The sequence below is a fragment of the Eriocheir sinensis genome, chromosome 40 (assembly GCF_024679095.1).
Source record: "Eriocheir sinensis breed Jianghai 21 chromosome 40, ASM2467909v1, whole genome shotgun sequence".
NCBI lineage: Eukaryota > Metazoa > Arthropoda > Malacostraca > Decapoda > Varunidae > Eriocheir > Eriocheir sinensis.
Window position 1 is genome coordinate 10,766,641 of NC_066548.1, and position 60,948 is coordinate 10,827,588.

Below are 60,948 nucleotides of genomic sequence, written 5' to 3' on the forward strand. Positions count from 1 at the left end.
GGAGGAAATACAGACGAAAGAAGACTGTTCCAGAGTTTACCAGTGAATGGGATGAAAGAATGGAGATGCTGGTCAACTCTTGCATAAGGGGTTTGGATAGTATAGGGATGAGCATGAGTAGAAAGTCATGTGCAGCTGGGCCCCGGGGAAGGGGGGAGGCTTGCAGTTAGCAAGTTCAGAAGAGCAGTCAGCATGAAAATATCGATAGATGATAGGAAGAGATGCAACATGGCGGCGGAATTGAAGAGGTAGAAGGCTGTCAGACCTCCCACACGTGAGATGCATACTCCATACGGGGGCGGACAAGGCCTCGCCCCTATATGAAGAGGAGCAGCTGGGGTCCTTTCTTGACCTGTGCAGCGTCTGAAATCACCCTGACAATCAATATGAAGAAGCAGTCTAGTGTCATCGTGAGCATGCATCCCAAAATTTTAATACGTTTGAAGTACCTGTACAACCTAAATTCATGAAGAGGAACAGCTTGGGTTTCGTCCTGTCCTTTGCACCGTTCGAAATTGCTCTGACTATCAATATGGAGCATTCATTCCATAATCCTATTCCACTACACATTTTCTGCTGGACTGTGAAGAATATGCAGAAATAAGACAAAAACAAAATTTTATACATAATACAGAAAACCAAAGCAGAGACTAAATAATAGCCGATGTACTAGTGTTTCAACCATTAACTCTGGAGGAAATTGAAGACAGAAAAAATATATCACAACAATCTGGAACAGAAGAAAAAAAGAAAATTTTACAAAACTAAAAGACACAACAACGCCAATCAACAATCAAGAATCAAGAATAAGGATCATAAGTGGGAGCCGTTACAAAGACAATCCCACGCCTACTACTGGACTGGACTGGACGCGCCTCGTGACCTAAATTCAGGAAGAGGAGAGCAGCTGGGGGTTCCGTCCTGTCCTTTGCGGGGCCTGAAATTACCCTGACCACGAAAATGAAGAGTCTTGGCGGTGCCTCAGATTATTTTCACCGCGGATGTTAAAACTCGGGTGGCGCGCGGGACGACCCAGACTATCCCGAGCCCTGCTGTAAAGAATCACTAGTTCGTTCACCTCGGAAGCCCCCATGTCAGTGCGTGGTTAGTTAGGGAAAGGGGAGCACGGAGATATGATTCCTTGGGACTGAGTGAGCGGCTGAGGCGGAAATGTTACGCGAGAAATAAGATGAAGCCATTACACAAGACGGAGTGAGAGGAATGAGAAGCAAGGAATGATGTGCGAACTGGAAAATAGAAAACAGGTGAGCAGAGGAGAAAGAAGGGAGGTGAACCGCAAGGAAGGAGGCCACAGAGGAGAAAGAGGAAGAAGCAGCACCACCACCACACAGTCTGTTTGGCAAAGTTCGCGAGGAGGAAAGAAGAGCAAGGAGGATAGTGCACGAAGGTGGTTTGTGGCTTTAGAATAAGGTTATGTTGCGCCCCGTGAGTGACGTCCCCGAGCCTGGGCGTCCATATTACATGAGTGTGGGCGTGGCTCCTGTTGGGTCTTCGTAGGTTAAAGATGTTAGGCTGTTAGAATGGTTGATTGAGGTTGATAGGTTGGTAGTAAAGATGATTTAGGTTGTACGGTTGTTAGTAAGGATGATTAAGACTGTTAGTATATAAGTTTGATTCAGGTTATTAGGTTGTTAGATTTGTTAGATTCGAAAACCTATTGAGTAAAGCTTTCATATGTGTGAGGGGGGAAGAGGGCGGCAAAAGGGTGGTGAAAGCAGGTGTCGTTTGAGTCAAAACACACATACATTAAGTTTATCGTCAGAGCAAACAAGGAAATACCGCCTGTGTAGTGCTGCTTTTACGTCCATTCGAATCTTATCAGTTTTGTACCGTTAATCGCGTATCTTTGCTCGGAGAATCCCATGACTATTTTTTCCTTGCGATGATGATAAAGAGGAGGAGGAGAAGGGGGAGTAAGAGGAGGAGGGTGATAAGAAGAAGAGGAAGAGGGTGATAAGAAGAAGAGGAGGAGGAGAAAGCGAAGAGCAAGAATACGAGTGAGAACAAAATGCAGCACTAAAAATAAGAAGAATATAAGGAAGAGGAGTAGGAGAGAAAAATAAAGAGCAGGAACACGAGTAAGAGAAAGAACCAGAACCAGAAATTATAATAAGAGATGGAAGAGGAGGAGTAGGAGAAAAATGAAGAACAAGAACCAGAACAAGAAGCAAAACCAGAAATAAAAAGAAGAGAAGAAAGAGGAGAATAGGAGAAAATTGAAGAGCAAGAACACGAACACGAACAAGAACAAGAAACAGAACCAGAAATAATAATAATAAGAGAAGAAAGAGGAGAGAGGGAAAAGTGGAGAGCAAGCAGAACCAGAAATAATAACAATAATAAAAAGAGATGGAAGAGGAGGAATAGGAGAAAAATGAATAGCAAGAAAATGAACAACCAGAACAAGAAACAGAACCAGAAAACTAGGAAAAAGACAAGGATAACGCATTTAAGAAAGGTCAAGGTCAGATTTTATATTCTGCGAACCGTTCCCCGGCAAAATGTAGCCGCCGGGAAATTGTTAATTCATGAGGAAGAGGAAAAAGAAAGGGAAGTGAGGCAGGAGCTCAGGTGAATGAATTAATTAAGAAAGGTGAATGAAGTATTACAGGGAGAGAGAGAGAGAGAGAGAGAGAGAGAGAGAGAGAGAGAGAGAGAGAGAGAGAGATTAGTGGTGATATACATGTTTGTCCTCATCTTCGTGCAGTTCTTATCGTAATTTTTCTTTCCTTTCTTATCGTCGTCGCTTCAGTTCATGCCGTTGTTCCTCCTTCTTCTCCTCCTCTTTGTAATACTTATGTGGTCGCTGCCTCCGCCGTCACATGAGTTCTTGTCGTCGTACATCAGTTGTTTTGTTGTTTAGCATTGTCGTTCTCGTTTTAATGCTTGTCAAACCTCCTTCTTCTACCATTATCCTCACCATCGTTTCAGTTTTTGTCGTCATACCTCACTTTTCGTCGTTTGTCGCTCGTTTTAATACTTGTCAAACCTCCTCCTCCTCCTCCTCCTCCTCCTCTTTCTACCATTATATCTTCGTCGTTGTTGCGGCTGTCATCTATTCTGCCGCCGTTGTTTTCCACCACGCACGCACGGTAAGACACGAGCCACGACATCTTCAGCTGCTGCGGGGCGACACCAACCCTCGCTCAGTGGACGGCAACAAAGGTGAGCGAGGAGTCTGACGCGTGAATAATTGAGTCTCAGGGGTTGGCGTGTGTGCCTCGAGGCGTGGATGGCGGGGAAGACGCGACCAGCTCCTCCGATCGCCGCCGACACCCCTCCGGAACGATGCTGCCGGGGCCAAGAAGATGGTAAGGACAGTTTGGATGATAGTAGTAGTAGTAGTAGTAGTAGTAGTAGTAGTAGTAGTAGTAGTAGTAGTAGTACCTCGCCAGACGCACCGCTAATGTTTCGAACGAAGCACGAGTGGATGTTAGCTCCAGAGGGTTTTGGACTCGTGGACAAAGGGCATATTTTGACATAAGGATCTTTGATCCCATGGCCCATTGCCACAGAGACCTGACCCTTGATGCAGCCCACAGAAGAAACGAACAAGAGAAGAACAGAGCATATGAAGAAAGAATACAGAATGTGTACCAGGGCTCCTTCACCCCGGTAGTATTCACGACGGCAGGAGGGATGGGACCAAGGGCGCAGAGCTTCTACGCGAGACTCGCCGAAACACTGGCGGATAAGAAACAGCAGCCAAGAAGCAGTGTGGTCGCCTGGATGAGATGCAGGCTGTCCTTCTCCCTCCTGAGGTCAGCCTTGGTCTGCCTGAGAGGAACCAGGTCACCTGCACCCAAAACCACCCGCATTGCCGACCTGGACTTTGAGGCGACGGTGGTTGATAGTCGTATCAACCACAAGCTCTGTTAGCTTAAAAATAATATGTTTAGTAAGGTTTGTAATATTAAATAAAGATGGTTGTCGGCCGCAGTCATTGGCGGGGTGGGGCCAATGAATTGCTTTGTGAAAGGATATGAGAGAATATACCGCTCACAACTCAACTCTAATAGATGGAGGCCCGTAGTAGTAGTAGTAGTAGTACTAGTGGTAGTGGTAGTAGTAGGGTAAGGTGGGGTAAGATGCCCCCCTGGGGTGAAAGGCCCCCCGTTGGTTTTGTCTTTCTTTCTTTCTTTTCTCAACCAGTCACATGATCAAGTAGGCAACGCCCACTCTCTGTGCTCACAGGAACTACTGGAGTAAACAATGGACACTTGCTCTGGCCACAAGGGGACATTTCTTCTTTTTGACTAATTTCTTGTAAGTTTTCAGTGATTTTAATGATACCTAATTAACGACAAAGAACTGTAGAGTTAACCTGATGGCTATGGATACTTGCTCTAAGATGTCTAGACCATATTACATGTGATTATACTCTGCCTACCTACTTGTAGGAAAGATGGTGACATTTTGTGTATATATGAGTTGCCAGGGTAAGAGGCCCCCTGTGCCTTTGGGGTAAGTTGCCCACAGGGAGGCCTTTTACCCACCTGTGAGGTTATCTTGTGTAATTATTTCAGAGCTGTCATTTATTATCAGCAACTCATCCATTGTCAGCAACAAAGAAAAAAACTCCATCTCCAGCTTCGTCTGATGAGGATGAATAGCCTTCAGAAAAATGGGTCCAATGGCGGGGTTGTAGAAATTAGTCACATGCAGAATGCACAACTGGAGTAGCCCTAGATCTGTATGTAAGTCAAGACTGCGAGTCTGATTAGGCATTACAGTATTGCTATAAATATAAAAAATAGCGATACTGTAATGCCTAATCAGACTCGCAGTTTTGACATACATACAGATCTAGGCCTACTCCAGTTGTGCATTCTGCATGTTTAAGTTTTTGAAAGGCATCCATAAGTGAACACTTTTGAGTTTGAGACTATAAGGAAGTTGGTGTTTTTAACTGTTTCAGATATCAATATTCAACAGAAAGGACATATTTTATCAAATTAATTGAATATTTAGTTCCATATATTTTTCATGAAAGTAGATGTTCCTTTTGTTACAAAAATTCAGAAGAAAGGGAAGCTAGTCTAATATTACTAGTCCAAAAGAAGGGGATACCTTTTAGAAAAATAATTAATTGTTTAGTTTTACATTCTATTCACTAGGAGACACAAATTTGACTGTGTTCCTATATTTCACATCAAGAGAGATTTATAGGGTATAGTTTTCAAAAGGGAATACATTTTATATTTTTATAATGTGAAAAAAAAAATGTCCTTATGTTTCTGTGAGTTTTATTATTGTAAACCAGAGTGGGGTAAAAGGCCTACCCAGTGGGCTTCTTACCCCACATGCGGGGTAAGAAGCCCCCTTTATTATTTTTTTTAATTGTCATTATAATAGTCAAAATCATAATGAGTGGATATAATATATACTATAGATAGGCCTTAGCCAAGCTTTCAACAGAACTTTTTTCCAAAATTCTATTGCAAAAAATGTGGCTACAACAGGCAATCTCCCTTAAGGGGGAAAACTTTCCCCACCTTACCCTAGCAGTAGTAGTAGGCTGGGAGAAACGGCATTATCAGTAGTTGTAGCTATTTTTTTATAGTAGTAGTAGTAGTAGTAGTAGTAGCTGTAGTAGTAGTAGTAGAAGGAGCAGCACTATTAGCATTACCAGCCGTTATGTTTCAGGCGCTTCATGACACACAAGCGTACGAAGCCCCGAGCAGCCCGGGAGAGTTGCTCGAGACGGAGACTCAACCGTATCCAACAAGGAGTACCAGAGTGATTTTGCAGGGCGGGGCGAGAACACGGGTAGCGGCGGTGCAGGGGAAGCCGAACAATATTGTGATCACATATCTATCTGGTGCAATTCCGGCCACTACTGAGGTATGTAGTTATTGGTAAAGATTCGTATTAGGTCCGTGCCAGTATCTCATAATCTACTTTATGAAACATCAGTATCTCTTCATATATCTTTTCTACAAACCTTCAACAGTCATGGAAACGCTTTGAAAATCCAATTCAAGGACTTTTTTTTTACTCTTGAAAATAGGGGATAATGTTTACGGAAGCGCGTCGCCTCCTCTGGCGACGGCCGCGACGACGCTGCAGCCGCCGCAGCCGTAAAATAGCTCGCAGAGGGTTTAGGGTCGGGGAGCATATTTAAACTACTCCAACCGAACTTTACGACCTACTAACGGGGGGGCTGCGCCCCCCTCGACCCCCCCCTTCTAACGTAGCCCCCCCTGGACCCCCCCCCCACATGTATATGTGACTTATTTCAGCGAGGAGGTATTTCTCGCAACACCGGCTGCACCGCCGCCAGAGGAGGCGACACGCTTTCGTAAACATTATCCCCTATTTTCAAGAGTAAAAAAAAGTCCTTGAATTGGATTTTCAAAGCGTTTCCATGACTGTTGAAGGTTTATAGAAAAGATATATGAAGAGATACATATGTTTCATAAGGTAGGTAATGAGATACTGGCACGGACCTAAAACGAATCTTAACCTAGTTATTTTTCTACCCATGTTATACTCTTCTAATCTTATCTGCAAAACCACCTGTACATCGGCACGTAATCAAGCAATCAATCAAAGGAACGAAAGCCCTAATGAATAACGATTTCTGGCAAAGTAGGTCGAGCGTGAAGGGAATGGCGAACAAACTAAGTAATGGGTTCGAATCCCTCAAGCTGCCGCCATGCGATAGCTTAGGGAATTCTGTTACTCAACCAAGTTCGTGATATCCAGCCCGGAAAGGAGGAAAGCAACGGGTATGCTCACAAAGATTCGTCACTGATAAAAGCATCACATACCGTAAGTCTGCCGTGGTTTAGCTAGGTTGTGATTATTGCATTACCACCCGCCGGTATACTCTTGATACCGTAAGAAGCACTCAAATCCTGGTTTTGATTCCTGTTTATTGTCCCACACCGGAGCAATGCGTCATGTCCGACGTAAGCACTTAGGCACGCAGGTGGCACCCCGGTGCAAGGATAAGGTAGATTGTGGCAGCATTCGGCAGGAGGTTGTGTTCGGAGGAGGGCGTCGCCGAGAGAGAAACGCAGCTGTTTCATTTATGTCCAGTGAGTGCCTATAAAGAGAAGCGGTATTTGATTGAGTGTGTCTATATGTGACTTGTTAATGCTTGCGGTGCTACGCCACGTCTGGGATAGGAGTGCCATGCAGGGAAAAGGATTTGCTGGGATATTGAATGAAGTTTGTAGTATGAAGTGCTCTTAGGTGCTATGGGCCGCACTTTCAAATGTGTGTGTATGTTGTTTCATCCAGCGGATGACGTCGGTGCGCCGGAAATTCCGACGCTGTAAGCCAACACATTTGACTTTTACCCGGAAGCCGAGGAAACGGCTGCCCACACACCACACGCTCTTGTCCCTGTTGGTGAAGATATATTTCAACCTTACGCCTCGATTGTCCCGGTAAATAAAGTAATTCCTAAAGTTTCCATGGTGAATATCGCCCTAAAACACATAAAAGCATATATCAAAAACCTGCTTTTGGCCACGGAATTCATTACTGGTTGATATCTCCCACCCAACGATTAGTCTTGGCTTTGAATAACTATCACCTCCATCCGCCGCGCATGCGAGGACTCTACCTAATCGCCAGCCTTTGTATGCGGTAGCGGCGACTTACGGCTCTAGATAGTTTTTATCCCATCAAAGAGACTTGTAAACGAAGCGAAGATATTTGAAAATCGGCTAGTTGTAAATTGTGGCCGAGTTTGATTCCTCTTAACCACTCCACAGCAGCTCTTGATTACGCTTCACAAACAATTGTTGCCGAAGTTTTGTTGTCTGTGTGCACTAGATTATACTAAAACGACGTGTAATAGCCCTTAAGGAGCATTTATTTATTGAAATTTACTTCGTGTCGTACTGCTGTGATGTTTTAGACTTGTTTGGGTAAAAATTCGTTTTAGTGCCGTGCCAGTATCTCATTATCTACTTTATGAAACATCACTATCTCTTCATATATCTTTTTCTAAAAACCTTCAACAGTCATGGAAACTCTTTCAAAATCCAATTCAAGGACTTTTTTCTTACTCATGAAAATAGGAGATAATGTTTACGAAAGCGCGTCGCCTCCTCTGGTGGCGGCCGCGGCGACGGTACCGCCGCCGCAACCGCAAAATAGGAGGGGGGGCTGCGCCCCCCCCCTGGACCCCCCCTCACACACGCATGTATATGCGACTTATTTCTGCGAGGAGGTATTTCTCGCAACACCGACTGCACCGCCGCCGCGGCCGTCGCCTGTTATTTTTATGTAAATACTGCGAATTTTATCATGGAGCATGAATATAACCTAACCTAACCTTAGCTTACCTTACCTTACCAAACCTAACAAAACCCTCTGCGAGCTATTTTGCGGCGTCGGCGGCACCACCATCGCCGCGGCCAGCACCAGAAGAGGCGACGCGCTTTCATAAACATTATCCCCTATTTGCAAGAGTAAAAGAAAAAGTCCTTGAATTGGATTTTGAAAGCGTTTCCATGACTGTTGAAGGTTTGAAGAAAAGATATATGAAGAGCTACTGATGTTTCATAAGGTAGGTAATGACTAATGAGATGCTGGCATGGTACTAACACGAATTTTAATCCTTCGTGGATCCCACATGTGATACTTGATTCTGAAACACACACACACACACACACACACACACACACACCAACTTGTCATGGCTTTTAAGGATTTATTGGCAGACTAGATGAAGTAATATAAACAAACAAAGAGTGCAGCGTCGGCAAACTGATAAGGCAGCTGTCCCGCGGCCCTCTCAACCCCTGGCACTGAATGAAGAGGTGGATAAATCTCTCCCGGGGATCTCTTAATGAAGTGATCCATCAAGAATGCAGCGGTAACTCGTATCCACACATCCCTGGCTGCCTCGTATTATTTAGAGATCGTAAGTGACTTTGACAGAATGCCGCTCGGCTTCCTCGGCATTTAGATAAGAGAACAAGAGTTTCCACTCGAAAGGTTGGAGGAGAACGCGTTTATGCGATTGAAAGTTGTTTGAAATTCCGAGAAAATAGTTGTAAGTATCATGGGAACGACTTTTTTCAAGGAAGACAAGATTACCGAAAGCCCAGTGATGCGATCCATGCTCATCTTGAATACTAGTAAATAAACGGAGATGTCTTTTTTCTTATAATCAAATGTCCCTTTAACCATTCTAACAAAACACATGGCCGAGTGAACAACGTCGTGGCGTGAGAGTCAAGGAAACACGCCATGCAGGACGCCTTCACGTGACTCGCGGGTTCATTAAAAGATAAGATAAAGGTGGAAGTCAACAGTTAAGGTGATAATCATGATTTTTCCGTGTACGAACGATAAGCGTTGAGATACCGTTCCCAGTAAGTGTCAGGTTACGGTGAATGAAAATGCACATCTGCTGCTTCATGATAACTTTGTGCTTTGTTTTTTCTGTCCACCAATGCCGATGACTCACCACGCTGCCCGCGCCACCGAAGGTCACAATCTTGGGCCAACTGCGTAAATTCACGAGCCTTAGCTATTCACGCGACCTGGACTCACGAATAATGTAAACAAAAATGTCAGTCCTTATTTTTACCGATGTGCTCTTTTATGCAGCGGTATTATATTTTTTCCTGTTCGTCTTATGTAACACCATTATTTTGATCATATTTCAGCATTTCTTCAGCAATGATATGAGCACCTCGAGCTTGCTTTGGCCTCCCATAGTCTATGTATTCCCTCCCCTCTCTATCCACCCCTTTCCCCTTCTCTCTATACTGGCCTCCCTCCCTTCCTTACTCTCTCTACTGCCCCCTCCCTTTCCCTCTCTATCCACCCCCTTTCCCTTTTCTCTATACTGACCTCCCTTCCTTAGTCTCTCTACTGGCCCCCCTCCCTCCCCTCTTTATCTACCCCTTCTCCTTCTCTCTATACTGACCTCCCTCCCTTCCTTAGTCTCTCTACTGCCCCCTTCCCTCCCCTCTCTACCCACCCCCTTCCCCTTCTCTCTATACTGACCTCCCTCCCTTCCTTAGTCTCTCTACTGCCCCCTTCCCTCCCTCTTCCCTTCTCTCTATACTGATCTCCTCCCTTCCTTAGTCTCTACTGCCCCTTTCCTCCCCTCTCTATCCACCCCCTTCCCCTTCTCTCTATACTGACCTCCCTCCCTTCCTTAGTCTCTCTACTGCCCCCTTCCCTCCCCTCTCTATCCACCCCCTTCCCCTTCTCTCTATACTGACCTCCCTCCCTTCCTTAGTCTCTCTACTGACCCCTTCCCTCCCTTCTCTATCCACCCCCTTCCCCTTCTCTCTATACTGACCTCCCTCCCTTCCTTAGTCTCTCTACTGCCCCCCTTTCCTCCCCTCTCTATCCACCCCCTTCCCCTTCTCTCTATACTGACCTCCCTCCCTTCCTTAGTCTCTCTACTGCCCCCATCCCTCCCCTCTCTACCCACCCCTTCCCTTCTCTATACTGACCTCCCTCCTTCCTTAGTCTCTCTACTGCCCCTTCCTCCCTCTCTACCCACCCCTTCCCCTTCTCTCTATACTGACCTCCCTCCCTTCCTTAGTCTCTCTACTGCCCCCATTTCCTCCCCTCTCTACCCACCCCCTTCCCCTTCTCTATACTGACCTCCCTCCCTTCCTTAGTCTCTCTACTGACCCCTTCCCTCCCATATCTTCCAACCCCCTTCCCATTCTCTGTATCCTGACCTCCCTCCCTTCCTTAGTCTCTCTACTGCCCCCTTCCCTCCCCTCTCTACCCACCCCCTTCCCCTTCCCTCTGTTCTAACCTCCTCCTTCCTTAGTCTCTACTGCCCCTTCCTCCCTCTCTATCCACCCCTCCCTTCTCTCTATACTGACCTCCTCCCTTCCTTAGTCTCTACTGCCCCCTTTCCTCCCCTCTCTACCACCCCCTTCCCCTTCTCTCTATACTGACCTCCCTCCTTCCTTAGTCTCTACTGACCCCTTCCTCCCTCTCTATCCACCCCTTCCCCTTCTCTATACTGACCTCCCTCCTTCCTTAGTCTCTACTGCCCCCCTTTCCTCCCCGCTCTAACCACCCCCTTCCCCTTCTCTCTATACTGACCTCCTCCTTCCTTAGTCTCTCTACTGCCCCTTCCCTCCCTCTCTATCCACCCCTTCCCTTCTCTCTATACTGACCTCCTCCCTTCCTTAGTCTCTACTGCCCCCTCTCCCCTCTCTATCCACCCCTTCCCCTTCTCTGTACTGACCTCCTCCTTCCTTAGTCTCTCTACTGCCCCTTCCTCCCTCTCTATCCACCCCTTCCCTTCTCTCTATACTGACCTCCTCCCTTCCTTAGTCTCTCTACTGCCCCCTTTCCTCCCCTCTCTACCACCCCCTTCCCCTTCTCTATACTGACCTCCCTCCTTCCTTAGTCTCTCTACTGCCCCTTCCCTCCCTCTCTATCCACCCCTTCCCCTTCTCTGTACTGACCTCCCTCCTTTCCTTAGTCTCTCTACTGCCCCCTTCCCTCCCCTCTCTATCCACCCCCTTCCCCTTCTCTCTATACTGACCTCCCTCCCTTCCTTAGTCTCTCTACTGCCCCCTTCCCTCCCCTCTCTATCCACCCGCTTCCCCTTCTCTCTATACTGACCTCCTCCCTTCCTTAGTCTCTCTACTGCCCCTTTCCTCCCTCTCTACCCACCCCCTTCCCCTTCTCTCTGTACTGACCTCCCTCCCTTCCTTAGTCTCTCTACTGCCCCCTTCCCTCCCCTCTCTATCCACCCCCTTCCCCTTCTCTCTATACTGACCTCCCTTCCTTAGTCTCTCTACTGCCCCTTCCTCCCCTCTCTATCCACCCCTTCCCTCTCTCTATACTGACCTCCCTCCCTTCCTTAGTCTCACTACTGGCCCCCTTTCCTCCCCTCTCAAACCACCCCCATCCCCTTCTCTCTATACAGACCACCCACCCTTCCTTAGTCTCTACTGCCCCTTCCTCCCCTCTCTACCCACCCCTTCCCTTCTCTCTATACTGACCTCCCTCCTTCCTTAGTCTCTCTACTGCCCCCTTCCCTGCCCTCTCTATCCACCCCCTTTCCCTTTTCTCTATACTGACCTCCCTCCCTTTCTTAGTCTCTCTACTGCCCCCTTCCCTCCCCTCTCTATCCACCCCCTTCCACTTCTCTCTGTACTGACCTCCTCCCTTCCTTAGTCTCTACTGCCCCCTTTCCTCCCTCTCTATCCACCCCTTCCCTTCTCTCTATACTGACCTCCCTCCCTTCCTTAGTCTCTCTACTGCCCCTTCCCCCTCTCTACCCACCCCCTTCCCCTTCTCTCTATACTGACCTCCCTCCCTTCCTTAGTCTCTCTACTGCCCCCTTCCCTTCCCTCTCTGTCTGCCCCCTTTCCATTCTCTCTATAATGACGTACCTCCCTCCCTCCCTCAGTCTCCATACTGGCCCCCTTCTCTCCCCTTTCTTTCTACCCCCCTTCCCTTCTCTCTATACCTCCCTCTCTCCCTCCCTTACTCTCTACTCGCCCCCTTCCCTTCCCTCTCAACCTGCCCCCTTCCCTTCTCTATATACTGACCTCCCTCGATCCCTTACTTTCCTCTCCATATCTCTCTGCCCAGCGTCCAAATAAATGCCTCCACCTGGTTACATTTCATTACATGTTACAGCTGCTTCCCTGCTCCTCAGCACAAACATAACTTGAAAACATGATTCATTATCGAGTATACAGTAACGACCCTTCGTTTTCTTCATCACCAGGGCAGCACGTGGACGCCATTGTGAGCCATGAACCTTCACGCCAAGATCTCGCATCCGCCACATCCAGACGGCGAAATGCACGAGATGGAGAACGGCAGCGCCAATCCGGCCTACACAGCTGACCCCGACGAGCTGGATATCCCCGCCGTGACCAAGCAGGTGGGTGATTTACACGAGATCTACGCATGGCAGCTCTCAAGAACCAGCAGGGACCATATTCTCAAACGCTTCGCCGCACTTATATCTGTACTTTCTTATATCCGTACTTTCTTATATCAACACTTGCAATACTTTCCATTTCCACAATTTCACACACACACACTGATCACCCCCAACAGCTGTTTTCACACACATCGCCTCACATTCGCTGCCTTGGAAGTGTAGCTTCGTACTTAGATCAGTCAAAAAAAAAAAAATGGTGTTCGAACTAATTCTGTGTGTACTTTGCGTTAATCTATTTTAGAAGGCAACAGGGATCGCAGTATCACGTCGTAAGTTCTAGGGATCACCATCAGTCAGTCACGTCATTATATATATATATATATATATATATATATATATATATATATATATATATATATATATATATATATATATATATATATATATATATATATATATATATATATATATATATATATATATATATATATATATATATATATATATATAGATATATATATATATATATATATATATATATGTAATCTTTCCAAGCCTGCCCCTTTGACAATTAAATATCAAAAAGTGAAGTTACTACAACAATGAAGTTCAATACACATACATAGCTACTATATAGAAAGAGGGATAGATACAGATATATTTTGTTGCTGTTGGCTGTATGAAGTATTTTTAATGGTTTATAGAAATAAATATAAAATTGAGAGGATCTGCCAAGCTGGCTGTGTAAATATTTTCCTTTGTATGCTTTGTGGTGTGATCATCATGGATGGATTTTTGTTCCTGGTCTCTGGACTCTAAAAGTACTAAGGAACCTGTCACTGTCAGTTTATATACTTTGGTTGTCTCTGTCCAAAATCTAGGCCATCATGGTAATTTACAGTAACTTTGCAGGGATGCATATCCAGTATTTAGCATGGAGCATATGCACCTAATGAATGCACTGAATTTTGGTAATTTTTTTACGTTTGAGCAGATTGGTTTTCTTGCTTTCAGGGTTCATTGGTGAGCTCCAGTCCTGATCCTTTCGATGATGAGGATGAGCAGGAGAACTTTCTGACTATGTTGCCTGGCGCCCACCACTTCAAGAACTCGGTATTTGGTGTTCTTGAGTGTTACGTGTATTTAAATTTAGTGTTGCTGTATGTGGTGTTATTTTCTACTGATCCTTATTTCTTGATGCTGTAGTGTTGCTGAATGTACTAACAAAGATGGAGTACATATACAAGAGTTGCTGAAAAAGGTCCGGAATAAAATCCGCTTTCTTTGCTTTCCAGGCGAAATTCTTGTCCACCTGGAGAAAGTTCATTGTCTCTATGTTGGTTGCTGCGGCCTACGTCGCCTACGTCATTGCAATTCTCATCATACAGACCAAAGCTGAAGTAAGTTGTGTTTGCAGTTGTGCTTCAATGTTACATTATCTTGGGTGGTGGAAAAAAACATCATTACCAAGTTTATCGTGTTGGCAAACTGAAAACGTGACAGAATTCATGGTGTTGTCATTTGCATCACTAATTTTGCCATTTACAGAATCCAGCTGATTGTGTTATGCTGCATTGCTGTATTTGTAGCTGTCTTTCTTTTCTTAATGCTGTGACAGGAAACCAACTACTGGTGTGAGGCCGACGGCTTGGTTATCATCATCACAGGTCTGCTCTTCCTGGGACTCTTCTACTTCCTGGTGAGTAGAATCATCCCTCTCATCTAAGTGACTCTTGCACACCATCCATATGTAAACAGGACTGAGGCATTCTAATGGTAAGCTGTAGGAACTAATGAAAGTGACCAAAAGGTTTTTTTCCATTATTAGATCAAAATTATCAAGGGCTAGCAGATGGCAGGGTCAGTGAGATCTTCCTCCACGAGTTAGAAGAATGTTTGTTCAGTGATTGACTTGTTTCTTACTGACTCAAGGAATTCATCTTTCATTCCGAGGCCAGATATTTGTCATAAAATCTATAATCAATTAAGGACTAGAGAATGTATAGACATGCTGCATAATCTCCTGCCTTCAACTTCCATTTCCTCATACTTAACTCGTTCACGAGGGGATTATCAAGACACCTCTCCAACCAAAACTGGCCCCCTCTTCTGGACACTTGTACTGATGCCTACTCTTCTTGCTGGAGCAGTGCTTAGCGAGCTTTCTTGTTCTCTGATTTTGTTGCCCTTGAGCTTGTTTCATTGCTGTAAAAAAAATGCTGTTGAAATGAAAGATCAGACAATGTGAAGAATAATGTACCATATATTTTCCAGGTTGTCAAGGTGTTTTGGGCAGAGGTGCTGAATGAGAAACTGGTCAAGCCAGTGAACAGATTAACGGACAAGATTTTAAGATATAAGTAAGTTACCGGAGCTGTAATCATAACACCATAACAAGATAAATTTAATGAAGACAAACATTGCTGAACATGAAAAGAATAAATCCTGGAAATCAGTAGAATAATCAAGGGAAATATATAGACTGGGGAAAGTGTACAACCTTTGCTGTAATCATAATATAATAACAAGACAGATTTAGGGATGACAAACATTGATCAATATAAAAAGAAGAAATCCCCGAAATCAGTAAAGAAAATTAAAGGAAACTAAATAGACTGGGGAATGGTCCTTGAATTCCTATCTCCTTCATATCTCAAGTACGTAATTAACATTTTTGGGGCATTCTTCAACCCAACAGGTGGGCTCCGTGGTTGTTCTTCCTGGTCCTGGTCATCGGGGCCGTTGTCTTCATTGCAGTGGATTCCAAGGATGACAGGCTCCGCCTCCAGTCCCTCATCGGCGTGGTGGTGCTAATGGTGTTTGGCTTCGTCTTCTCCATAGCTCCCAAAAAGGTTTGTCGTATATGATATAACAATGCAGGAGGGTTAGCTAAAGAGACAGTTCACATCCTCACCATTACTGATTGGAGGATTCTTCAGAACAGAAAACAGTAAGTCTGTTTATGCCTGGGGTGGGAACATCAAGATCTGAAAACTTCACATGCCTTCATAGTACACTTAAATAGCAGGATACATAAACAAGTCATTTGACAGATTGCCTTTGCCCACGGTGATATGGATTCACTGATATTGTTGATACATGTACAGAAGGACAAAAATTTGGACCTTCGTCACTTTTGCTGCCCATCTTACTTTGTGGCTATGAGACGTGGACATTAGAGACTCGCTTGAAGAGGTGAATTGACACCTTCACAGAATCATGAAGCCACATGGCAGTTTCTGGTCATTCATTTTTTATTGCATTACTTATTTGAAAATGTCTTTAATTTACCTTCTGTTTTTTTGCATTTACTGCTTTATTCAATTAATTTTTTATTCATTTATATCCATTTATTCACAACCTTAAAAAAAAAAAAAAAAAAAAAAAACAGGATTAGTTTTAGTCTCTTCCCAGAACACTGTTTTTAGCCTTCCTTCAGTAAGAGGATGGCTTTTCCTTACATTTCACTGGTTTTCTAACATTTCAAGTTGAAGAAATTTATATTCCACAGATTAAGTGGCGCCATGTGGCCTGGGGCATGGCTCTGCAGTTCATTCTTGGGCTGATGATCCTGCGGTGGCCCTTTGGTCGCTCCGTGTTTGAGTGCTTGGCAGCCAAGGTTGCCACCTTCCTCGCCTTCACAGATGCAGGATCAGCCTTTGTATTTGGATATTTAGCCGTTCCTGATGCAATTTTTGCATTTTCTGTGAGTTCTTAGAATATGGCAAAAGTTGTTTAAACCAACATTATCAACAGGGACTGCTTTCCTAAGCTAGAGTAGTAAGTCAGATGAAGAAGCCCAAGGATGCAAGAAAAACAAGAGGAAAATTATTACCAAGTGACAGGCTACACACTGCATAATATAAGCCCTGATAAGCAGACTTGACACCCTTGATAAATCAGCAGACACCTCACAGCTTATCTCTGTTTCCTTGACCTTGAGCAAAGTTACTTATTCACTGGTAATATATTAACTGTAGGGCAAATACCGACACATTCACTTTCTTTGTGTGCTTCCATTTAAACCTTATAAGCTCTGTAACAGTACAAAGTTAAGTTGCAATTTTTGTTACATTAGAGTGAGTTTAAGCATAAGTTTAGCATTGTGTCCACAGTATCACAAATCTGAAGCAGCACTAGAAAAGATGAGTCTGAAATGACCATTACCAGTAGTCCATTTAGTAGGGAATTTCAGTTATATTGCAATATTATTGACATTAATGACTCTTGAAGTCTCTCAGCCTGTATTGAGATATAGACTGTAGGTTGTAGAGACATTTAATTGGTGTTATCCCTTTCATAGATTATTCTTTTCTCCTTTTTTTTAACTGAGGGTTTTCGCATATTTCTGCCTATGCAAGGAACCTGGTCCCTGATGATAAGTTTTCAGTGTGGTGTCATACAATCTGTAACTATTGACTTAAGATGAATGTGCAAAATCTTTAATATTCAGGTAATTTATTGCCAGCTCACCACCATAGGCTCTGATAGATCATTTATATTTTGATGACATGACTAATCTTTCCTCACCCTTTCAGGTTTTGCCAGTTATCTTGTTCTTCAGCTTCTGCATCCAGATCTTGTACTACTACGGGGTGATGCAGTGGGTGGTGCTCAAGTTGGGCTGGTTCCTGCAGGTTACAATCGGCACCACAGCTTGTGAAAGTATCAATGCTGCTGCCAACATCTTTCTGGGCCAGGTGGGTGTGTGGGTATGGGTGTGGATGTGTGGGTGTTGGCAGGGAGGGGTTGTACTTACCTAGTTGATATACAGAGGTAAGATATACAGAAAGTGAGCTACACTCGTGTCTTTAAATAGCACTAAAGGGTGTCATGTAAGATAGTTTGGGAACCAGTGATGTAGCACAAGTCAATTCACAATGTCACCAAATAACTGACGTCAACCTTCCAGACCGAGGCACCACTGCTCATCAAGCCGTACATCCCCATCATGACAAAGTCGGAGCTCCATGCAGTGCTCACCGGGGGATTTGCCACAGTGGCCGGCTCTGTCATGGCAGCATACATATCATTTGGTGTGAACCCTGCCCACCTCCTCTCAGCCTCTGTTATGAGTGCCCCGGCAGCTCTGGCATTCTCCAAGCTCTTCTACCCTGAGACGAAGAAGTCTCAGACCGATGTCAAGAATATACAGATGGTAAAAGGGTTAGTAGATCTTTGGCTTTTGTATCAGTTTTCTTAATAATAATAATAATAATAATAATAATAATAATAATAATAATAATAATAATAATAATGTTAATTATTGTATTAGATCTGCTATATAAGTCTCATATGAAGGGATTAAAAGATTCTACATAAACCACATTCTTGCCCTCATCCCAGACCTGACTGCATAGGGTCACCAGGCACTGCATTTTGTCATGCGAAACACTTTTGACACTCTCCCAAAATTAAGAATAATTGGCCCATAATATTAATTTTCAAAGGGTTGCATGACTCATAAAAAGTACCTAGTATGTAGCATAACATGGGGATGGGAAAAAATTGAAGCCGTGTAGCTGTCATGGTCATGCACTATTGTGAACGTTTTTTTAATGGTATTCTTCATCTATATATATTATTTCTATTAAATCAGTGACATCCCATGACATAAATCAGTCCATGTCGCTTGTGTCTGTCCGCAGGGATGAGGCCAACCTGCTCCACGCTGCCATGGTGGGAGTCACTAACGCCATCCCACTAGTTGCAAATATTGCAGCCAATCTTATTGCTTTCTACGCCTTCATTGAGTTTGGCAGCTATGTTTTCAACTGGACCTGTATCTTGGCAGGGGCTGAGGATGGCACCTGCTCCCTAGAGGCTCGTGACTTTGTTTTCTGAGTGAAAGTTGTTTTTAACTTCAATAATGGTTATTGTATCAGTGATATAAACAGATAGATAGACAGGTTAGAAGGAATGGTGATGAAAGGGTTTGCATTATGTCTCCCCAAGAGTATGGACAGGAGTGGATGGGCCTGCATGGTGTGAAAAGAGTAAAGTTGATGACAGGGAAGATATGTATCGTAAAGTATGCATTGGTGTCTGTATGCCCCAGTGAATAATAGGGGAAAGAAAGAAAACATTGAAGAGAATTTGAGAGGATTTAGGCCAGTGCTTTAGAAGCTTGGGGAATGAAAGAATATTTATGCATGGGGATATGAATTTGAGAATTGGAAGCATGGAGATTAAGGCTGTGGTTGAGAAATGAGTTGTTGAAGGAGTAAATGAGAATGGACAATACCTTTTGGGTGCTTGTGCTGAGATGGGTTTGCTCTTGGCAAACAGCTTCTGTCACCACAAGTTTGTCCAGATGTATACTTAAGGGGAGCGTCCAGTTTTGAACGGGGTTGCCATATCTCTGGTAATTATGCATGAATCACTCTGATTTTTATGCTGTGAAGTATTGACAACCTGTACATCAATTTTAGACATTCAGTCCCATTCTAGTCTCCAGACCCGCCAGCCCCCAACAGCCCCTTCTGAAATTTACGAGTGCTATTCTGGCGTTATTATTGGCCCCACAGCCTTCATTTTTTTGTGGCTAAGACACTTTATTATATAGTGTGTTTCTAAACTTTTAGATTTTTTAATTTTGCTTTTGTTTTTGTATCATGAATTTTTTCATGTTTTTCTTTTTTTTTTTTTACTTTTTTTGCCAAAAAAATATTAATATAAAATGACGGCTCACTTATATATAAAAAAACGCAGCGTACTTTTGATTAAGAAACATTCCTCTGCTGTTTAGTTTTTGTTTCATTAAAATCAAGCTAAAACTGGCCCCAAAATAGATTTTAGAAGGGTATTAACTTATTTTTTGAGATACGGGCCGATAAAGTTTATTCATTGATCTCACACCTGTCATTACATACTAGGAAGGTTTTCAGGTACGATATGTTTTATTATGATTATATGCAAGCCTGCAAATCCAACATCATCTATCACAGACAGGTATGTCAATGATATGTTGGTCCTCAAGATCTTGGATGTCTGACGCCCAGCTATCACTGCTTCCGGTTTCGAAGTGTTCTTGAAGTTACAGCTTGTGCAGTGCATGACTATGGTGTTTTCGTATGCATCAGGCTTGAAACTATAATCATAGGCAGGATCTGGGCATGAACAACGAGAGGAAAGTAGGCTTTTCAGCCTCCTTTTCGTCAGCATGACAATCTCGTCGTCACTTTCCACATCTTCATCTCTAGTCTCCATGTCTAGAAGATTTTCTCTAGCAGAGAGTAACGAGGTATCTTCTGTGTCCTTTCCTTGACTCTCCTTTGCGTGGGATGTGCTGGGCTATGATGTGCTTGCCGTGGGAGTGACGAGTGTGGCGGAGAGTGGTGGTGGCGAGTGCGTGGGCAGCACGGGTTCATCTGCCGCGGTGGTGGTGTCAGGTTCAGCATGCTGTATTTTTCTCCGTTTCACATCGATGCTCTTCATCCAGGCATCCTTACTCTGCTTCTTCCTCTTAGATACCCGTCCCATGGCTGTGAGCAGGCAAAAAGCAGGAAACAGCGGGAAAATAAGCAGCGGTCTCGAGTCTACGCGAGGACAAATGGCGAGCGTCTACTCTCCTTCACAGCTTGGCAGGCACTAGCATCTCGGGCTTCTCGGCTGACAGTCCCAGCTCCCCACACACACTAGCTTTTAGTGTTGCCATATCATGTTCACCAAAAAATATAAAGATTTTGCCGTTCTTTCCACAGTTTTGGGGGAAAGAACCCGACGCTATCGATGTATACAAACACACGTGGTTGAGTACCGGACCTTTAAATGGGATTTAAACCAAAAGTATCGTGTGTTTTACCATAAATCTTTGTGAAATGATAGCCAATGTGTAACCCAACCACATTTTTTTTTTCACAAAAAGTAATATTTTTCATAATTTTTTGGTCTTCAAACCGGACACTTCCCTTAAGCAAGGGTAAAAGAGGAGTTTGATAGATTACAGTTCAAAAATATACAAACAAAATAGAATCAGAGCTAATCATTCACCACAAGGATTCGTAGCAAATATAAATTCCTTCAAAAATCATATTAATTTACAGAGTTTGTTTGGCTGGATCTTCATGCCACTGGCGTGGGTGTTGGGAGTGGAGTGGTACGAGTGTGACAAGGTGGGCAAACTTATTGGACTCAAGACCATCATAAATGAATTTGTGGCATATCAGGAGCTGGCAAGGATGCTGGAAGCTGGAGAGTTGTCGGTGAGTACTTTAAGGCAGAGTAAATTTGCTTATTATGGATAATGACTATGTTAAGATTTGGTGGGTGAAGCGAACATGGAGCAGTCACCCTTTTGGGGGCTGGTTTACACAGACACACAGACATGCATGGACTGCCAGTAGGACATGGAAACTTCGTTGTTATAGTTTTCCTTTATTCCTATGATGTGGCTTCGGTCAAAGGGTCCTCCATTTTGTATGCCGTACATGCCAAGTGTAGATGTGAAACTGAGGAGAGAAATTGAAAACCTCAGCAAAATACATATCCTGGCTCTTTGCACCAAATCCTATGTCATATATTGTTGCATTCTTAGCTTAAGCTATTCTTAACACTCTTACACATAGTATGTGAACACTACATAGCTTAACATTGTCATAACATAGAAATATTAGCAAAAGATACTGACCTCCAGTGCCACGGATCGAATCACCACTCCATCCCCGCTGATTAAGCATTCTATCCACTTATAAGCGACAGACCCGCATACCCAAACAAAGGAGTGTCAGCAGTTGTGCGTAAGTGTTCTTAAAAGCCTCCGCTGGACTGGCCATGTCCTACGAATGGACCCCTCCCGACTCCCCAGGATCATGCTCTACAGGGAACTTGTCACCGCAACAAGACCCTGAGGAGGACCAAAGCGCCAGTACAAAGACCAGCTCAAGCGCCTCCTGGCCCAAACCAACATTGAACTTTCCTCGTGGGAGCAAACTGCCAGGGACAAAGAAGCCTGGAGGACACCTGTCCGTGACGGCACCACAGCCTTCGAGGAGAGCATGAGACAGCATGAGGAGGATAAATGAAGAAAGGAGAGACTGGAACAACCTCGTCCTCCTCCTGCTCTCCCATGCAGCTTCTGCTCACGACTCTTCCATCACCGACTAGGGCTCCTAAGTCGTGTCTGACACAAACATCAGCCGAGGAAACCAGATAACTGTTGACGAAACCGATGCTCAGACACGAGCTGGAGCTGATGACTATTTTGTGTTGGTATAATGCAATCCACCCATAGTCAGTCCTACTCTTTTTACTTCTTTAGATAATACATTAAGACAACTTTCTTATGCCACCAGTTTTCACTTAACCTTTTTTAAACAAATTTCTTAATTTTATGCCCTGTAATAACCCAGGCCACTTGCAGTAGCACCATGTTCATGGAACTGTGACCAGTATTGATCATTGCTATTCCCTAACAATCCCATTCACAAAACTTTACAATCATCTTTGTCATGTTTCATTTCCCAAGCCACCCAGCCATGCATGGCATTCTCAAAGCTTCATGCATTCTGCCTTCATTCTATTTCATAATACACCTCAAGGTATATTGATATTGTTACAGAATAAGGATTGAATTTGGCAAGACATGTGTAATTTACAGTACAGATTAAACTATCATTTTATTTTTGTCCCAAAGCCTGTAGGGATTAAGTTTTTTTTTTCTCGTGCAAAAGAAAGCAGCAGTGGGTGTATTATATCAAATTTGATTCTCTCACAGCCTATTCAAGTGCCATAAAGTGCACTATAGGAACAGCCCATTTAACTGCTAAATATTGATAAAAAAAAAGCTGTTGTACATGATATAGTTACAACATGACTGCACAGTTTTCTGGTAGTATTGTGAATTTATGAAATAATTGTATCCCTGTGATGCATCTAAATTCATTATAAGATTTTTTCAAGTATTTAAAACATTCCTTCAAATGCATAGTTAATGATAAGACACATCACATCTTATGCCACCTTTATGATTACAGCAAAGAGCAGAAGTGATTGCAACCTATGCATTGTGTGGATTCAGCAACATCAGCTCCATTGGCATCAACCTCGGAGGGTTCGGCGCCATGGCTCCCAGCCGCAGGGGAGACCTGGCAAAGGTGGTGCTGAGGGCCATGATTGCTGGCAGCTGTGCCTGTTTCCTCACGGCTGCCATAGCAGGTAAGGCAGTTAAAGGCCACCTCAATAACATGAATCAAAGCTCAGATTTCAGAAAGAAATGTTGACCACTGTTGTTTGTTTGATATGTTTAAAAACTATAAATACCTATTCACCAATGGCACTAGCAGGCACAGAGGCTGTGGCTTGTAATTCTTAGGTTCAAGGGTTGCCTTATACACTGATATACATGATATGTTATTGACTTAACATTTAGCTAATTTGCCCTTGCAAGCTTTTTTGAGCACCAATTACAAACAAATTGTAAGAGCACTGTGGTGTGAAGGTTTAAGTACACTCTTTACTTAGTTTTATTAGGGAACTTTATATTGCAAAGATAGAACTCTTATAATAAAACTGCAAAGAAAAAATGTATGCATAATAAGTGCATACATGTTTCCAAATTAAGAAACTTTATTAGTGGATATTGAAAAGTAATTCTTCTCACAAAGAAAACTAAAAAAAATTTCAAGGCATAGTGGACATGGAAACTTAGTTCCCATTTTCTCTAAGCTCATATCTTTATAGCACACAATGAAAGTTTTCATACTTGGATTATATTAGCACACAAAGATGGTTTTCATACTTGGATTATATTTGCTTCAGTCGGTGATGAGTTCTGACGTGCGTTTGAAGATTTCAAAGAAGGATTCTTTGTCACTATCACTCCATAAGCCTGATAGGTGGAGGACTTCTGAAATGAAGTTGAGAGAAATTATTTCCTTACTGTAAAGCTGAAAGTTGGAGAGGACTGGTTTTACGTTATGACACCCATTCATGCAAGGTGACAAAAAAAAGTTTTAAGTTCAAGTCATCACTGCAGGTTCATAGAAGTACTGAATTGTAAACTTATTTTACTCTTTAGTAATCACTGCACTTTGCTTTTGTATCTAAACTCTGCTTTTTTCCCGACAGGTACTTTGCTGAATGAAGTTAGTTAGACTCCAGGTCATCTTGAACATTATGCTTTTTATGAGGAAAATCAGTGGTGACAAGTATTCATCACACATGACCACAGGAAACACTGTGATAGTTGTTACAGCCACACAGGGGCTGTGCAACCCCTTCAAGAAAAGGAAATTAGTTTTAAGCATGTAGGTTTTAAAGAAACTTCTGTACATTACTTAGATTAGGCATTTTTACTACATTTTTAAGTACTTTTAAGTCATAATATTTATCAGTATATATATAAGACCAGTATATATATAAGAGGGCAAGTCGCCTAACATATTTTTAGCGTTTTTAATGGTCTGAAATGTCAGTTTTAATTGGAGGCATCAAAAGTACCCTGAATGAAGCAGTGATGAGCAGCAGCACCAGCCATTGCCACAGCAGAGGAAGCTGGTAATATGGCTTTCTTATATGGTTTAGTGTATACATAGCAGGCAAACTCAATACCCCAAGTTACACATGCTAGGTAAACTTTGCTAACATCACTGAGCTAAAGAGCTACTGTAAAAGTATAACACTACATTCAAAACTAGATAGGGTTGAAAACTTATCATGGTGAACAGAAATCAGAGAGTAATACAGTAAACCCTCTGGTATCCGGGTTGATAGAGCCACGGGGGCACCCAGATATGGTGTAGGTTAAGTCTACGGACCCGAAAACCCAAATTTTGCCTACCGCATTTAATGTATCATCAGCACAAACGAAGCTACTTAAGATCACGCCCACGACAGCCTTCCCGCCAGCATATATATATATATATATATATATATATATATATATATATATATATATATATATATATATATATATATATATATATATATATATATAGATATAGATATAGATATAGATATAGATATATCGGCGCCACGGTAAGCGCCCCAAACACCACACACAGGCAAAGCAATGCCTGGAGAAGGTAGGGCACACACGCAAAAGCAATTAGCTGGGCCATGGTGAACATAAACAATGGCGAGCGGGGCGCTTGTTGTGCGCAAGGTAAAGAGAATCTCTTTACCTTGGTGGTGCGGTATGCCGCCCGGGCAAAGCTTAGAGGCATCGTGCGGGATATCTGAACGACTTTTGGTGGCGCGCGACAATTTTTTAAAAAAATTTTTAGAAAAAAAATCCCATTTTGAAAACTCCCGGATACGGGCGAAGTCGGAGAACTGAGGGTTTACTGTACTTTGAAACCAAGTTTTACTTAGTCAATATTTGCACTAATTATGGAATCGGTTTTAGGAAATAGCATTTTCTTGTACATTAAATCCTCCTGCATACGATAGTACTTTCATATTTTAGATAAAGTACGATATATGAGGAGACTAGGAATGATTGTTCTCTGATAATACTCACCATAATTATTTTTTTACACTACTGAGTTTTGAAAATAGTGTTGTAGTTGTTCAATCACTGATTAATCTGATGATGCCAACAAGATTTCCCTATTTTGTTCAACAGATAAGGCAAGTAAACAGATATGAAATTTTTTGTCCCTACATAATTGTGTTGTTAGATGACCAAGACATCAAACACCCAGCCAATGAGCAGCTTCCATATATTTACTGGAATCAACTTTCAAATCAATATATACTTTGCGTAGATATTCCCGGTGTGCCAGGTTATCACTTGCTTGGTAACATGAAACTTTCAGCATATATGTGAAATATCAGAAAATATATGTAGGCTATTATACCTTTGCTGTATTGGTGGATGGAAGCCTGCATCCTCTTCACTATTGTAGCATTTTACATCATTACCTTCAAGGTTCAAGGAATCTCTGCAAGTCACTACTGTGTGTGTGTGTACAGAACAAAAAGTGCAAATTAGACTAGGTGCGGTATAGTTATGTAAACAGTGAAGATGATAAAGTGTTGTGTTGTAAGGATGAGACAACTATTCACTGTATAGTTTTTCATCTAAATCATGTGACTGATGGAAAGAGCAAATGATGAAAGACAGTACAACAGAGGAGCAGGATGGCTCACAACAGTCAAACAAGTTGAACATCACACCAGAGAGGAGCTGGGAACCTCCTTATGACAGATTCTGCAGAGCACACCTCATAGGCTATCGGGTAATATTTGTGTGTTGTTTTACATAGAATTGGTTCATAATTTGTCAAACGAAAATAATTAACCTAACACAGTGAAAGAAGAATCAGATAAATAATGTCATAAATGTACACAAGTGTAAATACCTGTACAACATTATATATTTACCTGAATTTACTTTCATTAGGTTAGAAGTTGGTTTGGCAAATAACCAACCCATCCTGTGTATAACACACACAAATATTACCTGATAGTCTGAGGTGTGCACTGCAGTTTGCCATAAGAAGGTTCCAGGCTCCTCTGGGATGTGATGTTCCTGCCACAACTCTCTTGATTGCTGCAATCCATCTTCTCTTCTGTTGTATTACTTTGTCTTTCATCATCTGCTCCTTGCATTTCAGATGGAAATCTATACCACTAAATATTCTCGTCTTTAAGTCAGAAATCATCCTGGTGCAACACAACTCTACAATCTTCATTGTTTATAAAGCTGCTATATTGCCTAGAGTCTAATTTGACCTTTTTGTCATTTGTGCTCACAGCAGCTCATAAACATTCTTGAGTCCTTTGAGTTAGTGTGACATGCTGTACAAAGCCATAATAGTTAGATGAGGATGCAAGCTTATGTCCACCAATGTCACAGTGATGTCCAACCCCTGCTGTGACATCATGAGCAAACTACCTATAGTTCCCCACAGAGCTCTTTCCCCGCTACTTGAATGTTCAATCAGCTGGACACTACGAGAATGAATGACCCTGTACTGGAAGCAACTGCAGTTATAGCTCAAGTAAATACTATTCTCAGAAGACACACACAAGCCTCACTGAAATTCTGGACGCCATCTCTGCCTTATTTACAAAAATTATGTCACAAAGCAGCGTGATCTATCTCCAAAGGTTACATGCGTTACAATTTCTTTTCTGGAATTCTCAAGTCAGAGGTGTGAATCGCGCTGTGCTCCGTGGTACAAACAAGAAGCAATGATGGCAGAGCAAGCATCCAAAATTATCTCCGTGTCATGTCATTTCTTGGGACTATGACTTTCTGCCTCCAGTACAAGGTTATCTTCGAGCTCTACAATAATCAGTAGAGAAGCTAAAAGAGTCACAGGAAGATGCCATCATCATAGTGCTCAGTTGGTCAGCATGGTGGAAAGAAAGAGCTCTGTGGGCATATGCAGAATGAATGGAGGATTAGTTTTCATAACCAAATTTATATTCAACACTGTCTGCTGTTGTGATCAGTGGGAGTATGATTTATAACCCTGTAACTTCTAGAAAAGAAAATCAATAAAGTGAAATTCTAAATAGTTGAGACTTTCAAACCCCATGAGTGGCCGAGGGTATGGAACCTTTTTGCCCATTATGGGATAAAAATAAAGTGAGTATAGTTCTATGTTTCAAAGCTTACCATTGACTGGAGCTACTTAATAAAAGAAATAGAATGGAAGACTGGTTACAAAAGAATAAAAATTGACAAATAAGCAAATTGGATGGTGGATGAAGAAGCTTCAGTGTGGCACATTCATGCAAACACCAGGGGATGCAAGAATACACCCTCCTCACGTGTGCTAGAACAAATAAGCTGTATTACACTTGGGAAGAAAACAACCAAAGCCTGTTCCAAAACATAATAATTGACACCATCTAGAAATGAATATCAGCAGATAAAGTGTAACTGACACCATCTACGTAGAAAAGAATATCAAATAATAAATGAATTTCAGCAGATAATGAGATCTATTGTAATTATATCATTATCAACCCCAGAGGCGGGCAACCTCCGGCCCGCCACCCTGCTTGGCCTTACTATTGCAATCCAGCCTGCAGGGGCATCTCCCATCTATCCGACCAAGCTGAAATTTTGTGCAAATCCTCTTGGAGGCTTTGCCTGTCTTCATCAGTGAGAACCGAGTTACCAATCTTTGTGTCGTCTGCAAATTTACTAATGCGATTATTGAGTCCAACATCCACGTCATTGATGTAAATAATGAAGAGCACTGGGCCAAGAACTGAGCCCTGAGGGATGCCCCTAGTGACCAGCGCCCACTCTGAGTTAAATCCGTCAATCACTACTCTTTGTTGTCTGTTGCTCAACCAATTCGCGATCCATTGGTTTATTTGACCGTCAATACCTATTTGCTTGAATTTGTAAAGTAATTTATGATGTGGGACTTTATCAAACGCTTTCTGGAAATCAAGATAAACTACATCCAGTGATTTGGTTACGTCATAAACAGTGAAGAGGTCATTATAAAAGGTTAATAGGTTTGATAGGCAGGATCTTTTGTTACGGAAGCCATGTTGTGAGTCCCCAATTAATGAGTGGCTTTCAAGGTAACTCACAGTTTTGTCTCTAATTATGCTCTCAAGTAGCTTACCTACAACCGAAGTTAGACTAATGGGCCTGTAATTACCTGGTACTTTTTAGTCTCCTTTCTTAAAAATCGGTGTCACGTTAGCCTTTTTCCAATCCGAAGGGACGATGCCTTGTCGTAAGGACATATTGAATACGGTTGTGAGGGAGGAGAGTATTTTGCTCTTTGTTTCTTTGAGCAGAGTTGGATATACTTTGTCAGGTCCAGGACTTTTATTTGTTTTAAGTGACTGGAGGGTTTTAAGGACTTCATCGGGGTTTATTTCAAAGTTAGGCAATGCATGCTCGGGATTTACATTAGTACTGGTGTTGGTGGTAGTGATGGGAGGACTGTTAGTATTAAACACCGAGGAAAAGTAATTGTTTAATAGGTTTGCAGCATGTTGCCTGTCAGTCACTAGTGCACCGTCGCTGTTTGTTAAGGGTCCAATTCCACTTCTGATCACCTTTCTGTTGTTTATGTAACTGAAGAAGGATTTCAGATTATTTTTACAGTTGGCTGCAATAGTTTCTTCATATCTATGCTTTGCCTGACGTACTAATCTGTTTACTCGTCGCCTGGCATCATTATAGAGTCTAATGTTTTCAGGCGTGCTTTGTTCTTTCTTAAATCTGTAAAACAATTTTCTCTCCTTGACTGAGTGTTTAATTTCGCTATTAAACCAAGGTGGGCTTTTATTAGTGTTAATTCGCTTCTCGCACAAGGGGACAAATGTGTCCTGCTGAGTGAGTAAGTGAGTTTTAAAGCTTAGCCAGGCGTCCTCTACATTACTGTCATCTGATAGTTGCATTTCTATTAGTTTTCGTCGGATTTCTAGGAAGTTAGCTCTTTTGAAATTGGGCACCTTTACTTTATTTTCAGTCATTGATGTTTGAGCTCTAATGTCAACGCGCACTAATTTATGATCGCACGAACTGAGGTGTTCTCCTACCGTGACACTACTGACTAGTTTATCTTGGGTCGTTACAACAAGGTCAAGTATGTTATTTTGAGAGATTTACATAGATTTACATAGAAAATCAGACCACACAGACCCCATGGTCCAGACTTGGTGGTCTGTCCTTAAACCTAAGTGATTTTACATTAATCAGAAGACTCCAAAACGTTGCATTTCTACTCTAGTTGATATTAAGTTGAAGGAAGTGACTGTCGAGCTTATTTTTGAAGGAGTCAATCATGTTACACTGGACCACTGATGATGGGAGCTTATTCCATTCTCACACTACAACGTTGGTGAAGAAAAATTTGGTGCAGTCGGAATTTACTTGTCTACATCTGAGTTTTACGCCATTGTTCCTCGTGTGCAAAGTGTCATCGATCAGAAACAATGTTGATCTGTCTACATTCGTGAAACCATTAAGTATTTTAAAACATTCGATCAGTTTTCCTCGGAGGCGACGTTTCTCAAGAGAGAACATGTTAAGGGTAGAAAGCCTTTCTTCGTAGGATTTGTTGCGCAAGGAAGGGATAATTTTCGTTGCCCGACGCTGAACACCTTCTAATTTAGCAATATCCTTTGCATGGTGGGGAGACCAAAACTGTACCGCATATTCCAAGTGGGGTCTGACTAAACTGTTGTAGAGCGGGAGTATTACATCTTTATTCTTAAATAAAAAGTTTCTTTTAATGAAGCCCAACATTCTGTTCGCTTTATTTGCTGCATCGATGCATTGCTGTGAGAATTTGAGGTTTGACGCGATTTTGAGAGAGAGAGAGAGAGAGAGAGAGAGAGAGAGAGAGAGAGAGAGAGAGAGAGAGAGAGAGAGACTGACTCAGATGCACTCTAGGCTATAACTTGAACTCTGTGGAAAGTATAGCTTTGAGTTGAGTGGCCACATGTGGCACTGCCTGTATAGCCAATACGGTCCATTCACTGGGAGCACTTAACAGCAACATTCTATAAAACATCAAAGCAGAAATCTTGACAAACCTCCTCCATCATCCTGCTGGCTGGCATACAACATGGCATTGCCAAACTTGCAAAAGTCCCCCACTGTGGACAGGAAGCCACTACCTGCCAACTTATAAGAATTGTCCACAGAAGGAGCATTTTTCAGTTTTCCATGCTCATCTCACATGTAGTAACTGCAATCATAGGAAAATTGATGAGGGATGAACCAAAACCATAACTTTGTAAAAGTTTCCACAATTCTGTTTTCCCTTGAAGTGTTTCATAGCACTAGCCAGGTGGTGGGTGAGAGTTTTTTTTCAAACGACTCCGACTCCGACCCAGTAAATTTAATGTTCAACGACTCCGACTCCGACTCCAGTAAATTTAAATGTTGCGATTCGACTCCGACTCCAGGAAATTTGAAGGTTGCATCGACTCCGACTCCGACTCCGTTTTTTTTTTTTTTTATATATATATATATATATATATATATATATATATATATATATATATATATATATATATATATATATATATATATATATATATATATATATATATTTTTTTTTTTTTTTCTTTTTACCATCCTTGGATATCACTTAGCAATTATCCTCCATGATAGAATTAAATATACACATTAGCTCATGCAAAACACCATAAAATATGGCAAAAGGGATGCCTGTACTATCTGTTGTCAGGGTGGTTGTTGCGGCATGTACCGCCCTCCTTCCTTAAGGTATATCCTCAAGAAAATACAAAATAAAAAGCATGAAAAATATTAAAATACCAATATTCCTCAGAGACTGTTTGATTGGACATATCTTCCAAAACGTCAATTTCTCCCAATTTGTAAGAATCTCCATGAAGTGAAATCTTTAAAAAATTAATTAAAAGGAGTCGGAGTCGCTCATATTTTTACCGACCGACCAATTCTCGACTCTGACTCCAATTCCGACTCCGACTCCGACTCCGACTCTGACTCCAATTCCGACTCCGACTCCGACTCTGACTCTGACTCCAATTCCGACTCCGACTCCGACTCTGACTCCAATTCCGACTCCGACTCCGACTCCGACTCCGGCCAAAAGTAGCCGACTCCTCGACTCCTCGACTCCGACTCCGACTCCGACTCCACACCCCTGGCACTAACTATTCCCATAAGAAGCTGCATTCAGTAGAAAATATACAAAAAGAAATAATTAGTTCCCCAGAAATAAACAAATCCAGGTAAATAATGACCACTTAACATAAATGAGCAGAAATGGTCTACAACACACGTTAGAGTTGTATGATTTTAACTGGACACCCCAACCCTGGCAAAAGTAATGTAAGAATATTGTCAGACTGGTGACCAACCTTGCTCTGTTGTAGATGATTGGTGCTGGCTTGTCAAGGTAAGTGTTGTCAAGGCCAAGCTCATAGAACAAGTGCTGGATAACCTTGGTGATGGGCTTCTGGATGGCCCCTTCCACTACAGCACTCAACACTGTCCAGCCATGGGTGGTGTCCAGGAACTCTTCACCTGTTAGACAATGTGTTGCACATTAGGCTGTGTGAATAAAGATTACCTATCAACAAACATTGATATAAACCTTCACAGCTGTTTACATGTACAGTAAAATGTTATCATCATCATAACAACAAATCAACAAATCCTAAGTACCAGCTCTTCCCCACTCGCTAGCTCAAAATTTTGTGGGCCAACTTTTTTAGCTGAATATATGTTTCGAAGCAGAATTTCGTGAGGATTCTTATGGTATCCTCAAAATTCTTGTACGCCTATTAGTTCTCGAGTTACACCGAGAAAACTGTATTTTTTTCCTCTCCCGTCAGAGGAGGCTAAAAACTAAAAATCGCTCAAAGCTCCTCATCTACGCTCCTTAGAAAGGTTGCCATACGTTACCATTAAGAAATTTATCCCAACAAATGATGCTCCCAAGTTTAACGCATTTTCACCAGAAACTTAATTTTTAATCAATTTTTTAAAGTTTATGACGCATTTTGCGTCATTGTGCGCCAGGACCTTTTACCCTTGATGACGCAAAATGCGTCATCGTGCGCGAGAGGGTTAAACTCATCGACCTCCTCCATTTCTTCACCATTCAAAATTATTTTGCATTCTTTTTCACATTCAATTCCCACTCTATATGGACATACAAAATCTACAACCTCACTTCTATTCCACTCACAAACCATCACTTTACTTTTGTTGACATTTACTTTCAGCTTTCTCCTTTTACAGACTATCAAAAACACTGACCAAATTTTGTAAGTCACTTTCATTTTCTGCAATGAGCACTGTGTCATCAACAGTTAAGTGTTAATGCAATGCAAATCAATATCTGATTACTGAATTAATCAAGACACTGAGAAAGGGACACATTAACAATGTTAAGCAATTTTTTTCAATTAAAACCAACTCAGTTTAGTAATGGACTGCTCCTTGTGACTGTAAGGCAATTCACTCCAGCATAATCTGTTAGGCATAAAAAATGTAGAAAATGCAACGACATGTGAAGTAACACCAATAGGAGTGAAAAAACATCAAATCTTGCCCAGAAATGCAGTCTCTTTGAAACAGACTGCTCAGGTCAGCCAACAACATCCACAAAACACTGCTATTTGAGCATTTCACAATGTAGCCACAAATGGAATCCTACTGGACTGTCATATAGATGATGATTATGATGATTATTATATGTTACATGAGGAATTCCATAAAGTTCTTATTCCCTTTAAAACAGATTTTAGTGTTTAAAGCATTGTTCCTTCAAAAACACTTCTTGAACAATGTATCTTATGGAGCACATCCTCATATTTACCTGGTATCATACAAACTAAGTACTTACAAACAGCCAATTTTACTCACCAGGTTTGAAAAACAAGTCATCATTCTGGAACATTTCCTACAGACTCAAATTCATCAGTAAAGTAACATTCTTCTAGATCAAACTCATCTTCTTCCTTCTCCTTTTTCTTCTTCCTTCTTTTTCTTTTCTTTGAAAAACGCTTACCACAAGAGCATCTTCCAGTATTATTTTGGTTTTCCTTCTGTTCCTTATTTTTATCATCATTACCTTCAGACAAATTATTCTTTTTCTCTTCATCAGTTTCATTTCCAAGGACAATACTTTCCCTTTCTGCCCATGACTGGGACTGCACTTTACTGTCCTCCGTACTCGCATAATTTTCCTTATCCCTTTTATCTTTCTAATTGGGGTCTTTCAGCTTGTAGTAGTGTCTGATGTCTGACTTGTGGCTGATGAGTTGTCTAGTTGTAATGGTGACCTGGGGGAAGAGGAGCATGTAGCAGCTTCCCACTTTACCATTTTAAGAGATGGGTTGGCCCCACCTATTAACAAGCAAAGTACACCACATCATAAAAAAAAGCCTAATGGCACAATAGGCTGCGACGCAAAAAAAATATAAAAAAATAAAAAATAAAATTAAAAAATCTTACCTCTTTCCCATCATAGGTCTTCACAGGGTACTTTGGAATGTACTTTTGGATTGGAGCATCAAGGTCTAGCTTCTCCTCCTCCCACAGCTTGGCCACAGTAGTCATGCTGAGAGGCTTACTGATGCAGGCAATCCTCATCACCGTGTTAGGGGAATACCGCACATCATTCTCTAAGTCAGCAAATCCAAGACCTAGAAAACAACTTGGTTTGTACACTACACATTTTAAAAAGAGTCTGCAGGCAAAGACAAAAGAATTAATGAAATGCCTAGTAGAAAGCAATATACTGGATGAAAATAGTAACCATAGAGAATTAACACCAAATAAGAGGGAAGTAGCGTCAAACCTCAAATTCTCACAGCAATGCATCGATGCAGCAAATAAAGTGAACAGAATGTTGGGCTTCATTAAAAGAAACTTTTTATTCAAAAATAAAGATGTAATACTTCCGCTCTACAATAGTTTAGTCAGACCCCACTTGAAATATGCGGTACAGTTTTGGTCTCCCCACCATGCAAAGGACATTTGCTAACAGGGTCGGAGGAATTGTAATTTAACTGAAATGTAATTAATTATTTTTTTGTAATTGTAATTGAAAATGCAATTATGGTAAGTAATTGTAATTGTAATTAATTAAAGGCTGAGGTCAATTGTAATCTAATTGTAATTATAAAATGGAAGTGGTACTGGTCGTTCTCCATTAGAAGTGATGGGTTGCTTTTAAGGATTAAATTTGCCGGTGACAATCAGACAGACCGAGGCGCCCGCTCCGCCACTATAGAAGCAGTAACGAGCATGATGGACATGTCCAGTTCCTGACCACGTCCTGTAGCTAACGTGTATTAAACGAGAAACAGATGGTCTTTTGCTGCTATTGCCCTCTGCAACGTAATTCAGTTCACTTAATTCCTTCAAAACCTTCCTACAGTGAGGTTCAGTGACTTCAGTCCTATAGACTCCTACAATTATGCTGGCTGCTTACACGCTACGCTTCATCATAAGATATGTCAGACAATTTTGGGCATATTCCCCCTACTCATCCCTCCTCTGACTCCTTTATGCCTGTAATTAAGATCCTTTAGAATGATGCTTCCTATGCCCTCTCTGCCCTCAACCCTCAGAAGGCTTATGGGCCTGATGGGATGCCTCCTATTGTCCTCAAAAATTGTGCTTCTGTGCTGTCACCCTGCCTGGTCAAACTCTTTCGCCTCTGCCTGTCAACATCTACCTTTCCTTTCTGCTGGAAGTACACCTTCATATATCCTGTGCCTATGAAGGGTGACTGTTCCAATCCCTCAAACTACCACCCAATAGCTTTAACTGACTCTTGGCATCCTCTCTTAGCTGTTTCGGTGAAACTTTCTCAGTTGCGCTAGACATATCAAAAGCTTTCGATAGAGTCTGGCACAGATCTTTCCTTTCTAAACTGCCCTCTTTCAGTTTCTATCCTTCTCTCTGTTCCTTTATCCCCAGTTTCCTTTTCAGCCGTTCTACCTCAGCTGTGGTAGATGGTCACTGTTCTTCCCCTAAACCTTTCAACAGTGGTGTCCCATAGGGCTCTGTCCTATCACCCACTCTCCTCCTGTTATTCATCAATGATCTTTCCATAACAAACTGACCTATCCACTCATACACTGACGAACGCTCAACCTCAGACCTTGCTAGCATTTCCGATTGGGGTAAAAGGAACCTTGTGTCCTTCAATGCCTCAAATACCCAATTTCTCCACCTATCAACTCTACACAATCTTCCAAACACCTATCCCCTTTCTTCGACAACACTCAGCTGTCACCTTCTTCAACAATAAATATCCTCGGTCTATCCTTAACTCAAAATCTCTACAGGAAACTTCACATCTCTCTCGCTAAATCAGCTTCCTCGAGGTTGGGTGTTCTGTATCGTCTCTGCCAGTTATCCCCCGCACAGATGCTTTCCATATATAAGGGACTTGTCCGCCCTCGTATGGAGTAGGTATGCAACTCACGTGTTAGGGGCTCCACTCACACAGCTCTTCTGGACAGAGTGGATTCTAAGGCTCTTCGTCTCATCAGCTCTCGTCCTATTACTGACAGCCTTCTACCCCTTAAATTCCGCCACCATGTTGCATCTCTTTCTATCTTCTATCGATATTTTCATGCTGACTGCTCTTCTCAACTTGCTAATTGCATGCCTCCCCCTTCATGTGGCCCAGCTGCACATGACTTTCTACTCATGCTCATCCCTATTCTGTCCAAACCCCTTATGCAAGAGTTAACCAGTATCTCCATTCTTTCATCCCCTTCACTGGTAAACTCTGGAACAGCCTTCCTTCGTCTGTATTTCAACCTGCCTATGACTTGACCTCTTTCAAGAAGAGTGTATCAATACACCTCTACATCTGAAATTGACCTTTTTTGGCCAATCTATTATCGCTATGAAAGCAAGTTATTTATTTATATATTTTTTTACATTTTCTTTTTGTTGCCCTTGAGTTGCTCTGCTGAGAAAAAAAAAAGTGATATATGTAGCATACGGGTGATGTTCATTATGTAATTGTAGCTGTAATTGAATTTGTTTTGAAGTCATTGTAATTGTAATCAAACTGCTGTTTCCAAATGTAATTATAATTATAATTGTAATTCAAATTTAATGAAAGTAATTGTAATTGTAATTGTAATTGATTTTTTAAAGTGTAATTAGTCCAACCCTAATTGCTAAATTAGAAGGCATTCAACGTCGAGTAACAAAAATTATCCCTTCCTTGCGCAACAAACCCTACGACGAGAGGCTTTCCACCCTCAACATGTCCTCTTTTGAGATACGTCGCCTCTGAGGAAAAATGATCGAATGTTTTGAAATACTTAATGGATCGGGTTGGTGACCTCATCACCGTGGACCACCACCTTGTCAACGCTACCACTATCACCACCACCACCATTGCCACCTTCATCACCACAACCACCTTAATCGCCACCATGCACCGTCTTCATCATCACTACCACTATTATCACCACCACCATCACCTTCATCACCGCCACCACCTTCATCACCACCACCACTATTATCACCACCTTCATCACCACCTTTGTCACCCCCACCACATTAGCTAATCACCACCACCACCACCTTCACCACCAACACTTCTTTCATCATCACTACAACCTTGATCACCACCACCATCACCTTCACCACCACCACCACATTCATAACCCCCACCATCTTTATCACCGTCACCACCTTCATCTCCACTACCATCACCTTTATCACCACCATAACCTTCGTCACCACCATCACCTTCGTCACCACCACCACCTTCAAAACCACCACCAAATTCATCACCACCATGGACATAGACATAGACATAGAATACGCAGAAATTTAAATTTACGCGGGAGACGGCACTAGGGGGAACCAACCCTTAGTCAGTGGTGGAGGGGCGAGGTGCACAAATGGCAAGACCACCTGCACAAATGGTGGAACAATAGCCACAAATTAAGGCCGTGCAAATGGCGAGAGCGCAAATGGTGAGTGCGCAAATGGTGATGTTTTACGTACAACAAACAACAAACCAGGTAACGTCAACAAGTCAACCCAGGGCACCCTCTGGTGCAGCATTTCCCAACCTATGGGAAATTTAACCTGAGGGAAATGTAAATTACTAGCAATTATATATATAGTCGACTGGAAAAAAAATCTCGTAGAATGGGGCTATTGATTGACTGATTTGTTACTAAGCAAATCAATTTTGTTTGGCTATTTGTTTATTACGTTATGTCATTAATTAAGCAAATAAATTTTGTTTTGGGTACTTTTTCTTGTCCACATGAAGGGAGAAATCCGGATGGTTGAACTGGTTGAAGGGGGAAAGCCACAGAAAAAAAGGTTGGGAATCACTGCTCTATAGTGGCTAATATGTACTATGTAACTCAGATGGTGTGTGTCCAGCGCTACAAAGGAAGGTAATAATCACGATGGCGGATAAGGGCCCAAATATCCACCACTTCTATCGACGCTGTAATTGTAATTACAGGGCCGTAATTTCTGGGAGGCTAGGAGAGCTATACGTCCCCCCCCCCCCAATGTTTTCTATATCGGCATCAAAATGACCCTTAAAGTGTTTATTTAAAAAATATTCCACCACCTGTGCATGATCGCTTCACTCTATAGTGGCTAATATGTACTATGTAACTCAGATGGTGTGCGGCCAGCGCTACAAATGAAGGGGGGGAATATTTACGAAACCCTAGCCACCGCATTCAGGGACCAAAAAGAAGTCCATGATGTAAGTATTAACTTTGCCAGAGGTGGCCAGGGTTTCGTAAATATTATCCAAGGAAGGTATAATCACGATGGCGGATAAAGCACCCCCCCCCCTCCCCCCAAAGTCCTCTAGCTAGCACCCCAAAAACCTGCCAAAATTACGGGTCTGGATTAGCACGTTTATGACGCCCACCTTCACCGACACCAATGCAGTTAGTGGTAGCGATGTCACTCAAGTGTGGTTAACATACATCTTTAAATGAAAACAGCCGAGTATAATGATGAAAAGTAGTGGGGCACGATCACAGCACAATTCCTCACCCTCAGCATCATGTCCTTTCCTGCATGCTTCTACTATCGTCTACGAGCGTCCTGGTTCTGCTGTAAATGCGTCTGCTTCTCGTAAGAGGGTAACTTGCTTGTTTTTTTTAAGATAAACCGAACGCCTGACTGGATGTTGTGCGCCGCCATTTTGACGTGTGTTCCTCTTCATCTGCTTCTTCTTCCTTCCTCCCTTCTTATTATTCACACACCTTCCTTTTCAGTGTTTTCAGTGTTACGTAATTTTCAAAACTGAAATAAAGTCACTTATTTTCACTTATTCAGACATTTGCTCCCTTTTTTCCCAGCACTGCGCGAGGAACACTTTTGCCAACTTTACCATTCTTCTCTCGTGGCGTCAGCTGTGTCTGTGTGTGTGTGTGTGTGTGTGGTAGAAAAAAATAATACAGGAGATAGGAACAGAAGTATGGAATAGGATGCTAGATGGAAATGTAATAAAGGTGATGGAATTCTTGCTAGGTTTCAGTACGCTGCAGACAGGAACCAGAGCCATGGACCAGAGGGACAATTGAGGGGATAAATAATTCCTGGAGAGCCTGGGCGTGGTGTGCACTGGGTAGGGAGGACTCCTGTAAATGTCCCCACTCGTGTCACTGTGGGCTCTCTCAGCTTAGGCAACATTCATTTTGTTATCAGGCTGTTTGTCCTGAGCGAGACCGCCGTTACAAAGGCTGTAGTTACGACCGAAAGGGGTGAGTACCTACCAAACCAAGACCGTCTTGTAGCGTGGTGCCATATTATGATTGTTGCAGGGCTGCGTTTGAGAGAGGAATCCGGTGTGGTGTCATGAGACATCCGGATATCATGAGACATCCCATCCCGAATACATACATGAATTTCGACACGGTACCGTGTCTTTTGTCGACTGCTTGTCGGGATCTGTCCAACCCAAGTTTATTTATGCTATTATAAAAGCAAATGATGACCGTGCCGATCCTTGCGCTCTCAAACGCGTGACGCGGAGCCCGGATTCCGAATCCGGATTCCTTCCGGGAGCCCGGTTGAGAGAGGTGGAGCGGTACAATAGACTCATTCAAAAAACAAATACATACTCACTTGTCACCACAACACACCAACACTAACAATTACACGTGATTCACTTCCCTCCCCTGCACACTCGGCTCCCCCGTCCCCCCAACAGCCAACAAATATGCGTGTTATGCACCTGTACGGGTGCCCTGCGTATTATTGTCCAGTCCAGCAGATCCGTGCTGTGATGACGTTATCAGCAAATATGGCTGCCCAAACAAATACATATAATTAAGTGTTTCCAATGCGTTTCACCTCTCTGTGCCACTATAACCACTGAAACTTCCTTTTCATCCTCTGTTGCAAGGAACTCGTCGGTCAGAACAGCTAGTGATGCATGTTTCGTCAAGAAGATCAGCGGACGCCGGGCGCACGGGGCGGCCCGGATTCCTCTCTCAAACGCAGCCACACCCGCTGGTCCGGACGCTGTGGCAGTGTCGAGAGGTAAACAAATCCTATATCTTTGGCCGTGGACGCTGTACATACCCACACATTACCCTCATTTACGATGGCAGGAGAAGCTGCTGGTGATGTTTCATTATCAGACTATGTCCTTAAGACATTAAACTCAAAATCTGACTTAGCGTCATTAGTCGTCACAGTAACACTTTCACTCGTTACTCTTATTGTGATTACCGCGTGTTGTGTGCTCTGTGGTGTAAAGATATTGTTCAAAATGTCAAAAGGGCCTGCAGATATCCCTATGGGTAATAATGAAAAGAAAAGAAAAACATTTATGTTTATCTATAATAGAATAAAATGAAATAAAAATAAAAAAATTCCAAATTCCGAAAAATCCGAAATCCGCAACACTTTAGGTCCCACGAATTTCAGATAAAGGATTCTCAACCTATACAACTAATGCAAACAAAGAAATTATAGTTTTGGTAAGTGTTTTGTTATTGAATATTGTGTATATACTCCAGATACAGGGATTGCAAAATCTAAGGATTAAGGATGCAAAAATGAAGGATACATTCCAACCAATCTTTACTTTCCATGCCATCATTGTTACATGCCTTCAGCATGACACTTGTCTCATTGTAACACTTTTTTATTCACTAGTTAGATGACTGGCATAAAACATTGTAATACAGTGTCAATTGATTACAATGAAATTCATATTTTCCTTAAACTTTAACTGTTTTGAAAATTAAAAAAAAAAAAATCAAATGTACATTTATTATTCAAACATATAAACAATTATTATAATTAAATATCTAATTTTAATAATACTATTCCAAATATTTCCTTTTGAACCACAGATTAATTATATATATATATATATATATATATATATATATATATATATATATATATATATATATAATATATATATATATATATATATATATATATATATATATATATATTTTTTTTTTTTTTTTTACAACTATATTTCTTTATTCCAGTCACCTAGCTGTTACTCATCAGACACCTACATTTGGTTTGCTGTTTAGTCCTTCCTGTCCTGACCAAACTTCCTCTTTCAATTCTAAATATACCACAGTGCTTCATTTTTATGCTATTTTGCAGGAAGAAAGCCATACGACATCACGTTTCAAATCTTAACAATCATGGATATCTCAAATAAATGCTATTCCAACCATTCCAAAAAGTTTTTAAAATGATGCTGCAGGCTAATCGTCACACAAAATATCTAATTTGGATATTGATATATTGTCAATCTCTAAAATCTTTTGCAAGTATTTGTGCAGAAGTCTTTTTTTTTTTTCTAAAGTGATGCTCAACTAACAAATAAAGCTGTAATTTTATAATCTTTTTTTTTCTTCAAAATTTGTTATAAAATAAATATATATCATGTACAAGTTGAACTTGTTATTACAATGAAAGTGATAACATGAACAAATACTTACAAAAGCACTTTAGAGTTTGGGATACAGACTACATATGACATGAACTCACACAACATAATATTTCCCAACAAGTTTGTTGTGTCCTTTCAAGGTTAGTATTATAGCTTCATAAGTTTTTTTGCTTCTCATTACTCTAACTATTCAAACTTGCTTGGGTTAATGAATATTTCTGTATTTGATACAACAATCAGTTTTGAGATGAAAGTTGTGCAGGTAGAACAGGAAATGAGCTGCTCATTGAAAAGTAAATTTAACAAATTACCCCTACAGACACAAATGATGTTTCTATTCCATCAAAAATTTGTTAAAAATATTTCCTCCTCCCCATCCTTTCTCCCAAAATCAGTTCAATAGAGAATGTAACAATTTGGGAACACAAATAAAAATGTTATTTGTGTCACCAGTGACAACTGATGGCAGTAACTTTTTCAATGCAGGACTACAGACAAATGTTTATGTGTGTATTTACCTAGTTGTATTTACCTAGTTGTAGTTTTACAGGGCCTGGGCATTATGCTCGTGTGGTCCCGTCTCCGTGTCTGCATTTATCCAACTTATCTTTAAAGCGTGTGTGTGTGTGTGTGTGTGTATGTGTGTGTGTGTTTTCACTAATCAGAAGTTCATTATGCATTTCCTGCTCTTCCAACACAACTCCACCAATAAAAAGGTTGTTTTAAGCATAACATCAAAGAGGGGCCCATTCAATAATTGCAACTGTACTTAGAGCAGCCTTGGTTAAGGCTTGATAATATTTCCCGAGCACTTATAAATCAATGTCTAACATACTCAAAAGCACTTATGTATTATTGTCAACATTCTAAATGGTGTTGCAGGGTTCATATAATTGTTTGCATATGCTGACCATTGAATATTTCTAGTAACATTATATCCACAAAACATGCCCGTGAGCAATGAATTGAAAAGAACAAAGAAAATTATTAAACATCCAATAAAATATAAGTAATGAAAAGCTTTGGACTACACCAAATTAAGAGCATAATTTACAACCTGGAAACTTCTTAGTTTCAAATTGACTATTGTTCAATATACCAATGCTACAGTAGTTTCCCTTAGTGTGAACATTAATAATTTATGTTTATCAAGGCTCTTACTGTTGAGCATTTCAACACTGAATAGATAATGCACATGTAATCTATTTGAAACATTGGGCAAGACGTCTTGCTTTCGCTAGATCTACATATATTATTATGTCCTAATGCTATGATGCAAGTAGCTATCAAATTTTCAGTTGCATGTATACAATGTACACTAAAGCATCCTGGCAAATAATGTCCAGGTATGAAGTTATCCTTGTGATGATGAAGACAATACTCAACATAAAATGTTTTCTTATGGGTTTATTTTAGATCAAACAAACATCAAATATTTAAATGCATTTCAATTTTGCTTTATTGTACAATTACATGAGTAATAAACTGAAGAGTTTACACTTTTGCTTGCTTCATCAAAGTTTTATGATTTACTTCATAGGCCAAAAAAAAATTCTTCATTTGATATGCATCCCTCAGGTGAGCAAAGTCTTCCTCACAAAGGACTTGGAGCTAATATATAACATTTTACAATGAAAAATACCAACTCTTATATGACCTCACTCCAATTCAATGGGTTGTGGGGTTTTAGGGTAAAGTAGCAGCATATGTTAAAAGTGCATTATAGGACTATGAAAATTCCATTAGCTGAACATGACACTTATTACACAAACATGGGCCCCTCACTGAAACACAGACATGTTGCAAGATAATGTAACAAAGTTTTGTTCCCATTAAAATGGGAATATAAATTCTAAGGAAATTAGATAATATAGCTTTCATTAAATGAAATTCCATTATTTAAAACTACAATAGCAATCTGTAAAGTTCAGTGGGCATTGTCTGAGACAATATATTAACCCATTCCATAGAATTCCAAATTAAGTCAGTGGTGAACAACTATTTTCTTGAGAAAAGTTGCATGCCGAATTTTTAAACATGAGAAAGCTGATTTAGTTAATGTCTAACCAATGTTCAGTATTATAGCTTTATAGCAATGAGTGCTACTAATAACAATCATCCTCACTAAAACTCGCCAATTACAATTGTTAACCTGCAAGTCATTCAGTGGTACAACACTATAAGGGGATCAAGTATCATGGATCATAAAAACACTTTACATTTTAATACATACATGAAACAACAATTCTCATACTTTAGTATAAGCCATGGTATAATGACCCTGTTTCAAATCATGTTCAATGGTTTTAGTTTTTCACTGATGCAAGAGGCATGCTCATATACACCAATTTAAATGGTGCATTAAAGATACTTTGATCTTTTAGGCATACTTGGGCAAGTAAAGTAAGCTATTTATATATTATTTTGTTTTTTGGAAAAAAAAAGGAGTTATGCAAAAACCTAAACCTAGATAATTCATTTAATGGTGATGAAGGTTTAGTAAAAATAAATATCAATTTAAGAATATTCCAAAACACTGTTTCCTAGTGTTCTCAAATGATAAAAAAAAATATTCAACCCAAGACAACCTATGCATTAAGACACCTGCAGCCTCATCATTTGGTTCTTGTCAGTCCTGACATGTGTAACAACATGTTCAAAGTATCAAGTATATCAAATAGTTTCCTAAAGAACCATTGAAAATTCTTAAATCTTGTGTTGGAAAGTTTCTGAAGACTGATCCCTTCTCTCTTGTAACATTATGAACCTTAACTAAATTATTCAGTGCATTATATGCAGTCATAAAATTTTAAGACCCTTGCTAATGCCATGTCCTACTCTGTATATAGAAGTGTCTAAATTCAGTATACTTCATAAATATTCTGCTCCTGGATTGGGATGTATAACTTTGACATAATCTGGCAATGCTAAAATGAGTTGCTTTTATTGTTACCTACATTCTTTGTTCAGGATTCCTATTCATGCAATCATAACCATACTGTCTGTGGTAGTGGAAGTCACCAAAACTTAACCACTAACTTGCCAACTTCCAACAAGTCTCACTCATAAAAATGTCTCAATCACCACTTTAACAATATAACAGTCATATAAAAATAAAAATTCATCTTCATATATACTTCGTGTCTAACAGCAGCAGAGGGGGTAGCTGGCACCTTCTCATGGCATATACTCAAGTGTCTGCAGCTGCCCACCTTGTACTTTCTGGGAGTACCATTAAGATGAAATCAGGGACTATGACCTAAAGAAAACTTGCAGCTGAGGCTAAAATTACTTCTTCAAAATGCTGTAGGCTTGAAGTAAGTCATAAAGGTACATAGTCACCAGTAACATCTCAATGTAGAGCTTCTAACATCACAGACAGTCTGACAGCTGTAAAATTTGTCACATACTTGGGATCACGGAACTATGCTCCATTATGATAAAGGTGTTTATATGTCTGGCCTGTAATATTGAGAAAATAGCTCATAATCTTGATTCCTGTGTCATGAAAGCAGAAAAAAATAAATTATGTAGTGATCATTCAATTAAACATGAATGTATGGAAGACTGTAACTATATGATAAATATGTGAGTGATTAATCTGTCTGGTGAATCATGGATAACTGAATTTTAATTGCATCTGCCTTAATTTGATAAATATGCAATCTTTTTCTCAAAAACAGAAAGAAAAATATATATATGCAAGTCTTGTTAACATTTATATATTTTTAAAAGCTATTTGTTATTTACAATTGGCCATCTTTTTTCTCTGCTTCCATGAAAACAGTTAAATTAGAGCTAGACACAGGGCTGGTATTTATTTCTTAAGAAAAGGTTAAAATGGTATGTTTTATCAAGTATGCAGCAGTTGCAAGATGTTTATCATACCATTAATTAGTGGCAGTGGCAAAGTGACAGCTAAACATAATTGTCTGTTGACAACAGGGGTGGTAATTTTTAACTTTGAAAGTGAAAAAAAAAAAAAAAAAAAAAAATCTGAAATGAACAAATTTTCAACTCAGTTAATTACATTTTATGTAATATAAGTTTTGCTAATCCTATCTGGTATCAACACTGTTAACAGAACTACGCTAAAGTCAGAGTTTTAAACTATTGTCTAAACTACTCACCCACAGCCAAAAATTACCAACCTCCTTTGTTCACAACACAACCATGCTTACTCCAGGATGGACACATTAACACCAGAGTCTGGGCTCTTGAGGCCACTAGAGGAGTGACTTTGGGAGGTGTGGGGTGGGTAAGGGCTGAGACCCTCTCCATCCTGACTCACTTGAGTCGTATCATACCCACCACCAGGCACCACCATCAACTCCTTCATGCTCATGGAACGGCTGGTAGGAAAAGAGAAGAAATAGTTATGAGTTACTAAGCAACAGATGTCATAATCTGCTATACCTTCAGAAAAAAGCAAGCACAAAACTTGGGAGGGTACTGTAGTTGCTGTCTGTAATTAGTCACCTGTCCTTTGGGGTTTTAGAATTAGCAAGTAATAAACATATATTCAATATATTAAGATGCCTTCCTTGATCTCCCCCAATATTAACCACAGTTTGCATGGATCACTGCACCCAATCATTACATCAAGATTTCTTGTACAATTTTATATTTGCCTCCCATTCCATCACTAAACTGCAAGAGCCATGAATCATGTGTCCGGTAGTAATGTACATTTTCCCTGCTCACTGGTGTAAGAGATGGAGGGTCTCCTCTCCTCCACTCCCTTCAGTAGCAGTTGTCAGTTTGTATGTCCCTAAACATTTTAGCCTGAGATCTCTACTACATCCCTGTGTTTACATCCATTTTGCTGGATTTCATAATGAGTGGAAAACATCTATCTATCTATATCTCTGACACCCTGTTCCCTCCAGGGGGTGGCCATGGCAGAAGTGTCTCCATCTTTCCCTATTCTGACACTTCCTCTCAGCACACTCAATCCTGCCATTTCCAACTCTCTTGCTCCAATACTTGCTCACTCTATTGATTCACTTCACAGATGGTTTTCCCATTACACCCACTTCCTCAATCATTCCCTCATACACTGTCTTCCCAAATTCATTCTCATCCTGTGTCCAAACCATCTCAGTGTACCACGTCGGCACGGATGACAAAACAATACAAGCAATCATTGAACTTTACATAGGTTGGCAAAATGAGGCCTCCTCTTTGTTTGGAGGTCATTTATCAGGACCTCTACCCTGCCTGATAATACTTGTAGCCAAGGTCTCGTTGTAAAGTTTCTTGCACCATATGGAGTGACACATCACCAAGAAGAATATGGATTTGTTCTTTCAGTTTCCTGGCTGCAAGGCAAGGACTGACGTTAAGCTGTCATCTAAACATACTCCCGGTTCTATCAGAATATTTTATTTTATTTCCCTGGTTGTTTCTTGAGGTGTATCTCTTCTCTGCCAGCCTTAAATCGATGGATCAAATCTTGCACTGTTCTAAGCTTCAGTCCTTTTAACTTGCAAATTTCCTTATTACTAAGCCCAGCTTTATAAATATCAATGATTGCTTGAATTGTTTTGCCATTCATGTTTTCTACTCATTATGTAATCTGGCAAAAATGGGCACAAACATGAGGATGGAGGGGAAAACTCAGGATAAAATTTTCAAGGCCATACCAACTGTCAACTGCTACTAGAGAGAGAAGAGAAAGATACTCCTTTCTTCGCACCATTGAGCTAGGAAGATGTACGTCGCTGCCAGACTTTTTTATTTTAATTTTTTAATTTTTTAGGTGTTGCCTAAAATGCCAGTAGGCTCTCTTGGGGGCCTCATGGACGACACCAGCCTGTTAGAGGCGCAGGCATATTTTATTTATAGTGGCTGCCATGATGTATGACTCTTGCTTGGCCCATGTTTCCCCCTGGTGCTCAACTTGAATGAACTTGCTGAAGTTTGGGTAGATTCATGATCTGGGCAGCATGTGGGTAATGCCTCTTGCATTTTTATGATGGTATGGAAGGAAAATATAAAGTTGTGTGATAAATCTTGATGCACTGATTCTGGTGCAGAGATTATCTGAACAAACTCTACCACTTTCTCGAGTCAAAACTGCACTGATGTAGCACAACCAATAAATCAAGGAGGGCATATGTCGGGAGCATCATTTCATGTCAAGTAGACCTGTGGTCCCTACCTCTTCATCTCAAATTTTATTCTAACTTTATTTACAGTTTTTTTCTGGATGATTTGAAAGTTGCAGCAGCATGCAGCTACATATTTTTTGGTGTCCTGTTGTTAGTACCACAAAAGAAACACATTTTGCCCATTAAATTAGTGGCAATTTTGTTTTCAATTTGAACTAGCAATCATTCAACACGTGAAATATCTGCAGCTTTGAAAATTTGGCCCTGGTGTCATTTTCTAATGAATCTGAAAGTCTCATCACCAGAGCATGAGGAGACATTGCCTATAAACACTTTCAAACTCAGCCCCAAATGAGATGAGAATCTCTAGAACTTAAATCCTTCTTGACAGAATACAATAAACTAGCTTAAATTGCCAACAGAAATTGTGTTATACAAAAGAAATTAGAAAATATATACAGGATACAAGTGTTTTAGGATAAGCTACAACTACTAATAAATACTAAGGAATATCTCACCGAACTCTGTAAATCTTGCATACTATTTGACTGCATAGACTTACTTGTTGCCTGGGGTTTCTATAGTAATGCCACGTCCCTTGCTTGTGCGTACTTCACGTTTTTTTATGGTTCGCCGTTTGGCCTGAAATATAATAAACATTGTCAAGTATTCTGCAGCAGAATAATTCATGTCATAAAGGCTCACCTACATTTCCAGGACCATGAGTTAATGAAAAGGTTTCAAAATGCAAACTGACATCATTGAAACTGAATAAATCCAGGTGCTGTATTAATAAACAGGTCTGGGAGAAGAGTTTTCCTCTCAAAGGGAGTCTTTCAACTTGGCTCCCATCACTGAAGATTACTCACAGAACCGAGATTTCTTCCTTAAGTTAGCTCACACGTTGCGTGAAGTAAAAGTTTTCTGGAGGATCTTTTTGCGGCCTAGGAGTAAGGTTTTGACAACATAAAGAGCACTTTGACTTATGACTGGCAAGCTGGTCCTGAACCTCATTGTAACTTGAGGACTACCTGTAATATTAAAAAATCTGAATTTCATAAGTGAAAGTTGGACTATCCCACAAAACTACTCACCAAAACAGTGGGCCGCCCTCTTGTTCCGCGAGATGCTCTGTTGTTGGAGGCAGCCCCTCCAGTGTCCCTGCTACTGTAACCACTATACTGCTGCTTTGTTGAAAATATAAGTTATTATTAATATATACACAAGTACATAGTCTTTTGAAAGGAATTTAAAATAATTGGAGGGTATGTCTGCATGGTGTAACCATGAAAGCAGTAAAGACAATCATGTGCATCTGACAACTCTTCAGTGTGGGGCAGGGCCAAGGGAGGCTAACTGACATGCAGTATGTCAGCATCTTCCTGTCAGAGAATCCCTGCTTCATCATTTCTGCATTTTTTTTTTTCCATAATCGCTTTTGTCAAATTTTTCTTGTCTTTTTTGTCAGTGAATATATATTTAGTAATAAGTGTGTCGCTTCAGTCCCGTATCAATATATCGCATTGAATTAACACCTCAATTTAGCACAAAATCCATTTAGGATGAGTTCCTTTGGCAGTATTTTGTGTTAAACAGATTGTTTACTGTAAAGCATATATTAATACATGGACTTGGGTATTGATACCTGTAGCTTTACAACATTCTGATGCCCGGTGTCTCTCCAGGAATAAGCACTGCATTAGCCCTGCCACCTATAAGTGGCACTGAGGGGGAGTGGACAGAAAATGGCTGCAAGTAGACAGGGGTCTCATTTTTCTCTGGGATGGGGAGGATAAGGAAGGAGGAATTCTCTGGGGTAGCCTGTGTGAGTGTGAATGGAATGAATGTAGAATGGAAAAGTAGAGAAATCATAGCATCATTTGAGAAGGTAGACATTTATGTATTGGTGAAACAACTAAAAAGGTGTGGATTGTTAATTAAAGGGACTGTTTCTATCCTATTGCTAGACTTGAAAACGCTAGTCAGAAAAAATGCTAGTCGAGGGGCCCCACTGTATAAGGGAAAGAAAGGCTAGATTGAGATGAGATTTTGTGAGGTTTAGGCCAATGCTATAAAAAGTCTAGGGAAGGAAAGAGGAATATTTGTGTTAGGGAATATGAATGCAAATGCTGAATATGTGAAGACTGGTGTAGTTGGGTAATGGTGTTGATGAAGTAAATAAGAATGGGCAATACTCTGTGGTAATCTGTGCTTCTGGAGAAGAGAAAGGTTTAAGAAGAGGAGTGGCAGTGTTGTGACCAGTGGGGTTCGTCCGAGGTGCGTTGTTGCCAATGCGCAGAGCTCCCTTGTTTTGGGGTATTGGGAAAAGAGCAATACAGCTACCCTCTGACGTGGAAGGTAGCCTACCCCATCCTCACCCTCACACAGTACGCACCATTAGTATACCCTGCGGGGTAGAACCAACGGGGAGGGGGGCAGCGACCATCAGCTGTTGTTTTTAATCCTTTTAGCCCGGACAAGGAGCAAGTCTCCATAATACTACCCCCTTCAACACGAGGATGCGTATACTGCATCCTTGCGTGCCCTGTACCATATCCGAGGACGCGCATACTGCGTCCTGGCTCACTTTGGCCAATATACGAGTTATTTTATCTCTATATTTATGCTTACATCTCAAAGGAGGCTTCAGGAAGGGATGGGGATGTGTGGATCAGATATTTTCCTTCAGGATGGAAGTAGAAAAAATAACAGCAAAAGGAAAGAAACTATACATTGCCTTCATGGATTTGGAAAAAGCTTATGACAGAGTCGATTGGATTGCATTGTGGGATGTTTTAAAGATTTATGGTGTGGGAAGAAAACTGCTTAGTGCAATAATGTCTTTCAATGAGGATGCATCTGCATGTGTCAAAATTAGTGGAGAAACAAGTGAACATTTTGAGGTAAAAGTGGGCTTAATGCAGGGATGTGTCATGTCACCATGGTTGTTCAATATTTATATGGATAGTGTTATTAGAGAAATGAAGGGCAAAGTTGGGGAAGTTGGAGTAAGAATGTTTGCAGAGGGAAGGAAGTGGGTACTGAATTCAATACTGTTTGCTGATGACACAGTGTTCATTGCAGGAAATGAAAGTGACTTACAAAATTTGGTCAGTGTTACAAAATTTGGTCAGTGTTTTTGATAGTGTCTGTAAAAGGAGAAAGCTGAAAGTAAATGTCAACAAAAGTAAAGTGATGGTTTGTGAGCGAAGTAGAAGTGAAGTTGTATATTTCGTATGTCTATATAGAGTGGGAATTGAATGTGAAAAAGAATGCAAAATAATTTTGAATGGTGAAGAAATGGAGGAAGTCAATGAGTTTAAGTACCTTGGATCAGTTATGTGTAAGCATGGTGGTATGGAGGGAGAGATAAGAGAAAGGGCATTGCAAGGAAGAAGGGTGGTAGGGTCTTTGGGACGTATCATGAATGGCAGAAGTGTGAGCATGGAGGTAAAGAGGGATTTGAGAAATACAATAATAGTACCAACCCTCACATATGCAAGTGAAATGTTGGCCTGGAATGAAAGTCAGAGGTCTAGAGTGCAGGCAGTGGAAATGAGTTATTTGAGGAGTGCTTGTGGTGTGAGTAGAATGGATGGAATGAGTAATGGAAGTGCGTACGAGCGTTTTGGAATGTGTCACGGGGGTGAAGGGAAGAAGTGTGGAGTGGCGGAAGAAGTGAAGCGACAGACATTGAAGTGGTTTGGCCACATGGAGAGAATGGAGGAGAGTAAGATGACCAGAAAGGTGTACGGGAGTGAGATAGAGGGAGGGAATGCTAGAGGACGACCTCCAGTGAAATGGAGAGATAGGGTGCAGGAGTACATTAGGGAGAGGGGTGAAAGATCTTTGAGAAACTTTGAGCAGACAAGGAGGGAATCTGGATAGAGAAAGTTGGAAACTCTTCTGCCGTGGCCATCACCTGGTGGGCACTCCTAGGAGCAGGTGTCGATGGAATGAATGAATGAATGAATGAATGAATGAGGAGATTGTATCATGTTTTTGTAGATCTAGAGAATGCATCTGACAGAGTACCAGGGGAAATAATAAGATGGGCATTGAGAAGGCAAAGAGTACCAGAAAGATATGTTGAATCGGTGATGGAACTATATGAAGGTACAAAATCAAGAATGAAAACAGTGGTGGGAACATCAGATGAGTTCGAAATTGGAGTGGGGGTACATCAGGGATCTGTCCTTAGCCCGCTCCTGTTTATAAAAATAATGGAGGAGGCAACAAAGGAAGCAAGAGGAGAGGCACCATGGGAGCTGCTGTATGCAGATGACTTGGTAGTAAATGCAGAGACAGCAGAAGAAGTGAAAGAAAAGTTTAATAAATGGAAGGAAGGAATGGAGGAGAGAGGTTTGAAAATTAATATGGAAAAACTGAAGTACATGGTGACTGGAAAAGAAGCAAGAGAAAAGATTAAATCAGGAAAATATTCATATGGATGGTGTGGGAAGGGAGTAGGTGTAAATTCCGTCTGGTGCACATGTTGCAGGCAGTGGTGCCACCTTAGATGCTTAGGCCTCAGAAATGTAAGAGGATTGCAGAATTTTAAATGCCCAGCTTGTGTAAGGAGACAGCAAGGACAAGAAACTGAGAGGGATGAACTAGAGGTGAATGGAGGAAAGCTGGATGAGGTAGAACATTTCTGTTATTTGGGAAATGTTCTGTGAGGCAGGAGTGGAGAGGACAGTGAGAGCGAGAGTGGCGGCAGTGTGGTTAAAGTGGAAGGAGGTGGCTAGTCTGCTTGTGAATCGTAGCATCCCTCTAAAGTGCAGAGCAGGGGTGTACCAAGCGTGTATTAAATCAGTGATGTTGTATGGAGCAGAAACATGGGCTCTAACTAGAAAATTGATGGAGGTATTGAGAGCAAGTGATCGCAGAATGCTAAGGTATATGGTGGGGATCAGGTGGCACGATAGGGTGTCCAGTGCAGATGTAGCTAACAGATATAGAGGAGAGGACCTGGAAACAGTGCTCAGAAGGGAAAGACTCCGATGGTTTGGACATGTAAAGAAATCAGGTGAAGATACAGTGTTGGGAGTTGTGGAGAGATTAGAAGTAGAAGGAAGGAGACCAGTTGGTAGACCTAGGAAAACGTGGAGAAGGTGTATACAGAAAGACTTAGCATTGATGGAATTGGATGAACATCAGGCAGAAGACAGAGTAGAATGGAGGAGAGCCATAAAGCGTCCAACCGCTCAGGAAGAGTGAAAACGGATGTTAAACGAAATGATGATGATGATAATCTGTGCTGAGAGGGGTTTGCTCCTGGTAAACACCTTTTAACAGAAGTTAATCCACAAGCATACATGAGTCAAAGGAAATGAGATGAGATTGACAGGACATGTATAGCTGTGGGTAATAGAGGATGCAGCATGATGTATTGGTTGGAATGGTTGTGGGATGAATCTTTCATGGCTCTGACCACATTGTAGAAGTAGCAAAAATAAAAATATGAGAGAAAAGGGATTTAAAAGGAATAGGAAGAAAGGATGGACATTTTTGGGGGTCATCTTATAAGCCATTTGCCTTTTATAATGAAAAATATGATAAAAAGGCTGAAAACTTGCAACCTGCAACAGCCAATATTTTCCATGGAACCTCTTTAGAAATGGTTTAATTAGATGGGAAAACCATGACCTCAGCAACCAAGTAGGAGGGCTGCTAAGAGACTATATGGGTCTATCACTTCATGATAAGATGCCTGACACTTCTAGAAAAATAATCATTGCTCAAATATACAATTTTATGGATGTGGAATGATAAACAAAAAAAGAACTGTCAGAGGATGAGGAAAACCAGGGAGAGTAACATACTGGATCACATCATATGACATGGAAAACCAGGGAAAGTAACATACTGGATCACATCATATAACATGGAAAACCAGGGAAAGTAACATACTGGAACACATCATATGACATGGAAAACCAGTCATGTGTTACTTGGAAGCTGAATTACAGTTCCAGCACATTTAAATGTCTATGCCAAAGGTTCTCAAACTGAGTGCTGCAGACAGTGCCTTGGGGTGCCAAAAGATTATCATGAATTTTGAATCCCTTTTTTTCTTCGGCTGAGACTGTTTATTTTGTAACAAACACCACCCAAAAAGAATGGAGTTTGAGTAAAAGTAAATATTTTTAACGGCTTTATGGTTATGAGAGGAGTACCCTGATATATGTTCCATGCTCTTTTCTTAGTCTCAAAATGCAGTGTAATGTTGATGTTTCTCGGCCATTTCTCAGCTTTCCCATAGCTGAAGCCCACGGGTTAAGTTAATCTAATTCGACTGATGAGTTCTGTTTGGGCATGTACTGTATCGTATGTTAATTTTGGTTTGAGTATGGATAATAATTTTAATCCATTAATTATAGTAATTTAAACAGGTACAATTCTGTATAAGAAGTTAATTCATGTGAGGAGGTGTGTGTGTGTGTGTGTGTGTGTGGGGGGGGGGGGGGGGGGGGCCCAAAAGGGTTTATATGAGTTCAGGGTGCCATCACTGAAAAAAGATTGAGAACCTCTGGCTCTATGCACTGATATTCATTTACTATCATCAATGTAATGAATTTGCAGAAAGCTACTTAAGTCTAAAACATGAATCTTGATTATGTTTTTTGGATTCAGGAATGTTCATGAATTACTTAGAGATATTAGTTTCAGGAATACTTACAGGATGTCTAACTCTGTTTCTGCTGTCATTACCATTGGAGCCATAGTTTGGTCCCCAAGAACCTACAACTACCCCAGCCACTTGCAGCTGACCACCACGGGAAAACATTCTTCCTCCTCCACCTGAAAAATCAATTTATTAACCCTTAAAAATAAACTGATACTGATAAAAAATAGAAATAATTAACTAGTTGAAAATAGGACTCAAAATTATCAGAAAGACTGAATATCTGAGATTCAACGAAGATCAAGACTCTGAGATTAGTATGCAAGGGACAAAGTTAAGGAGAATAAAGGTAGAGTTGTGGGCATACAGTATAGCTACACATGGCTGCAACGCTCATTTGTTTCATTAGTCCTTTGAAAATCCATGGCCTCGATAAACAGATTGCCACAGTTTATCTTCCTCAGGTTTCACAAAGTACTCATTTACTGACCAGCCCAAAAGGGAGGAACAGCTAGGTGAGCTGTGAGGTGACTGCCAAGGCCGAGATTCGAACTCAGGCCCACAGATTCGTAGCTAGGCTTGCTAACTACTTCCCTAAAGAGGCATGAAGAGAGCGGATTTAAGTACAGGTTGAGAATCCTTTATCCGAAATTCCAAAATCCGAAAGTATATTGAATGCTTGCAAACCCAAAAAAACTTGTAAACCAAAACTAGCACACACTATAGTGCTGCAAACACAAAGATTGCACAATAGACCACAAATGTAAGCAGACATGAGCATGCATGTGCTACCTCTGTGAGTGTACAATGCGGACTGAGACCCCATTCCCATTGTTTTCCACTCTGAGTGCTCCCATCTTGCAGCAAACAAAAGGAGCCCACGCTCGCATTTTCTATTTGTACAAACAGGATGCTCATTCACCAAGTCACCGCTCGTAAACCAAGGCTTTTTTTTTTTTTTTTGTGTGTGTGTGTGTGTGTGTGTGTAAACCAAAAGACTCAAAGTATGGCACTCATAAACCAAGGTATTACTGTAAATATAAGTCCTCAGATATGGCACCGGTACTATGTGGACATATTTATACTTTCCTGGGTTTAAATGGTTAAATGTCTATCAACTTCCAACTTTCTTTCGGATTACCAGTATGAATTCTTAAAAGGGCATTCTACATGTGATCTTGCTGTCCTAACTGACTCCTGGTCATCCTCTTGGATTTGCAATTTTGAGGTTCACGGGTTGCTTATTATGTCAATTTATAAAGTACTTACCTGGATGAGAGCTTGTCCTTCCAGGGGTTCCTCTCCCTCTTCCTCTACCACTATAATGGCTGAACCCTGGGTAGTGTGGGGGTGGAGGTGGGGGACCAACTTTGTGTGTACCAACCCCAGGTAGTGGAGGTGTGGGTTGATGAGCAAACTCCACTCTCAGTCCCTCTAAGATAGCCTGTCTGCATCTTTCAACTTTGGCTACTAAATCAATTTCTCCATCACATACCTAAAACAAGATATTATTTTCAGTAACTGGGAATAATAATACTCAACTACATCTTTCAAGAGTTACATGAAATCTTAATCTATGAAGAGGCACCAAACAAAACAAGTACATAAATAAATATAAGATGATTACCTCTACTAAAGATCTGGCACAGTTTGCTCTTATTAGCTTTGCATGGAAGAGCTTTCCATCAAAGAAGAGCCACGGACAGCACATGAGCCAGGGAACTGGGGCACCACAGGCATCATTGGCAAATAGAGCAGTCTCCACACCCATCATGAAGAGTGCTGCCAACTGGGAGCCTCTTGCTGTCACCAAAGGGAGCTGAAAATTATAAAATATGGATTATGCTAAGCTACAAATTGTCCTTGGAGCTTGGAACCAGTGGTGGGTAAGGACCCTTTATGCCTGCATGTCACACAGGCATGACATTGAGATTACATTCCCAAGGTTTCTGTAAGTACTCATTTATCGACCAGTGGTAAAGATTATTAAGAGCTGGATGTGAGCACCAACTGCCCTGGCAGGTATCAATTCATCCCTGTGAATCTGTAGCTAGGCGTGCTAACCACTACACCATGGAGACACAAACTTTCAAGTAAATTTTCAAAATATTGAGTAGAAGTACAAGTGTATGAAAATTGGAGGAAACTGTTGTCAAAGGATTAAAAAATCAATTCACTACATACCTGTAAATCTTGCAAGTAATGTGCATTTGTGAGATCAGAGGAAAAGGCTGTTAGCAGGAAAGCATCTAATTCTTGTTTTCTTAGAACAGGACCATTTGATGAACTCATTATGTACCTGGAAAAAAAATAATAAAAATCTTGCAAGTAATGTGCATTGGGAGATTCAGAAGAAAAGTCTGTTAGCCAGCGGCAGACCTTTAAAATTTGGCACCCGGGGCAGTATACTGACCACAGGCGCCCCCTGCGTTAGTCCTTGGTAAAAGTAGTTATCAAATGTCAGGCTAGTGGAACACGAACTACCTCGAAGACAATGAGAAACACAGAGTGTAAAAGCAGGTACATGGTATATTCTTTCCAGGAACAGCGCAAGTAAAATCACACTTTGACTGACTCAACTGCAGAAATTTTATTAATTTTTGCAATTCGAAAACTTTCAAAGTGGCAGATAATTTACTAAGTATGCAGGTGCAATCTCAATTGGAAAAACAAAAACAGAAAAAAGGCAAGTGTTACTTTCACTCGTGAAACGAGGAAAACGATATATACCACGTGCGTGTACATTAGCAAAAGCCTTGCGTATGGCAAAAGAAATGACATTATAAAATGGACATAAATCATTTCTCCTTCCCATACCCACACTTTGAAAAGAACAAATTGAGCATGTCATCTTCGTTCACCTTATCCGTCCGCTGCCTTTCGATCGATAGGACCGCCAGATCGCTGAGCCGGGTCTGGGCACTTTAACTGTGGGGACTGACCATCCCCAAACTCCCCTTTTGCCCAATTCAAAATGGTGAAAAATTGTCGATTTTCACAAAAAATGTTGGTTGAAACTCTGATTTGATGCCACATATCAACCCGCCGTTCAACTGTGCTCGGGTACGAAAATTCAAGTCAAAATATGAGCGTATGCAGTCAGAAAGGCCTAAAATGCCCGAAAACAGCCAAAAATGACCATTCGTCATGGAAACGTCTGGTTGAAACTCGGATTTGGTGCTGTAGATCTATCCACCATCTAATTTTGTGCCCAGGTACAAAATTGTAAGCTGAAATATTGGCGTATGTGGTCGTAATGGCAGAAATTGGCCGAAAAGAGCTGAAATTGGCCCTTTTTCGCCCGAAGTGTCCCGTTGTGGCTTTGATTTGATGCCATAGATTGATCCGCCTTCAAATTTTGTGTTATTTTCAGGTCGAAATTCAAAAGTATATGGTCAGCATCCACAAAAAAGGGCGATTTTCCCACCAACGTGTTTGGACACCTCTAGCCACCGTGTGTGAGCCATTCTATGAAGTAAGGAAGAGAGGAAAAGAGGAATGGTTTAATTCAAGATGTTTCGAAGTCAAACAAAATAGAGATAGAGCATGTCAAATTAGGAAAAGAAGAAAGAATGAAACCAACAGAGAATGATATAAACATCTTAGAAATGAATATAATATACCACAGCATATGAAAAATGTGGCACTTATGCAGCAATAGTTGCTGCAATACTATGAACTTGTGTTGCCTATACTGGTTTTCTGGGTAGCACCAACCTCACAACATAACTAAGATTCATATAGGCTAAATGCACATATAATGATGCAGTGGTGGATCCATCTCCAGGTGAAGGGGGGGCTGATATACAAGATGGGTGCCATACCATAATATATATATATATATATATATATATATATATATATATATATATATATATATATATATATATATATATATATATATATATATATATATATATATATATATGCCTATTACTTGTTTAATATTCACATAATAATTGCTAGCATTGCAATTAAAGATTAGATCTGTTAGATCTATGTATTAAAGGAAGAACGCAAAATTCAAATCCACCAAATCCATCTGGCGACACTTGGCGCACATTTTATTTATATTTTTTTTATCTTTTTTTACAAATACAAATACGATAATGTTCGCAATTTCTTTTATTTGTTTTGTATGTTTATTATTTCTTTTATTATTATTATTATTATTATTATTATTAGTAGTAGTAGTAGTAGTGGTAGTAATAGTATTATTATCATCATCATTATAATTAGTAGGCTAGTAGTAGTGTTCACAGGAATGATACCCCCCCCTAGATCTCAGTGAATCTTTGAAAGGGTGTAATTTAGGTCCTAAGGGGGGGGCAGCTGCCCCCCCCTCCCTGGATCCACCACTGTAATGATGCCTTAACAAAGATTGTGAACAATTTTTTTAATATAAAGAGGTAAAGGTAAAATAATAATGGATTATTCCAAATATAATTGCAATCACACCCACCTAAGAACTGTTGCCATTATAAGAAGATGTTGTGGCACATGAGAGGTGTGGAGCATTAAAGGCGTATCTGACCTCATGCAGCTCAAAAAAGCACGTAGCCGACGTTTCTTGTCATCCACAACAGACCTAGAGGGAAATGATTACAAACTGTTTAGTTCAGGGTGCACACCAGCAAAAAATTGAAATATGAAAAAAGTTGATAAATGCTGAAAAATTCTAAGTAGTAGTATTACTTGTCTCCTACCACTCTACCACATTTGAGCTTTGTAGTGCAGTTTCACACCTCTCCTTGTCCTTTCATGACCCCAGTCACTACCACTGGTCCATCACTGATAACCATAAACCCTCACTTGATGGGATAACACATTCTGAAATGCCCCAAAGGAGAGGCTTTATAAGACTGGGAAAAGCCAAACTTACTATTCTATATCCATCAAATAAAAACTAAATACGTATCCATATTTAACTTGGTACAACATGATGCATACAAAATAACCACCCTCTGCCTGTAATAATATGCTTATGGGCTGAGAAAAAAATACAGCAATTTTTATCCACAATTTCAGTTATATAATCATGTTTGACAGCCCATGTATTCACTGTTCATTTGTAGTGCGGCAACAGCCTGATGCCTCCCATAACCCATTCAGCGAATGGGGTACCTCTTTGGCAGACTCGGTAAGGAGTGGCTCTCCCGTCACGCTGGTCGCGGGTTCAATTCCAGGCAGCTGGGGAATACCCTCTCCTTGTTGTAATTAATTTCTCATGTGTTTCGATACACGCAGAGGACGTGTGGGACCGAGAGAGTAATAGAAAAAAGAGAATGGAAAATCTCTTCATTAAACATTGATCAATTGCAATGGCTCTAAATTAATGAGGAGCATATGTCCGGGGGAGCATCCATTCACTCACTTGCTGCCTATAGTTCTGATGGCCCAGCAGAGCAAGCTCCCACACAACTACCCTATCCATTCCAAGTCCCTCCTGGCAAGATCGATTGATTTGCCCCAGCCATGAGTTATGGGAGTGTCCCCTTGGTTTCCTCCACTCAGGGTTTTCTTGCAACCCAATGAGCAGAATCAACGTCCAAGAATTGTGGCACGTGCCCATATAGCTGGGCACGTAAGCGCTGTTGTGACTTGTCCTGCTGTTTCTCAAAATATGGATTTGTTGCTACAATTAAATGGAAAGAAGCAGCAGTTGTGGGTATGGCTTCAAAGATTGGAGGACAGGAGTGTTTACCCAAACCATCAACTCGCTCCCGGTTGGGCGTAAGGGCAACTGCGGTTGCTCTAAGCTCCAAATGTTGGAAGAAAGCACCCAGTGTTACACCGCCTTCAGTCTACATTTTACACACACAGAGGAAGCGCCTGCACCCGCACGCTCAGGTCTGCTTACGTTTGTACTGAAGTGTATGATCTTTGTGTTTTCAGCACTATATAATTACAATACTATTTATATATTATACCATATTATTTATATTATTTATCATTGCTGTTTCTTAGTAAAATTACTTTTATTCTGTATAGAATAACCTGTAAAATTATTATTATCTTAATATTTTTTGGGATGTGGGATACATTAATGATATTCACATTAATTTATATGGGGAAATTCATTTTGGTTTACGAGTTAATGGTTTGCGAGCAAAATTCCAGACCGAATTAAACTCATAAACTGAGATATGACTATATAAATTATTATTAATGTAAACCAGACTTGATGCCGTACAGTGCCTTAAAATGACTTTTGCAATGGGGTGGTCAGGGCGAGGTGTTAAGGACAGCGGTGATTGAAAAAAATAAATAAATAAATAAATAAATAAATAAATAAATAAAAAAAAGTGCACCATCCACCCCCACAGTGCCCATCCAAATAATATTGTTTATTCCACATTTTTAGGACTTGTTTCTGTTTTTGTTTTGTTCTGTCTGACTGGCTGGAGTGTTGGTGTGGTGTGGTGGTTGAGGTGAGCCGGTGTTTTGTTCCTGGCTGTCCTCCCTCAAACTGCGTATGCTCAGAAACAGATGTAAACAAACAAAGACGTTGATAAACAGAGCTGTTCTCACGCATCCCCCGACAGCATGGTTTTGCTCACTTCGCTCGCCCCCCACCCCACCCCCCACCTCATGAACCTAAGATGCCCTCTAGCCCCTCCCAAAAAAAATCTGCCAAAATTACAGGCCTGCATATGCACATCACAATTTTTTTTTTTTTTTAAATGGCAAAGTGCTATTTCCCATAAATTTAGTCATGAATCTCTGCATGAAGGCTATTTATTGGCCCTTCACTTCACTTATTATAAAACAGAGCTCTGTACTGATTTCATGAATGTTTTTCCTATGAAAGAATTTAACAATATGCCCTCCCATGCTTGAGGGGCAGCCATGTACACATGACCAGCTGCATTCACAGATCCGTGTTCATAACGATCTGCCTTTTGTTTGTAAACAAAGGGAGGATAGCTAGGAACAGGGGGGCAGCCAGGAACACAACACCAGCGAGGGCGATGGTGACTGTAAACAAGAAAAAAGTATGAGGTACAC

At 40.9% G+C, this 60,948-nt stretch overlaps 1 protein-coding gene and 1 pseudogene across 2 annotated transcripts; one reads left to right on the forward strand and one right to left on the reverse strand.

The window, feature by feature from the left end:
- Positions 1 to 5,700: 5,700 nt before the first annotated feature.
- On the forward strand, positions 5,701 to 27,342 carry LOC127009352 (solute carrier family 28 member 3-like). 2 transcript variants are annotated; one of them, XM_050882323.1, is made up of 14 exons: positions 5,701 to 5,865; positions 12,713 to 12,871; positions 13,889 to 13,987; positions 14,170 to 14,274; positions 14,493 to 14,573; positions 15,149 to 15,234; positions 15,573 to 15,726; positions 16,386 to 16,580; positions 17,413 to 17,574; positions 17,787 to 18,040; positions 18,523 to 18,697; positions 20,920 to 21,078; positions 22,849 to 23,029; positions 23,942 to 27,342. In XM_050882323.1, the coding sequence occupies exons 2-14, from the start codon at positions 12,740 to 12,742 to the stop codon at positions 23,965 to 23,967; spliced, it is 1,809 nt and encodes a 602-aa protein (XP_050738280.1). In that variant the 5' UTR covers positions 5,701 to 5,865; positions 12,713 to 12,739; the 3' UTR covers positions 23,968 to 27,342. The 2 variants fall into 2 exon arrangements, with proteins under 2 accessions (XP_050738280.1, XP_050738279.1); XM_050882322.1 differs by lacking the exon at positions 5,701 to 5,865 and adding an exon at positions 6,910 to 7,064.
- Positions 23,037 to 40,677, reverse strand: LOC127009353 (serine beta-lactamase-like protein LACTB, mitochondrial; annotated as a pseudogene).
- Positions 40,678 to 60,948: the final 20,271 nt, after the last annotated feature.

Excerpts from the sequence above, each read along its gene's own strand:
- LOC127009352 (XM_050882323.1), top strand. The coding sequence starts at position 12,740 with ATGAACCTTCACGCCAAGATCTCGCATCCGCCACATCCAGACGGCGAA. Across the intron at positions 13,988-14,169 it reads CCCACCACTTCAAGAACTCG|GCGAAATTCTTGTCCACCTG; the intron begins GTATTTGGTGTT and ends TTTGCTTTCCAG. Across the intron at positions 21,079-22,848 it reads TGGAAGCTGGAGAGTTGTCG|CAAAGAGCAGAAGTGATTGC; the intron begins GTGAGTACTTTA and ends TTATGATTACAG.